General features: G+C 48.1%; 1 protein-coding gene across 1 annotated transcript; it reads right to left on the bottom strand.

Moving 5' to 3' along the window:
- Nucleotides 1-6,943: 6,943 nt before the first annotated feature.
- Nucleotides 6,944-34,914, bottom strand: SLC6A14 (solute carrier family 6 member 14). The gene is made up of 14 exons (XM_037908882.2): nt 34,766-34,914; nt 34,175-34,343; nt 27,478-27,609; nt 24,346-24,507; nt 22,977-23,115; nt 21,480-21,612; nt 19,265-19,405; nt 17,639-17,867; nt 16,623-16,748; nt 15,949-16,067; nt 14,629-14,728; nt 14,017-14,126; nt 12,816-12,983; nt 6,944-8,922 (listed from the first exon to the last, which is right to left on the bottom strand). Exons 1-14 carry the CDS (start codon nt 34,811-34,813, stop codon nt 8,773-8,775), a joined length of 1,926 nt encoding a protein of 641 aa, XP_037764810.1. The 5' UTR covers nt 34,814-34,914; the 3' UTR covers nt 6,944-8,772.
- Between the last annotated feature and the right edge of the window lie 37,175 nt (nt 34,915-72,089).

Consider the following 72,089-nt stretch of genomic DNA (forward strand, 5'->3'; position numbering starts at 1 on the left):
CCCCTCATCCAGATCATTACTGAAGATGTGGAACAAAACTGGCCACAGGACAGACCCCTGGGGCATCCGCTTGATACCAGCTGCCAACTAGACATGGAGCCATTGATCACTACCCCCTGAGCCCGACGATCTAGCCAGCTTTCTATCCACCTTATAGTCCGTTCATGCAATCCATATTTCTTTAACTTGCTGGCAAGAATACTGTGGGAGACTGTATCAAAAGCTTTGCTAAAGTCAAGATATATCACATCCACTGCTTTCCCTGTACCACAGAGCCAGTTATCTCATCATAGAAGGCAATCATGTTGGTCAGGCATGACTTGCCCTTGGTGAATCCATGTTGACTGTTCCTGATCACCTTCCTCTCCTCTAAGTGCTTCAAAATGGATTCCTTAAGGACCCACTCCATGATTTTTCCAGGGACTGAGGTGAGGCTGACTGGTCTGTAGTTCCCCAGATTCTTCTTCTTCCCTCTTTTAAAGATGGGCACTATATTTGCCTTTTTGCAATTATCTGGGACCTCCCCCAATTACCATGAGTTTTCAGAGATAATGGCCAATGGTTCTGCAATTACATCAGCCAACTCCCTCAGCACCCACATATGTGTTAAATCCAGCCCCAAGGACTCGTGCATGTCCAGCTTTTCTAAATAGTCCTTAACCTGTTCTTTCACCACTGAGGGCTGCTCACCTCCAGGGCAGCAGTCTGGGAGCTAATCTTGCCTGTGAAGACCAAGACAAAAAAAGCATTGAGTACTTCAGCTTTTTCCACAACATCTGTCACTAGGTTGCCTCCCCCATTCAGTAGGAGTCCCACACTTTCGCTGACCTTCTACTTGTTGCTAACATACCTGTAGAAACCTTTCTTGTTACCCTTCACATTTCTTGCTAGCTACAACTCCAATTATGCTTTGGCCTTCCTGATTACACCCCTGCATGCTCGAGCAATATTTTTTTACTCCTCCCTCGTCATCTGTCCAACTTTCCGCTTGGATTCCCCTCTTTCAATTTCTTGTTTTCTCTTTACCTTCCCTTCCCGGTGCTGTTATTTCATTTTGGTAGAGAGTCCCACTATATAAATCCATGATACGCCCACACCTTGAGTACTGTGTGCAGTCCCGGTTGCCCCGTCTCAAAAAAAGATGTATTAGAAATGGAAAAAATACAGAGAAGGGCCACAGAAATGATGAGGGGTCTGGAACAGCTTCCACGAGGCAAGATTAGAAAGATTGGGCCTGTTCAGCTTGGAAAGAGACAACGAAGGGGGATTGAGAGAGGTCTATACAATCATGCCGGGTGTGGAGAATGTGAATCAGGAAGTGTTATTTATCCATTCTCATAACACATGAACCAGGGGTCACCCACTGAAAGTAAATGGCAGCAGGTTTAAAACAAACAGAAGGAAGTCCTTCACACAACACAGTCAACCTGTGGAACTCATTGCCAGCGGATGCTGTGAAGGCCAAAAGTATAACTGGGTTCAAAAAAGAATTAGATAAGTTCCTAGAGGACAGGTTCATCAATGGTTATTAGCCAGGGGTCAGGGCTCTGGGTGTCCCTAAATCTCTGACTGCCAGAAGCTGGGAGTGGAAGACAGGGGATGGATCACTTGAAAATTGCCCTGTTCCATTCACTCCCTTTGCAGCGCCTGGCACCGGCCACTGTTGGAAGACAGGATACTGGGCTAGATGGACCATTAGTCTGACCCAGTCTGGCTGTTCTTAATCCACGGGGGGGGGGGGAGTGAAAACCTCACAAGCTGGCACTCCCTGACGCTACGTCTATCCTGCAATCATTGGTTCAAATGGTGCTCAAGTGGCTTTATAGATTCATAGATACTAAGGTCAGAAGGGACCATTATGATCATCTAGTCCGACCTCCTGCACAACGCAGGCCACAGAATCCCACCCACCCACTCCTGTAACAAACCTCTCACCTCTGTCTGAGCCATTGAAGTCCTCAACTCGTGGTTTAAAGACTTCAAGGAGCCGAGAATCCTGCAGCAAGTGACCCGTGCCCCATGCTACAGAGGAAGGCGAAAAACCTCCAGGGCCTCTTCCAATCTGCCCTGGAGGAAAATTCCTTCCCGACCCCAAATATGGCGATCAGCTAAACCCTGAGCATATGGGCATATTTCACCAGCCAGATACTACAGAAAATTCTTTCCTGGGTAACTCGGATCCCACCCCATCTAACATCCCATCACAAGCCATTAGGCCTATTTACCATGAATATTTAAAGATCAATTAATTACCAAAATCATGTTATCCCATCATACCATCTCCCCCATACACTTATCGAGCTTAATCTTAAAGCCAGATAGATCTTTTGCCCCCCACTGCTTCCCTTGGAGGGCTGTTCCAGAACTTCACTTCTCCAATGGTTAGAAACCTTCGTCTAATTTCAAGTCTAAACTGTCTTTACTCTAGCTAGCTTGGGCAGCAGAGCAGCGAAGCTCATGGCAGCGCAGAATTCAGCGTGGGCTCGCACCGCAAGAGCTCCCTGGGGCTCCAGGCAGACCTGTACCGCCGGCACTGACGTGCCAGCTGCCACGGCTTCACTGCTCTGGGACCTGAGCTGGCTGGATTCACTGCAATCACAGCCCCCCTTTCAGGCTAGACGTACCCTGTATTCTCCTGATTCGTCCTTTGGAGAAGGGGTTGGAGACGCCTCTTACCTGCTCTCAGGACATCCACTGGAGGCCAGGGTTATCTATATGGGGCCTCCTTGTTTCCATATGCCGACCCTGGTCCTTGGCCCCCCTGGGCAATATGGTTTCTGCAGGATTTTGTTGGGTGTCCCCAAGCTGAAAGTACTATCGGTGACCCCCTCCTTGCATTCCCCTCCCCAGTTCTCTCGTGCCAGCAGGTCAGGCAACGTATCCTGGGACAACAATGGCAGCTGCCCAAGGAACTCCCTGAGAGGCGGTTGCAAAGCAAGAGGGGAAAGTGACGAAGGTCCCTGCAGACCCTGGGGCTGATGCCCTGCTCCCTGTGTAGGCCCGTCACAGTGGCGAACGTGTGTTCCCTGTTCCCGCCAGCCTGGCTCGGCCGTGGCAGGAGAACGCTGCTCGGGATACAGCACTGATACCGCGTGATCTGGAGCTGGCCCCTCAGAGGCCTCACAGGCAGAGGTGCCTCTCGGGTAGAGCTGGTCAAAACCATGGAAAGACACCAGTTGGCCATCAGACAACGCAGGGATGGCCAAGCTGAAGTGTTCGGCGGGCGCATTGACTCCGACAAAAGTTTATACAGAAAAAAGCTGAAATGAAACATTGCAACTTTCTCGTTTTGTTGTCAAAACCCTCTTGTTTTGCCTTGAGCATTTCAGTTCATTTTGTTTTAACTTTCTTATGCTACTGACCTATTCACTTAAATATCACATCACACTTAGATGGCTGTTATACAATAGATGGCTTCACATTGCGTTACGCTGTCACGACACGAACAAAATGAAGAATACAAAACATTTCAGCGTTCCTGACTCAAAGCTGGGGTGGGGGGGATTGGCACTCCGCAGGACACCGCAGCTTCTCACTCAGGTTCAGATGGAAACCAGAGCTCAAACTGGAGGAATTCCTCACTGAACGGCTAATCCATTTTCTGAGCAGCCCTGCTCCTGGGCACCTGGTGTCCACACTCCCAGGGCTTTAGTACTCCTCATGTGGCTGTGAGCTCTGCTGAGCAGTGCGTGTGGGGCTGGGGGGGAGCCAGTCCCACTGGCAAGAGGAACGAGCTGTGCCCTTACTCCCAGGAGTGCTTAGCTCTGACCCACGCTGCACAAGGAGCAGGGCAAAGGGCTCTGCACACTCGCTCCCCCCTGCTCCCCGCTGCACACTTGTGCAAAGGCCGGGGGGGGGGGATTCCAGCCCTTCTGGTGCAGGCTGGAGAACAGCAGCGACCATTGGGGCTGTACCGTTACAACCAGATACTGGTTTCTTGCCCCAAAAGCCGCAGACAAAACTAATGTGTTCCCGCCCGAGCTGCTGAAGAGCCCATTTGCCTGCACCTAGTTGACAAATGCAGCGCAGGGAGGACAGAGCACCAGTGCAAAGAGGCTCATGGACATCAACGCATTCTGCGTGGCAGTGCATGCAGCTCCCATCACCTTGTCTCCATGTGCCGAACGACACAGCTTCCCTGCAGCGGCCTTTAAGCTGCCAGGAGTGTTGTGGTAGGAGACATCCCCCAACCCCCAGAAATGGATGAGACAACTGGGGAGCTGAACACGTATTTGCTTGAATCGCTCTGCCACAAAAATGCGGCAGTTGGTGCCAGCCCCTTAGGAATGCACAGGGGCCACGCTGCCAGGTGTAGCAGCTAAAGCAAAAGCAAATGTCTGTCCATTGATCACAAGGGAAAATACCTTTGTGCCTCGGTGTATTCGGAGGGGTGGTCGGGGGCCTGCCAGCTGAGAGGAGTGCAGGGGAAGCCATTGTTTTTCAATGGCATGTTTTGCGGTAATTGCTGCCTCGTTTGCACTGAGCATTCTGCAAGGCCAGCGGGAGGGGGGCATTGCTTCGGTTTCCCTTTATTCATTGCTCCTTCCTTCTGCCTAGGACTGTGTCGGGGCGGTGGGTCTCATGGCCCGGGAAGCAACGCCCCCACACACCCGTAGTAAGGTTACATTCTAGTCACGGGCATTTTTAGTAAAAGTCAGGGACAAGTCACTGGCAGCAAACAAAAATTCACAGCCGGTGACCTGTCCATGACTTTTACTAAAAACACCTGTGACTAAAACTTGGGCAGGGAGGATCATGGCGAATTTTCATGCATCACCCAAGTGTGAAGAAGAGCAATAGATACCATGAATCTGATTCCGGTCTCAGTGACACGAATGTAAATCGGGAGTAATGGCAATGAGGTAAAACTGCTGTGAAATGGGTGTGAGGCCAGAATCAGACCAAGAAATTTAGCTACAAGCATTTCTGCTTTCAAATGAAATCCTCAGTGAAGCCTCTCATGAACACAGAGAGGAGCGTAAGCTAGGGGCCACCTCTGAGTCTAACAGTCCGTATTAGGCGTGGCAGCAGCCTCTGGAATACAACAAACAGCTTGTGTACCTTGCCATCTCTTCCCCAGCGCTGTGCCGTGCTGCATCTTAGGAGTGCACCTGAGCGAGAGAGGAAAGAGAAAAAGCAGCAAACCCACACTGTCCCCTACTGGCCAAACACCAACATGCACTGTGACTAGAGAGTAAAACACCCCACCCCAGGGCATTCCGTAGACATTAATTAGGGAAGGAAGGAAGAGGGTTTGGTCAAAAGAGGGGGGAGGGGATTTGACAAAAAATAGCTACTGACATTATGAAAGCGTTCACATCAGTCAAAAGCTTCTCACTCGACTGCCAACAATCAAAACTCTTATTTTCATTTGGATTCAAACCGAATGGAATCGAAGTGATGGTTCTGTTTGGTTTTTCTGCCCTTTCCCTCTCCCCCCGCCCCAAAGGGAGAGAAAGAGGGGAAAGGAATTTAAAAAAAAACCATAAAAGTATTTGGTTCGGTTCAATTCAATTCAGTTTGCATCGAGATGAAATGGTTTGTTTTCAATGATTTCTTCCAAAAGGGGAAAAAAAGATTTTGAACAAAACAAACCATTTCCTTTCTGTTTGGAATATTTTGCAAAGGAGAATTCCCATTGTTTGACCAGCCCTGATGCGAGCGGGGTGCTGAGCCCAGCTTTAATGGACTGTGCCCTCCCCCAGGAGCTGTGCTGGAGATCAGCTCAATTGACTCCCGAAGAACGAGGACTGAATGGGTGAGGAGACAGCACCTGTCTCAACTGTTAGGCCAAGGGCTGTGGTGGGGGAATCTTGGCTCCTAAAGACACGGAAGGAATTGTGCCCCACCAGGAGTGGCAGCAAGGGGCCATGCCAGCCACCAGGGCTCTGTAGTCTCAGGAGTGATTTCCCAAGAGTCCTACCTGTGAGTGGGTTTGGCCCATATGGCTTGGCCTGATTCCCCAGGCTCTAGGGAAGCTGCTTCCTGTCTCGTTTATGGGCCGCACATGGGAGGCCGAGCTGGGATAGGATCATGAAAGTGATTCAAGGAGTTTCAGCCAGGGAAGCGCTGCACGAAGAGGGTGAGGAGAGATGTCCTGGCTGCTGCAGCTGGTGGAGCTCCCAGCAGCATGGCACATTTGGGGTACACGGAGAGGGGTGTATTATCCACTTTCTCCAAAGCCCCTGTTTACCCTCTGCTGAGCCTCTGGGTCACGTTTTGGGTTGGATTCACTTTCCCCCCATTTGGGGTATGAAATTCTATTTATAGCTTAACCTCTGGATTCTTTCTCCGCTTCTTCCCTTGCCCTCCCTTTGCCAGGCACAGATCACTGCCCCTCCTCACACCTTGCCAGCTCTTCTGCTTGGTGCAAGGCAAGCTGGAGCCAGGGAGATTCTCACTCCCAGCCTCTCTCTCTGTAGAGCATCTGGAGAGCATCTCCCGGGTCATGGGGTTGGTGCCATGAAAACCCTGGCCCCAGAGCCTAGAGGCTGCTCTAACATATTCAAGCTAATAGCTTCCAAGGGGGCTGTTTGCCAGCCCAGGAGCAACAGTGCACTCCAGCCAAGCCTCCAGCTTGCCCCATCTCCCCAGGGCAGCTGGGATCAGGTGACACAGGACCTGACTACATGGGCTCAGTGATAGCCGTACACTTCTCCATGCTGGAGGAATTGCCAGCTAGGGAAACCAGGCGGCTATCTGGGCCCTCTGCGCTGGGTCTGGATTGCAGCTCATGACCAGGTCTGTTATGTCTGTTCCTGGCTTCCACAGTAAAACACCTCCAGGATGGGGCTTCCCTCGTCCCCGCTTCAGGACACCCCAGCCTTGCTGCACTACAAAGCTGCTCTGACAATCTCAGGTAAGAACCGCTGGTGCTTTCTTCAGGTGATTTTCTACCCAGTGGGAGACAAGAGAGACCAGTTGGATCATCTGGTTCCAAAAGTTGTAAAAACTCTACATTTTATTTGCTAAAAACAGTAACACGATAGTTAATTTATCATAAAAATGCCAGTTCAAAATGTAGGTCTGTGTATACAGCACAGCCGGCCCTCAGCTCTCCGGCCCCCCTCCAGCCCAGAATTAGTAAGATACCACTGGGCGGAACCGGTACTTGATCACCCTGCCATGTTGTTTCAAAAAAACCCACAATTAACATGCGGGAAAAATAAATCCCACCCAACTTTTTAAATAATGCAGAATAGAAATCCTCTATTCTACAGGCACAAGTTTCAATTGTTCATTTAATATGATTTCTGTGTGGGGCTAGGCTTTCCAGGCAATGTCTGCAGGGTCAGCACCCCTTAGCCAGACCACCCATTCCATATTTGGCAGCAAATGAATGAACAAATTCAATGCTCCGAAATCTCACGAGATTTGGTGTTTGTTCTTAAAGATACAGCTCCTGGAGTCATGTGATTATGTGCAAACCTCAGCTTTCATTTAAAAAGCAAAGTAAGTTTCTAGCCCCATCAATGCCAAGAAGAGCTGAAAATTTTGAACCCTAAAGCCACAAACACCAGAAGGCAAATAAAAGAACCCAACTCTCATGGTTTTTAAGCCAATCCCATGATTTTGGGGGTCCCCACTCACGATTTTGGAGTGGTTGAGGCTGGTGTCATTGCAAATGCTGAATGGCAATTATAACCTACACTCAGGGTGAAATTCTGCTCTCCTGTGCAGATCACCAGCACAAGGTCTGGGCAACACTTAAGTCCCACCTGTGCTCTATGTTGAAGGCTTAAGTAGCATGCAGGCCTGGTGCGGCGCCCCTGCCCAGGCAGAGCTTTGCCTTGAGTGTGGGCTCCAGAGAAGGGAAGGATTGGTAAAGCCGTGCGTGGTGCAGGAAAAACAGAAGGACCAAAAGCTGCAGGGTGAAAGTTTCTATTGCAGTGTCAGTGCTAAGGAAGCTGGGGTTGCGAGGACCAGACAAGTGAATGCTGACTGTATTTACACCATACCAAAAGGTGACCCCGGAGGAATTCCCATGGAAACAATGATAACTCTATGGGAACTTGCCTCGCCACATTCTATCCTCATCAGCAAGGCAGCCTGTCACCCCTCAATGTCGAGAGACACAAATGACACAGATGCACGTTTTTCTCAGCACCAATAGGGGGGAGGGATAGCTCAGTGGTTTGAGCATTGGCCTGCTAAACCCAGGGTTGTGAGTTCAATCCTTGAGGGGGCCATTTAGGGATCTGGGGCAAAAATTGGGGATTAGTCCTGCTTTGAGCAGGGGGTTGGACTAGATGACCTCCTGAGGTCCCTTCCAACCCTGATATTCTATGAAAAGCCCTGAGAAGCCTGAGCAAGGCCCAGACAGCAGCAATTATTCACTTCCCCTGGGCTGCTGAGCCAGAGAGCAGCAACCCATCCGCCCTTCTGCGTGCCGTCAGCCTGAGCTGTGCGCCAGCTCCGGAAAACAGAGCGCACGGGGAGGTGCCTTGGGATCCTGGCTTGCTGGTACGTGCCCAGCACAGAGCCCCGCGGCTCAAGCCCTGTGCAACACATCCTCCCATAGCAGCATCTGCAGGCCAGCTGCACTACAGACTGCTCCCGATCCCTACGCTCTGAGAGGCTGGAGTGTATTTTCCTGCCCTCCCAGCCCGTGGGCTTGGGCTTTCCTCTCTACTTCATGCCCTGCTCCTCCCTGTACGGGCAGAGCTAACAATAAATAGTATGGCTTTCAATATTTTGAATCACTATTTTCCAACATTAAACAAAAAGAAAATACATTTGTGTTAAAAAATAATGCAGCCCAGGGCAGGCGTCTCATTCCAGCTTGTGCACGAAGCCATCCACGGTGGGGATCTCCTGGTCTCTTTCCTTGTGGGGATCTACCATGTGGCTGTACCTTTCCCCTCGGTGACATTCCAGGAAGGGACCCCAGTTAGCAGCTGGCCGGCAGCAGCTCACAATACGCTGGGAAGCAAAAAATACAGTCCCCAAAGGGGATTTAATTTCTTTGTTGTTTCTGCTGATATTTCCTTGCATGCTTTTATTCTCTGCACCATGCTTTATTTGGTACTTTTTTGCTGAACAGTGGGGAGAACTCTAAACACTGACCTCCCCGCTTCCCCAAACCCCCACCTCAGGTACAAAATCAAAGCGATCCAAACATTTGGTTACAAATCACAAGTGCCCAGTAAGTTCAGCTGCATTTAAAGCTCGTTCTGCAAAAGTGCCTGGGCTGATGGACTTGTGCTAGTGTAATGCCGACAGACCCCGGTTGTCGGCGGTGGGAGGGGGGGGTCCTCTGGAGCTTAGTGCATGAGCCTCTACCGCAGGAGCTAAAAGCCAGCCGGCTGCTAGCTAAGGCTACAGAGAGAGAAAATGAGTCTGCTCTACGTGGTCTCGGTGCCACTACCGAACACCACAGCCAGGAGGTGCGTGGGTTACACTAGCAGAGGTCCCTCCCCTACACATCTTGTTTGCTCTCCGCTGCTTCCCTTGCAGCTGCCCCGTGCTCACTCCATGGTGAAAGGTGACAGCCGAAATAGGTGACCGTTTCCCCGTTCCTCCTCTTCCCTGTCTCCATCTTTTGTCCTGCAGCTCAATTCATCTGCATGCTGCAATCCAATTTGCTGAAATTAAATGAGCTGAAGAACAAAGGGATATAAACTGGCCATCGACAAGTTTAGGCCTGAAATTAGACGAAGGTTTCTACCATCAGAGGAGTGAAGTTCTGGAGCAGCCTTCCAAGGGAAGCAGTGGGGGCAAAAAACCTAACCAGCTTCAAGCCCGAGCTCCATAAATTTGTGGAGGGATGGTATGACGAGACTGCTCGCAATGGCATGTAGCCGACCTGCTACACGCAGGAAATCTCTCCAATGGCCGGTGATGGGACACTAGATGGGGAGGGCTCCGAGTTACTCCAGAGAATTCGTTCCCAGGTATCTTGCTGCTGGGTCTCATCCACATGCGCATGGTCTCACTGGTCGCCATATTTGAGATCGGGAAGGAATTTTCCCCCGGGTCAGATTGTCAGAGACCCTGGGGGCAGAGTTCCCTCTAATTTTTCCCCACTCATGTGCGGAATGAATTTTATGTGCACCAATATGGAGGCGATGTGTGACACATCACCTTCATATCCGTGTGCACAGAACAAAATTCACGGGGTGGGGGTGGGGCCACGGGGTTCGGAGTGTGGCGGGGGCTCAGGCCTGGGGCAGAGGGTTGGGGTGCGGCAGTGTGAGGGCTCCAGCTGGGGGTGCGGGCTCTGGGCTGGGGCCAGGGATGAGGGATTTGGGGTGCAGGAGGGTGCTCTGGGCCTACAGTGGGGAGACAGGATTCCCCCCCCCCCCGCAGCTCTCTCTCCCCGCAGCAGCACCTGGGTTGAGGGGGGAGAGGCGCCTCTTCCCGCAGAAGTAGTTCTGGGGTTGGGCTGCAGGATAGGCACCCCTTCCCCGGCACCAGCAGGTCCGGGCCGGGGGAGGGCTGCCCTGGCCGCACCTGGGACTGGGCCACCCCGGCTGCACCTGGGGTCGCTCTGGCCATGCCTGGGTCCGGGCCGGGCGCCCCGACCGCCGGTCTGGGCCGCAGCAGAGTTGGGGCTGGGGGAGGGGTGCCGCAGCAGGTTGGGGGCCGGGCTAGGTGGGGGCCAAGGGAGGGGTGCCCCTCGCCCAGCCGCGGCAGGTCCCCAGGAGGGTTCCCTGAGCACCTGTGTGGCACTAGGTAGGCTGCTCTGTGGCCCCGCAGCTTACAGGGAACTTAGCCGGGGCGGGGGTGAGGGTTCGCCTTCCTCTGCAGCCTGGGGCACAGGGTCTCTTGCAGGCTTAAACTCGTGTAAATGGTGGGTTCTCTGTCCCTTGACGTCTTTAAACCATGCTTTGAGGACGTCAGTTACTCAGCCCGAGGCTAGGGGGTCGATTACAGGAGTGGGTGGGTGAAGCTCTGTGGCCTGCAAGATGATCATGATGGTCCCTTCTGGCCGTAGAGTCTAGGAGCTGGCAAATATGCCCAGGCCTGGGCACACTGCCAGCCGGACCAGGCTATTATCCAGGCACTATCCGATATATGAGAGGTACATCGATGATATTTTCATCCTCTGCACAGATGACTTAAACTCCCTCATCAATTTTCACCACAACTTCAACCACCACCAGCCGTCCATTGAACTCTTTCCGGAGACTTCCACATTGGCATCAATTTCCTGAACACCGTGATCAGCTTCAACAATGGAACCCCTCAGACAAGTGTATACAAGACACCCACAGGTCACCACACCTACTTTCGCAGATCCAGTAACCACTCCAAACACACCAAGAGATCTGTTATCTACAGCCAGGCACTCAGATACCACAGAATATTCTTCCAGGAGAAAGTCTGGAATATACACCTTAAAACATTTAAAACTGCCTTCACCATACAAGGACACTCTACCAGAGAAGTGGATCACATTATGGAACAGGCCACCAAAATCCCCAGAAAGAAACTGTTTCAATACAGAAATAAGACCCCCCTCCAACCGCACACCCCTAGTTGTCCCCTACCATCTCACACTGGAACCCATATGGGGTAACATCAAACAATTACACCCCCACTCAATGGGGACCCTATTTGGAAAGAAATATTTCCTGAACCCCCTCTTTTGGCCATCAAACCACCCCCCAGCCTCTCCAAGCTCATCATCACAAGCACGCTCCTCACAGACCAGAACACACCAACTAGTTGGAGCTTGGTCCTGCTTTGAGCAGGGGGTTGGACTAGGTGACCTCCTGAGGTCCCTTCCAACCCTGATATTCTATGAAAGCAGCACCAGACCCTGCCAGAACAGTTGATGCAAAACCTGCAGACATAGCTCCACTGATCACCCCCACAACACACCTTTCAAGATCCATGGTCCTACACAAGCCTATCGCCACGTGTGGTGTACCTCATCCAGTGCATTAAATGCCCAATTACACCTGTGTGTGTGAAACCCGACAATCACTATGCTCTCGAATGAGCTCACACAGGAAAATGATAAAAGGCAAAAACACTCTGTCACCTGTGGGTGAGCACTTTTCCCAAAGCAATCACTCTACATCTGACCTCTTGGTCCTAGTCCTCCAGGGAAATCTGCACAACACCTTCAAAAGACGAGCCTGGGAGCTTAAATTAATCACTTTGCTAGACACTAAAAACCATGGTCTTAATAAAGACGCTGGATTTATGGCTTATTACAACAATCCATACCCACTACTCCCCTCTCCTTTTTGTCCTGTGACTACAGGGGTGTTAATGGGCCATTTTACCTTGAATGGTCCCTCAGAATATGTGCTAATTACTTATGCTAAACTATCGGTTTGACCCTGTATTTAGCTGTGACACTCTCAGAACCTTTCCCAGGCCTGAAGAGCTCTGTGTATTTTGAAAGCTTGTCTCTCTCACCAAGAGAAGTTGGTCACCCACTTTGTCTCTTCCTCAATCCGAACCCTCATTAACTACAGTGGGATGGGGCCCGAGTGAAGATGCGAGCCTGACTGTAGATTTGAAATTGCATAGTTCAGCACTGGGATAACAATGGAAACAGTAAATGAGACCATGAAGATCAGGACAGACTGCATGTCTTTACCACAGGGAAACACTGACCACTGCCAAATGACTATGAAATTCCAAGGGAATTACTGATTGCCTTCGTATGACAACCAATCGGGCCAAATTCATCTCTGCCAATGCCAGGGATTTGTTTTGCTCCAACAAGTTTATCTGATTAATGTGAGAAGTCAGGGTCTGATCCTGCCCCCAGTGAAGTCACTGTAAGTGTCCCCATTAACTTCCACCAGGGCAGCTGACCCTGTGGCCCTATTGCAGATGTTCTCTTAGGCCCTTACCTGCCACAGGTTTCCTTGAGCTTTCACTATTTTTACAATTGCAACAATGGGAATCCAGATGATGCAGAAGACAATCATACACCAGCCCACAGCAGTTCCCCATGCAGGGTATTCGACTGAGCCATACTTGGGAGGTGAAAATGCGACCAAAGACCAGCATAAAATCACCTGTTAAATAAAAAGAAGAGGGAGAAAACTTGACTAAAGCTCAGACTGATTTGTACTGATTACAGAACACACAATTTACCAGTTTATCTCCAAGTGAACCTCTGCTGCTTTGACAGCGATCTAAGGTGCTTTCTGTAGACAGTCTCTGGCTTGCAGTTCAGGGTTTTGTTTCCAAGTGTGGTCAGGCAATAAGCATCATCATGCATCACCCCCTACTGACCTATAAGTATCCATTGACATGCATGCACACGCTTTCCGTACTTTTTTATATCTAAACACCCGTGTTGCTCGGAAATCCGCATAGCTCGGCAGGCACATTTCTCACACATTCGGTTTGCATGCACAGCCATGCTCTGAGGATGTGCAAGGGATGGCTCACTATACCTCTATACGCTAGTCGAATGTTTACAGGATTGGGGCAAAGAATGCTGAGTTAAGTTCTGGAGAACATTCCTGCACAGGTAAGATATTTATATTAGGCATTTCCTCACGGGTATCCTAGAGAGATTAGAGATAATGTTGTTGCTAGAAAGGCATATGCAACAGTTGCAGGTGTGGGTTTTTGTTGTTGTTGTTTTTTACATAGTGCACATATTAAAGATGAGAAGCACACGAGAGCACAAAGTAGCAATGATCTGAAAGAACCTGAAGAGTAAGGGATGTGCCGAATCTGCATTCCTTAACTCTTGAGTTGCTAGGCACTGGCCCAGTGCAGAGAAGCAACCCCAGGCTGTTTTAAATTTCAGCCCCAATTGCAATGGCCCGGCACTGCCAGAGCACAAGGGCACCAGTCATGTGTCCTGTGCCCAGGGAGGGACGCTTGGCAGGGATGGCGTCTGAGTTGCCACAATGGCTCACCACCACCCACGTTTCTTCCACGTGTGGAGACTCCTCAGCTGGCCTGTTACGCTGGCTTTAAAACAGGCTCAAAGGGGCCAAAGATGCAGCCCCAAATCTCTACATGGAAACTGTTCAACATGGAATGAACATGTTCTTGGCCAAAAACTCAAAGTAGTTCAACCGTGGTACTTACACATAAGAGAACAGGGGTAATGAAGAACCAGCATGCTCTCCACCACAGCCAGAACCACCAGCTCTTCTTTCCAATCATCATTTCAATGTCTTGGATAAATCTGTTTCCTCCTATTGAAAGATGGGCAAAGAGTGCACTGTAAGATTGGGGTCTAGAACATGGGTTTTATGATGTACAGAAAGCAAGTATAAGGAGCTTTACAAAGCATGGATGCATTGCTCCTTATAATTATCAGTTCATGGAGGATAGGTCCAGAAATGGCTATTTGCCAGGATGGGCAGGGATGAAACCCCATGATCTGAGCGTCCCTAGCCTCTGACTGCCAGAAGCCGGGAGTGGACAACAGGGCATGGATCACTCAGCGATTGCCCTGTTCTGTTCATTCCCTTTGAAGCATCTGGCATTAGCCACTTCAGAAGACAGGATACTGGATGCACCTTTGATCTGACCCAGTATGGCCGTTCTTATGCTCTAATGATTTGGAACAGGAGATATTTTTAACCATTGAGATATTATGCAAATTTTTCTGTAGCATGTTTTGTTTTTATGACTGTGATACGACCAGGATTATTTGCATTGCCACAGCTTGATTTTCCAGTGTCAGTGGTTTACCATAAATCCAGCTAATGCCTATTATTTCCAGGACTGCTGCAAAAAGGATCCCCCATCCAGCACAGAAATGATCCACTAGGTTAACCCAGTAAATTCCTGCCTGCAAAACAAACAATAAAGAGCTAGCTTTTCACCCAGTGCTAGTAACCTTTTGCATGGCAATACGAGGAACTCATGCCAGCTGAATTCAACCTCAGTCTGGGTTTTTGTTTAAAACCCCCATTTCCCAGGGGTGCATCTCATTCATTGCACATTACTTCATTTCAATATTTATATTTAACACAGACAAGTGCATTTTATGGCATACTACTGATCACTATTGTAATAACAAAGCACATGTAAAAACACACATGAGGGAACAGCAGGGTTTGAACCTGAGACCCTGAGTGCCATAACATCAGCTTTTGAGGATTGAGCTAAAGGAGTAACACTAGCAATATGCTGAATATGCTGCTGAAGTTGACTTTTATCCTCTGTTATGCACCAGCCACTAGAGGGGGACAAAGACCCAGAAGTTCCTCATGTGGGCTACACACAAATATGAACACACCTATAAAATAGTATGATAGGAAATAAATGGAGGGGGAATTACTGAATATTATCCCATAACTCTTGCCACGGGTTCATTAGGGCTAACTTCTTTTGGGGCAGCAACTTTCTCATTGTAATTACATATGTAAAACTATCTTTTTGGATATGGCCCTTAAAAACCACTCTTGACATCTTAAAAAGCAATCGTCCCAAGGAAGTACATTCAGTGAACTGAAAAAATACAATCACTATATTTTAGGGGCTAACCTGACTAGCTGAAGAAGCTTTTTAGCTACTGATTTTCTGTGAGCTGAGTATACCAGTTCTAGAGAGCTGCCATCTTCGGTAATCAATTCTGAATGATAAAACTATCAATATCCACTTGCAGTTCATACACTGCTGCAGGCATGGTGGATAAATGTTCAGATTACAAAAATTAATCTCCTGAACTGAAGAAAAAAATTAAATCAACGGCTCAGACACTAAAAGAACAGCTCACAAATTATCAGCTGATAAAGGCTCCCATTTAAAAAATTATAGTCATTTCAGAGAACTGGATTCTGCAAATACTGCCATTAGGACTTCTTGTATGCATAAATTAAGCATGTCCATAGGTGTTTGCAGAACTGGGGGCATGGAGGTCACCTCTCTCAGAACAAACACACACAGGACTATGCTGCTAGCAGGGATTTTCTTGTCACACGGGGAAATGGTGTATTGTCTTGTACAAATCCTCCCACCAGCTGAATCATAATTAAACCCATTGCCAACAAAGAGTTAATGTTATACCTGAGTGACACAGAGGAGACCAAGAAAAAACAGAAGCATGCACAATCCCAGGGTTATAGGAACCCTCATCTTTTTCATCACCTTGGGGTACATATCTTGTATGGTGGTTGTCACTGTTTCTGCAGAGGAAGAAAGAATTTTACTTGTTGGACATGGGCAGCAAAATGAAGAAATGCAGCTAACTCTATCCGGGAAGCATTTTGTTATTTTAAGAGGAACAGTGTGAATACCTGATTTTTTCGTTCACTGGCTGTTCTGAAAATAAATAAATAGCTAAATAAATTAAAAATTGTCAACTTGAATCCACTTGAAATGAAAATTTTTCAACATGTTCAGCAAACTGAAAAGTTGGAAAAAATCATTCTGCATTGAACAAAACATTTTGTTCAACCTGAAATGTTCAAGCATTTTTTAAATTTCTTCAAAATAAAATTGAAGGAAATTTCTAAAAAACATGTCATTGAAAACTGAAAAATTAAAATGTTTCATCTGGAAAATGTCAAAGTGAAATATTTGATTTTTGGAAGGGTTTGTGTGGGGGGTGTCACTGAAACAATTCAATTAAATTAACACAAATTCTTTAAATGTTTTGGTTAATCCAAATCTGCGGGGTTTTTTGGGTGGAAAAATCAGCTGACAAATTTGACTCAGCTCTAATGTCACGTCTTACTCACCTATGGAAGCAAACTGAGAGTCAAGCCCCAACAGTAAAAGCATGAAGAAAAATAAAAAGGACCAAAGAGGGGCAACTGGTAACTTGGAGAGAGCCGATGGATAGGCAACAAATGCCAAATCAAACCCTGAAATAGGGGAGGAGAAGATACGTTATCATCGTGACCCGCTCAATGCAAAATTGACTCATTTCTCTTAAACTTAAATAATGGGAAATTATATCAGAATTTGTAATACAAAAAGTGAGGTGTTAAAGTCAATGGAATTTTTGCTATTGGCTATAACCAAAGCAGGATGTAGCCTGAAATTGTTGAACCAAACTTCGCCAAAGCTTTTAGCTGTGGCTGAATAGGATTGCGGAAATACGAACCCCATTTCATTACTTTCATTCAGATTTGAATAGGCTAATATTTCAGGCAGATCCTGAACGAGAAAGAATTCAAATAGCAAAATGGGAAGGTTTAGGTTCTTAAATAGATGAGAGGTGAAATTCCCCCTGGTGAGAAGGTCTGGTCTTCCCAAAGGCCTGTGTGCTACTTTAGAAACACTGAAGCCCTATTTTGAGCGTTAAACTGTGCAAAGGCCTTGTGTATGGGGTGAATTTCACCTATAATTTGGAAGTTTTACTAACGTGTTTGATGCAATAGGACAAATAGAATCAATATCAAGCCTGTATTTTCATTTTTTAAAATGTCCTCTTCTATTACCTTACGTATCAATCTGTGACTGCTCCTGCCCAGCAGCTGAGTTACACTTGATACATAGGGTGGGATTTTCAATAGCACCTTAGTGACTTAGGAGCAGAAGTTCCATCGACTTATGGTGGACAGCATGAAGTCAATTAGTGATGGAAAACCAGGACAAAATGTCCTCCTTCTTTCAAGCCTCTATACGCTGAAAGTGCTTGGCACCAATAAACTACGGTCAGAGCAGCTGAGATTAAACAGGTTTAGAAAACAACTCAAGAGTGTGACAGACAAGAAGTCTTTGTGATGAATACTGAGACTATCAAACAAACCTGAGTCTACAACTTCAGAGACGGGTCTGTCTGCCAGGAAAGCCATATGTCCCAAAACGGAGAATATCGCAAATCCCGCAAACACGCTGGTGATGCAGTTTACTAAACAAACAGCAATGGCATCGGAATAGCAGTTGTTATGGAACTTATTGTAAGAGGAGAGAGCGACCAGGCCCCCCCAGGCCACTGACAGGGAGAAGAATATCTGAGTAGCTGCATCTTTCCAAACCTAAACCAGAAATAATTTGAGGTAGGTTATTATATTATTTACCCCCAAATACTTGTTCTAACCCATTAGGAGTGTCCTGTAAGGGATGCTGCATTTTTTAAAAAAATGTTATGAGAATTTTAGTGAGAAGTGCCATATATCAATGAACCCGGGGAGTGAAGTTTCCTATCCAAAGGGCATGAAGGCTGGTCTTGTGCTTAAGGCACTGGACCAGAACCCAGGAGATCTTGATTCAATTCTCACCTCGGCCATTGACCTCCTGTGTGACCTTGGGCAAAGTCACCTAAATGTTCTGCATCTCAGTTTCTCAATAGGTAAGACCGGTGGGGATAGTACTTTCCTACTGCACAGGAGCGAGGAGAGATGAAATTCACTGAGGTGTCTGGGAGGCGCTGAGATATGAACGCCATAGAAATGCCAATGTAGAAATAAAACAGACAGCAGAGGCTGGCAACGGTGGAAGCTCCCACACACGTTGTCCCACCCATGCTCCTCAGACTGGGACCTGGGAGAATTGCCTCTATGACTGGGGAGGTAGTCCCTGGTTACACCAACGTTTCAGGTGATGTGCAGCAGACACCCATCCACTGAGAACCAAACCGCACCGGACACCAACCCGCAATAACATGGCAACAGCCGTCACTGTGACAGAGGTGAGATCTGAATGGACAGCCAAGTGTGAAAGGCTCTAAATGCTGTTCCCAGCCCCCGGCCAGCCTTTATTATAGCACGCTAGAAAGAACCACACCTGAGCTTTGGTCTTCAAATAGGAGCTGAGTTTGGAGAGACCCTCACAGAAGATCCATGCTAGGAGCAAGTCTCCTCCCTTGCTCCCCACCCCCTATTCTGCCCTGATCTAACTTCCAGTGGAAGGCATAGTTTTAGGTGACCAGTCTAAAATTGAAGCTCAAACACTCATGAAACCCGCAGATAAAATGCCCTGAAATTCATGCCAACCAAAGCAGGCGGCCCTAATACTCACTCTCATGGTGAGACCTTTATCACCAGGCCACAGGGTATGTCCATGTTTAGCGAGTAAAGTTACACACTCCAGAAAAACAGAGGATGGTAACACAGAAACCTCAGCTGTAGCTGTGATAGCAGGCAACCCTACCCAGACCCCTCTCTATTCAAATGATGCAGTGGACTTGCCCTTCTTCTGGATCAATGAGCTCTAGGTGGGGATAGAGGGTTTCACTGTAATTGTGGGTTTCTGGAAGGCATGATCCAATTTTAGATACTCCCTGGAAGGGAGGGATAAGAGGAGTCTGGCTGGTTAAGAAGGAAGCTATTGTATTCTGGAAACCAAGTCACATGCAAGCCTTTATAGGCTTTGAGATTGTGTAATTACCCGCAAGCAAATATTCTATGCATTCAGAACCACCCCTGAGCCTCACCTCTCCCTCCATCAGCTTTGTGATATTGGACTGTGTTCCAATGTAATACTCAATGCCATCCCGAGCCCCTTCCAAGGTGGCACCTCTGACAAGCAGGATAACGAGGACCACATAGGGAAAGACAGCTGTAAAATAAACCACCTGCCAAGAGAAACGGAGGGAGAGGCATTAGGCGTGGGGGGAAATGCTACGTAAAAATGACCTGGGCCTGAGCCAAACAAACCATTTACTGGATTCAGCTTGGGGCTGGGAAGGTTGGGATTCAAGTTTGGACGTGACCCTTCCCTCATTCTTCTCTACAAATTACCAGTCTGGATTTACAAACTGGGCACAACAGTGGCAAACAAACCTCGTCCAACCTGTCCCAGTGAGCACCTCAGGACCTGCCCAAGCCAGCTGGCTGGCAGCGGCGTATTTACTGAAAACGTTGAACAAAACCATGGGAGCAGATTCAGTTACTGAGCAAAGGGAGCTGTACGCTCTTTGGGGCAGGGACTATCTTTTTTCCGGCAGTTGTACAGCGCATGGCACAATGGGGTCACAGGCTGTAAACTGGGGCTCCTATGCGCTCCCACAGTACAAATAAACAACCAACAACAACTCTGGAGGTGGTGCTCATTGCAGGTTTCACTGTCGTTTACGTCTGTAATTGAGCCAGATTAGCTGGTTATGCCTTGCTCTAGCATTGCATCGTGCTGTCGGATTGCACCCCAACACACTGGCTGCACTTTCGCCAAGAGCCTCTTTCTAATGGCCCCAGGGACACTCCTGTTCTCCTGCTGGCAGAGAAGGGCCTATAGGCCAAAAGACCCCTAGGAATAGGGAGGAACTAGAGTCTGGAATGGAAGCTGCTGTGGCCTACAGAGACAGGAGAAGGGGACAGAAATTGTGTTGCGGAGAAGAGTTAGAGGCAGAGAAAAGTGATGGGGGAGCAAGGAGAAACATCATGGGAGGAAAGGAAAGAAAATCGAGTTAGCTAGGTGCAGGAAGACAGAGATCCACGGGGGCAGACGGAGACAGATATGGGGGCAAGGAACCGGAGGAGCCAGGGAGACGAAGAAACATATGGGAGCAAAGAGAAGAATGAGAGCAGAAGCGGGAGTTAAGAAACCGGGCGAGGGGGCCAGGCCTCACGTAGGAAAATGAGTTAACAGTCGCCCCCTGCCTGAAAGCGGGAGAGGAGCCCTCTGTAGCTGCAGCAGATCCGCCGACGATCCTGGCCTGGGGAGAGGGGGATTTTCAGGCTGGTCAGGGAGCCTGGCTGGATGGGAGGACTTGGGGTTATGAAGGAAAGATCTGTGTGCACTGCTCAGAGGCATGCCTGCAGCATGCCCCACGCTAGCTTTCAGCGAGCCTGCTCGAATAATACCGGCAGAGACGCTGTGGCAGGCCGGGCTAGCCGCTTGAGTGCATACCCACGGCCACGGGGGGGCTTGTACAGCCCAGGCTGCTGCGGCTTCTCTGTTATGTTACAGGAGCGAGCTAGCTCAAAGCCAGCATCTGCAGGTACTGCAGTCACACCTCTAACTACAGTGTAGACATCGCCTGAGGACTAACGAGGCCAATCCAGCAGGCTTTTCCCCTCCGGCTGGAGCACTGCTGTGCGGTGACGTGTCTCTGTCCAGAAGAGCTGCAGGGCCTGGACTCAGAGCCCGAGTCACAAGAGACTGGGGGCTTTCCCAGGACTTCAGTGGGCCTCACGCCTAGCCCCTGACTACAGCTTGGGGGGTTCCCACTGACAGAGACAGGACTTTATAGTGCAGCAGCAAGCGGCGTGTGCATAACTATCCACAGGATCGGGCCCATGCTTTCAGGCTAAACATCATGCATGTGCATACTGTGTGTGTGTGTGTGTGTGTGTGTGCGCGCGCGCGCGCAGTGTGTGTGTTCGCGTGCGCATGCTTCACAAGAGACCAGGCTATAACAGGAACTCAACCGATGTCTCTCACATGATCATAAAAAGCCCCAATAGCATCATTCCTGGTGGAATAAGGGACCACTGAGCTTAGGTCAGGGTGGCAGAATCGGGCCCCATGTGCTTTATATGTGTCATGTAAAATATGAGCAAACAGCAGCAGCAAAGTCAGAAATTGCCTGTGTTCTGGGCTAGAGAATCAGGGCCTAACCCCACCAGGTGCTGAGCTGCCATTGAAGTTGGGATCATCTCCTGGCAGGATCAGTCCCAGAAATCTAGCATGGGTTCCTCCTGACTTACCTTTCCTGAAGATTTTATCCCTTTAAATAATGCAGCTCCGACTATCACCCAGGACAGGAGCAGGCAGAGGGCCAAGTACCAGACAATTTCACCCGTCTCATCCAGCCCGCTGGAGCGGCGAAGGGCCACTTTACTGAAAGCACAGAACATCGTGATCAGCATCGCGTCACTTGCAACGGGGCGTGGCAGCTGCTAGCATGAAGAGTCCCACTGATTATCCAGAGCCACTCTGGAGAGGGGATGCTCATGTCTGTCTAGCTGGTGATGTCACCCCCATGCGTCAACTTCCATTGGTGCACAGCCTGTCAGCCCCACTCCGCCCCCGCCTCCTAGCAGGGCTCTTAAATGTATCCTTTTAAACATCTGCTGATTTCAAGCAAGTACTTAAATTCCATTGACTTCCTGGGTAGCAGGCCAGGCTGGGAGTGATGGGAAAGCTGGTTTCTTTGCAGGCTTCAAAGAGAAACCAGTGCTTTCCTTTCAACCCTGCCTCGGATTGACGCTCAGTAGGTGTATAGACACGACTGTGCTGTTTTTAAAACGATAACTTTACTGCACAGAGCCAGCTCGAGCTATGAACTAAAAGGATGAGCCCAGCACTGGCTGACAGGAGTTGGAGGAAAACACCTCTCCAATGAACTGACTAGTCTTTCCACCCATTGCCAGCTCAAATACCATCATAAAAGTGGAAGTAGGTAGATTCCAATTTAGGGCCAGATTTTCTTCATTGGAGTTACTGTCCTTAGCTGGTATAAATAACTGTAAAGAAAGTGAAGGTGTAAGTGGCCAGTGGGGTAGTGCTAGGAGAAAAACACTTTTGTGTTGTGGGCTTTTAGTACAGCTCCAGGTGCCTGGTTGACAGACACCATAGAAAAACCTGAAATAGTGAAGGCAAGAGTGGTTCTGAAAGATCTGTATTGTAACAGCAACAAACCATGCTAAGGTGAGCACTAGTTCACTAGTGATACTCTTCCAGGGTGTCTGGAGCCATACAGCTTCTGCCCCCACCCCCACACCAGGCATGAACTGAAGGCATGCTAGTGCATACTCCGGCAAGGCTTATTACTCTATTAATCATCAGACAGCAGTGAATCATACACCTAAGTGTGTGGTATGCAGGTGAAACACCTGCACATTATGAACACTAACCTGCCTTGGAAAGTGTTCTGTAATGACAGGTATATGAAAGGATGAATATTTTCAACATCGTAAAGAACATGCCTTATGTTTGGGAGTTTAAGGGGAGAAAACTTCCTTAATTTTATTATTTATTTCTTAGTTATAAATTTGTTCTTATGCTTCTCTGTGACTTGTGTTACATTTGTCACCCTGATTCAGCATTTCATGTTTTCCTGGACAGAACGGCTCACTTCAGTTTGCGGTCCCATGAGCTTGGCCCAAAGCAGTTTCTGGAAAGTGGTGTGAGTTCCACAGAGGGCTCCTCCAAACCCCATCCAGTCCATACTGATTTTAGCAATATGAAGGTGGTATACTTACTTCCAGTACTGCTCACTGGGAGGCTGCACGTCTTTATACGTGGCGGTGCCATTGAGACAGGTTAGATTGTTGCTGGAGACAAACGAGTAGTTTGTGTGAATGACTGTCCCGTCTGCTAAGGTCGTATTGCAATCACGCACTAAAAGAGAAAGGGTTGTTAATGTTCAGTGGTGAAATTAGAAACAGACTTTGATTACAGTGAGTGCCTTTTTCGTGCTGTTATCACTACAGTTTGTATTCTTGTGCTAACTACAAACAGGCCCCCGCCACCACTTTCAGATGTGGATTTGGCTCCATACCCAAACACTCCCAGGTCTGATGTGTTCAGCTCTGGGAACCTGGCTGGCCTAATGTAAAGATAGGAAATGTTTGCAAAAATCAGATCTAGGTACAGTTAGGATTTCAAACTCTTTGATAATCTAAGGGCCAGATCCAGTATTTCAGTTCACACTCATCTATAGCAATCCCATATCATACTGATGGGGACAGACTGGCATTATTCCTAATTCTCTTTAAAATGTACTGCAAATCTCTTGGCTACAATTTAAGCCAAACAAGAGTTGATCAAAGCATTAAAGATCACTATCAGCATGAGGATTTATTTGACATGAAACCCTGGTGAAATTTTAGTGCAGTACTTTGGGGCAATTTGTCTGACTTTTATACCAATCCAGCACACTTTTAATATGGGGTGAAACATTTTTATTGGTCTTTTAAATGAGTATCTCCTTGAAATTTATAAATGTAAAATTGTTAAATAACACGTCAGAACTGCAGTCTATGATAAACTATTAAACTTAACTGTGGGGTGGGAAATCACAATGTTAAAATATAATTACAGTTTTTAAATCATGCATGCACACAGCCAATCAATAGCCTGGAAATATTATCTAAAGACATGATGAAACATGAAGCCAATGCCCATCCAACACATGGTGTTAACAAAGCCACACATATAGGATAAAGGATTTTGGAAGAACCTCAGGTGAATGCACTAGGTAGGCATTTCTTTTGCATTAGGAAGGCCATTTCTTTGTCATGAAGCACTAATGAAATTGCAGTGTGGTATTTTTGGTGATTTTATACTAGTCTAGAAATCTGTTATTCTAGGGAAGAAGGGAAGATGGGCAGAAAGGCAGAGAGGAAGATTCATTCTAGTTCCCAACAGATCATATGGTCAAATGCTACAGGCAGATAGAAAGATGATCAGTCCAGGTGTCAACAGGTTGTCAAGGTAAAGTAGACAGCAGCATCATGGCCAACTAACTATCCCACTACTGCCCTTTTTAATGTATTTTGTTTATTACTGGGAAACAGAAGCAATGGAATTATTCCTAGTAATAGTGTGGATTATTTAAAAGTACCGTACCTACAGGTGTTTTGCTGCAATTTTCATCTGCCCACGCAAAGCAGTCTGACCACGGCAATACACTTTGGAAGGAGGCAAACAAATAGTAGAGGGCATATGCAATGATAACATTGTAATAGACCGTCACCAAGGCGGTGATGACCACCATTGTGATTCCCACTCCTAGAAAAGAGAGAGTGAAAGTTTCATCATCCAACCCAAACAGAGGATAAAGAAAATGTGAATCATCAACTTCAGTGAACTCCACATTTCTCTACTCTTCCTCCACATTGCCTAGAAATTATTTTACTATCCACTGGATTGCATAATATTGCTGGGTATATACACCAGGCAAAGACAATTCCCTGTGAATAAACCCTGGGCATATCTCAATTCCCTGCACATGTACAATGAACATGGTTCATTTCAAAGCACTCTTCATTCACTGCCAGGTTTTGAGAGGAGTTCCACACATGCACAGAGAGGAAGCAGTGAAGCCTGGTGTGACATCAGAAAGTGACGTGCAAACACAAGGTAGAGCGAGTGCACTGCAGAGCAAAGTTCACGATGGATCTTATACCATGTGGTGTAGGCAGAGCTCTCTTGAGGAGATCCCATGACGGAGTGTCCTTCTTGACCTTCAAACTCAAAGTGGTAGAACTTTGTAATGTTTAAAAACCCAGATACCTATTTGTATTGTCCCTGTTGCATCCTGCTCTATTGGAATCAGGCTAGAGAAGAGACAGAATTAGAGGACATAAATATATACATGTTCCATTTCAATGTTGAAAAAAGCTGCCTGTCTACCCGGAAGGAGGGTGCACCTTGGGATTTACAAGTTGTTGCAATAAACAAAAAAAACCTCAGCCTTGCTGCAGAGCTGGCGGGGGGACACACTACGTTTTAATAGCTGTAGGGAATGTAGTCACCCAATCCCGATGCTACATACCTCCTTGAAAATGTAGGGGAGGAAGGGTCAGTGCAGTGCAGCAGCAGGAAGAAAGTAACTCAGCCCGCAGTTAGGGGTCTAGTACAGGAGCGGGTGGGTGAGGTTCTGTGGCCTGCGAGGTGCAGGAGGTCAGACCAGAAAATCACAAGGATCCCTTCTGGCCTTAAAGTCTACGAGCCTGTAATGTTAGCGTGTGGAGTGGCCAAATGGAGGACGAAGATGCTATGGTGAAGAGGGCAGAGTAAGAACAGAACAGAATACAACATCCGCGCCAAGGCAGTCCAGGCCAAAGAGAGGAGACCAGATTTCACTGGTTCAGATACCAAGGGGAGTCCAGTGCTGAAGAGAAAAGTCGGACATGGCTGATTTCTATAGGCACAGTATGGCTAAAGTCTGCAAAGACGTGCCACTTCTGTGTGTAAATAAACTAACAACTTAACCTTCCTGATCTTTCTTAGCAGTAAGACTAAGATCATTAAGGCTAATCTATTAGGTTATTTACATCATTTTAAAGATAAATATAAACTTGATAAAGTAAGGGAGAGTCTTCTGCATTCCACACTGAGTTAGGGGGAAAATGCACTGTGCTAGTCCAAGAGTACACATGAGTGTTAAAGAACCAGGACAGCCCAGTTAGGGAGGGGAGGAGATCAGATCCCAGACTACCAGGAAAGAAGGAAACAGTGGCAATAGACTGTGAGCGGGGGGAAAGGGGGATGTACTACATGATTCTCTGTAGCCAGTACAAGGAGCAATGAATCATGTGCTAAAGGGAACCATGTCCAGCTCTTTGCAGCTGAAGAAAGGACTGGTGAAGAAGACAGAAAGGAGGGAAAAGGGAGGGTGCATCGCTAAAAGAAACGTGTTAAATATAGGGGTGGAAAATATCTGTGCTAGTTAAATGAAAAAGCACAACATCAGTGGGAAGAATTACCTTCATTCCTTTTATCCTGGACAGTAACAAACTTAGAGATGGGCTGAAGCCACAAAATTAGGGACTGGATCCAGATTTTGAATATCCCAAATGAGGGTTTGAATCCAGGGTTTGGGCCAGCCATGTAGGAAAATCAGAGCCATTTGTGAATTCTGGGTGAGGTTTTAGATTTTCTGTATCCCTGAAGTTCAATGGATTTTGGTCTGGGTGTCTCGAAAAAAAATGAATGGAAACTTATACAAAACTGGGGCTGATTGCATCATTTGTAGAGATCTCATTGCGATTGCTAGTTGCATCAGTGAATGAAAGACAGCATAAACTAGTGGTCTGCAAGGACATTGCAGCTTTCTCTTTGTCAAAAGGAACTTTGTGAGTTTGAGGTCAACCTACCAAACCTTTTCCAATGATCTTGGGGAGTATCTATGACATACGCGCTTACACACACACAGCCCTGGCTATCTCCATAGACCCAACTGCCTTTGGGTTGGATCCATCCTTCTTTTCATTTAGTGCAGATTTTGGAAGCTTGTGTGCAGTGCCTTGTTGTTTCTGGTGAGTTTTGAGGCAGAAATTGGTAAGGAACAGTAAATGCCTGGATATAATCCCTTTTTGTTGTCTACTAATATACAGGATCAGTAAAGGCAAATAAAGCTCTTAATACGATTAAAAATGTAATTTCCTTTCCTATCTTAATGCAGCTGGGTGGTGAGGAGGGCATGCAAGCCCAATGATGCCCTCGTTCATATCCATCCTGGTTGGAGAAGAATGGATGCAAATACGGGCAGAATTTGCCCCGTGATCCTGATTCCCATAGGTGCGGGATGTCTCTGATTGCAGCAGGCTCAGTGCCCCACAGACCACACTGCTGGAATAGAGGCCCAGGTGCATAGGTGCATAAAATGGTTCTTTACATGTGCAGGAGCCAATATGAGCAGCTAAATGCAGGATTTGCATGTCCCATGCAGACCCCTATTTAGCATATAGAGTGAGAAGACATAGCCAGTAAATGAAAAACAATAAACTTACATTGGCGCTCTGGAAAATTGCTGCTTCTGATGTATCACATATAGTGCCATGAATTCAATTTCCTCTCCTACAGTACATACAAGCCCTCTTAGTTTGGCCATCCATGAAATGGCATGACACACCGTGTACAGTAGAGTCTAATTTATGACACTAGCCAGAAGCATTATGGGGAAATTATTAATCCACTTTTGACTATTAGCAGCAACAAAAGAAGATCTATACATAAGAAACTAATGTCACTGACCTTGTAAAATTGGTAATATTCTCCACACAGAAACCGGCCCCAAACTGGCAAACTGCCCCAAGGAACATTCCAAAAAAAATAAAGGTAAACCAGCTAACGCCAGCATAGCTGTGTAGGGTATTAGAAAGGCACCTGGGGAAAATAGAAAAACCTATTATACCTGCACAATTCTACTCCTTTTTGTATAGCCATATACGCAAATATACCAAAGTGGTTTTTATTTTGTAGAGAATATACAGATTGCTTTTTTTTAAAGGACGGTGTTCCATAAAATCAAATAGTATTTGCAGAGGAAAGGGATAATTACTCATTGGAGGTCTGATCCAGGTTCCATTAAAGATAACTTTAGTAACATAAGCACAGCTGTTTTGTAAAATAAAATTCTCATGTATTTCTTTCTTTCTTTCACAATGATAGATTCTTACCAACAACAGGATGCACTATTGTCTATCCAGAGATGTTTGCTTGTGTCACATAGATCCCAGATATACCTTCAGGCATGACTATGAATTGTGCCTATGGCCACAACTGAAAATATGTTTCACAGGAAAACATCAGTAGGTCAGAAAGATGCTGAAGTGGCTCTATCTCTGAATAACTTATTTAAAAGTCTAAGATTCAAGGCACAGTACGAAAGCCCTACCTCAGGGCTGAAATGGTGGGCCCTTAATATTTTGAATAAAAGGGAATAAATGTACTTGCATAACATATATATGAAAGTTTTAAAATTATCTGTTTCCCCCACCTGCTTTTTACTTTCAGTAATTGCTTACAGGAACACTGGAACATAGTTCAGCCCAAGATTTAGATTTTATAATTTAAAAATAAACATTTTACAAAACCAAATATTAATAAAAATTTATTTTAATCTTAATCATTTAAGCAAAATAAAACGTGCACCACATTGCACTCACAAATCAGGTACTTAGACTTCCACATTACGTCAGTTGTACCTGCAAATCAATGTAGGCACAAAACTTCATCCACAGGTATTTGCACCATGGGTTTGCACACACACATAGAAAGGTTGAATTATCAAAAAACTGACCTCATCTCTTTTTTATTTCTATAGGTGCCAAGCAAATGTATAGTGCTATATAAATACTGGTGATTAGAGTCTGCTGCCTGTACTTACTTGGCTGGGGCTGCTCAGCATGAATCAGATACTACCCATGTGAGTAGAAATAGCTGAGTCTGGCCCATAGTATATAAACAACAGGAATTCAGAACAAATCTTTACCACTCATTTTAGACCCTGCACAATACCACCAGCTGCTTCTCCTCTTCACCGATGCTGCAGAATGTATCGTTCTAGACTGCCACAGGCACAAAGCGCTGAGCCAGCCTGCTAGGCTCTGGAACTTAGAACGGACAAATTTTTATGGCACAACTTTCCTTTTGTGAAAAGAAGGATGAAAAAAACCCTGTCCAACACATACTGCTGCCAGGAAGCCAGAGACGATATTTGGCTGCATATACTCTTGATTTTGTTTGCATTCTACGGTAGCTTATGTTTTTTAATTTACAACAGAAATGAACTGTTTCTTCTTTGTACGTAGTGGTGATTTGCAACTCCCTGTTAGAATGGCTAGAACATAGAAATGTTAGTAATTTGTTTCATATGGTTGGCTGACTCCTTTCTGATACAGAGCCTCAGCTGGTCACTTGCATGAATGCTTTCCTAAATTCCACATTAAACTGGGGTCAGGGACATAGGTGCTGGAAATAGGGGTGTTGGGGGTACTGCCGCATCCCCTGGCTTGAAGTGCGTTCCATCATATACAGGGTTTAAAGTTTGGTTCAATGGCTCTCAGCACCCGCACTGTACAAATTGTTCCAGCACCCCTCATTACTGAGATCTATTGTACTATGAGAAGGACCAGCATTTCATATTTGCTGTACTGCATAAGTGTGAGAGAGAATCAGCACCCAGGAAGTGATCTGATATTCATGCACGTGCAGCTGTTCATCTATTTTTTCTCCTCACCCACAGAGAGGTTTAAGATAAACTAGGGACCCAGTTTGGCAAGATATTTAAGCACATGCTTAACCTTAAGCATGTAACCCCACTGAATTCAAGCAAACTACTCATGTTTAAAGTTAAGCAAATGCATACATGCCTTGCTGAAGGCACCTTGCCTTACAGGCAGAAGGATACAAAAAATAGTCCCAATGAAATATTTTTAAATTCTAAAATATTCCTCAAATAACTGTTTTGTTCCATATACAAAAATACATGATGGTGCAGTGTGATAAACTGATTTTATTAGCATTCATTTTGGATTAGAATTCTCCTTCATCACTCATGAGTAATGCAACCAGGCCAAACACATGCCAATAAAAGATGTATGCCAAGAATGCCACTGTGTATTCCATACATCTCTCTCTCAAATGTATGTATGTAAAATTACATACTCGGGCCGTGTTGCACTTACACAACAACACCCATTGACCTTAAATGGGAGTTGGACTTGGCCCTAAGGCCTTTAGGGCTTTTCCCACCTGAAATAGAATCTCTGACCTCCATAAATCACAGGACAGGCCAAAGTTTGTCTATCCTGCCTCTGCATTCAGCCAAGTGATTCACCAGAGATTTGTCAGGTAAAGCCAGCCACATGGTTCTGTGAAGGAGCTGCCAAGGCACTCATGGAGTGTAACCTTCTGGTGAACAGATTAGAGACCTTTATTTTTAGTCTTTGTTTGGGGTAAACTATTTTTAATCCAAGTAAAAAAGGGGATGTCACTTTAAAATAGGCCCTTTTAAATAAATAGGCATTGAGCATCATTTAGCGTGGGACAGTTTCTAATTGGAGTGCAGCATTGTGAAGTCTAGATAAGTGGAACCTTCAACATTTACACCAGAAACAGCCATTAACAACAAACAGAACAGGCTCTAAGTCAGGGGTTCTCAAACTTCACTGCACCGTGACCCCCTTCTGAGAACAAAAATTATTACATGACCCCAGGAGGGGGGAACGAAACCCCCACTCACTGCCCTGGGTCGGGGGGTGGGGAGAGGAGTCAAAGCCAAAGCCCAGGGGCTTCAGCCTCAGGCAAGGGGCCTGTAACCTGAGCCCTGCCACCTGGGCCTGAAACTCTTGGGCTTTGGTCCTGAGCATTGGGGTTCAGGCTTCAGCCCTGGGCTCCAGCAAGACTAAGCCAGCCCTGGCAATCCCATTAAAACAGGGTCCCGACCCACTTTGGGGTCCTGACCCACAGTCTGAGAGACCCACAGTTTGAGAATCATTGCTCTAAGTAGTTGTTTCTACAAGCACAAAAAGTTGTGTCATTTATTTCAGGTCACATCACAATTACTTTTCTCTGTGTACTTCAGTCTAATGATTTCAGCTTTAAAGCCTGTCCTGCAACTCTTACTCACATGAGTAACCCTTTCTCAAATGACTAGTCCCTTTGCACTGACAATAGTGAAGCAAGGGTGTCTCAAAGCCCCAAAGCGCTTAGGTAGATGTAGAAGCAGTGATGAGCTGCCAAAATCTTAACAACAGGTTCCCTCCTTACCCCACGAGGGGCTCGTTGCCCACCCCCGCACCCCAGGGCCTTCTGCCCCATCCAACCCCCCCCCCCGCGTTCCTTGATGCCCCCCCAGGACCCCTGACCCATCCACCCCCCCTCCCCTGTCCCCTGACTGCCCCCAGAACCGGGCAGGAGGGTCTCGTGGGCCACCGTAGTGGGTGCCCACCCCACCCCTAAGAGCCAGAGGGACCTGCCGGGGGGCGAGGTGGGGAGTCCCGGCAATGCTTACCTGGGGCAGCTCCCAGGAAGCATCCGGCAGGTCCCTCTGGCTCCTAGGGGCGGGGGCCTGTAACTGGGGGGGGAGCGGCCGCTCCCCCACTGATCACATCAAAAGTGGTGCCTTAGGCGCCGACTCCCTGGGTGCTCCGGGGCTGGAGCACCCACGGGGAAAATTGGTGGGTGCAAAGCCCCCACCGTCAGCTCCCCGCCCTGCGCCCAGCCCCAGCTCACCTCCGCTCCGCCTCCTCCCCTGAACCCACCGCCCCGCTCTGCTTCTCTGCACCCCCGCCCCCCGGCTTCCCGGGAATCAGCCGTTCGCGCGGGAAGCCGGGGAGGGCTGAGAAGCAGGCCGCGGCTTCCTGCTCAGGCCGAGGGTGGCGGAGGTGAGCTGGGGCGGGGAGCGGTTCCCCTGCGAGTGCCCCCTCTGCCCCCCCGCCCGGGTTACCTGCTGCGGGGCGGGTGGCCCTCCTCGTGCCCCCCCCGCCCCAGCTCACCTCCGCTCTGCCTCCCTGGGCCTGGGCGCGAAGCCACCGCCTTCTTCTCAGCAGCCCGGCTTCCCGCGTGAACGGCTGATTCGCGGGAAGCAGGGGCGCAGGGCGGAGAAGCAGAGCCGGGCGGCGCGTACAGGGTAGGAGGCGGAGTGGAGGTGAGCTGGGGCCGGGGGTGGGGCGGGGAGCTGCCGGTGGGTGCTCTGCACCCACTAGATTTTCCCCTTGGGGGCTCCAGGGCTGGAGCACCCGTGGAGTCAGCGCCTGAGGCGCCACTTTGGGCTGGTTCAATTTAGGAGCCCTGTTAGAACCGGTTCTCCCCCACGGAACAACCGGCTCTAAAAGGGCTTCTAAATTTAACAACCGGCTCCAGCTCCCCGCTGTGTAGAAGCACATGAGCATTCAAACTAACTTGAATCTTTACACACGTGGCCCCACCGCTCAGGGCCAAAGCCCAAGAGTTTCAGGCCCAGGTGGCAGGGCTCAGGTTACAGGCCCCCTTACACACGTGCTTAAGTACTTTGCTGGATTGAGGCCTCAGGAATTACCAAATGCTGAAAATGTTGCTGTCTGGTTGGTTACCCATCCCTGGCAGTAGATTAGGTCCCCAGAGCACTGGAATGGGAGACCTGGATTCTGGTTTGGGTTCTGCCACCGGCTCATTGAATAAGTCTGAACAAGTTACAGCCTCTCTACCTCGTTTTCCCATCTGTCTGATTCCCATCTTATTCTCCTGGCTTGGAGAGCCTCAGATGGACGTTGCTAATTAAGTGCTAACTAGGTTTAAAATTTTATTAAAGCTAATGTTAAAATTATATAATACACAGGTTGAGAAAAGTGTCTGTCTATCTGGGCATAGTGCAGGGGTGGGCAAACTACAGCCCTCCAGGAGTTTTAATCTGGCTCTCGAGTTCCCACTGGGGAGTGGGGTCCGGGGCTTGCCCCACTCTGTGTGGCTCCCAGAAGCAGCGGGATGTTCTCCCTCTGGCTCCTACGTGTAGAGGCAGCCACGGGGCTCCGCATGCTGCCCCAGCCCCAAGTGCTGGCCCCGCAGCTCCCATTGGCTGAGAACTGCAGCCAGTAGGAGCTGCAGAGGAAGCGCCTCCGGTCAGGGCAGCGCGCAGAGCTGCCTGGCTGCACCTCTGCTTAGGAGCTGTAGCGGAGACATGCCACTGCTTGAGGTAAGGGCCACACGGAGCCTGCACCCCTGACCCCCTCCCGTGCCCCAACCCCCTGCCCCAGCCCTGATTCTCCTTTCTGCCCTCTGAACCCCTTGGCCCCAGCCCAGAGCAGCCTCCTGCACCCCTCATTCCCAGCCCCACCCCAGAGCCCACACCCCCAGCTAGAGCCCTCACCCATCCCTGAACCCCAACCCCCTGCCCCAACCTGGAGCCCCTTCCTGCACCCTGAACTCCTCATTTCTGGCCCCACCCCAGAGTCCTCAGCCCCCCACCCCCCGCACTCCAACCCCCAATTTCATGAGCATTCATGGCCTGCCATACAATTCCCATACCCAGATGTGGCCCTCGGGTGAAAAAGTTTGCCCGCTCCGGTACAGTGCTTAGTTTATCCACAAATACAAAGTTTGTTTAAAAACTTGTAAGAATCACATACTGCATGATCTGCAATAACCCAAATTTAGATAAACTATCGTTAAATTTAGATATTAGAATCCAAATACTCAGGTACATCACTCATGAAAAGTTATACAGAGAGTTGGTTGTAGACAGCAAATATAGAAATGAGTGTAGATGGTCCCTCAGTCATTGAGCATTTAGGATGGGTTGTCCCTTAGTAGATATAATCCATCTGAGAAGTATTTCGAAAGGTTTCAGAGTAGCAGCCGTGTTAGTCTGTATTCGCAAAAAGAACAGGAGGACTTGTGGCACCTTAGAGACTAACCAATTTATTTGAGCATAAGCTTTCCTGAGCTACAGGATGCATCCGATGAAGTGAGCTGTAGCTCAGGAAAGCTCATGCTCAAATAAATTGGTTCGTCTCTAAGGTGCCACAAGTCCTCCTTTTCTTTTTAGAAGTATTTCAGTTACTTTCCTGATAGGGAAGGAGTTTGGAACAGATACTTCACATTTCCAATCCACTCCTAACACCCTGACCCACTGCTAACGCGAGATGGGCCCACCCCACCTTCCCCGGGGCTCGGGTTTTGGTTTAGCCGATTCTAAAGGCTGGTGCCAGCTGTAACATTCATTCAAACGGGAATCCCAACTTCTCCAAAAGCTGGGGGATGTTTGGCTCGGAGACTCGGGGCTGAGACTGCTGTCTAACACACAGCCTCGGACCCGAGCTGAAGCCCGGGGCCTGGGGACAGCCGAGGGCTGCGGGAGAATGAAAAGGTAATTCCATGAATTCCGCGTCCGTGCCCGGGGGGAACCAGAGAGGACGCTGCTGCCTTCACTGGGGTGTGCAGCGCCCTGCCTAGACGGGGCAACACTTACCCCCTCCGTTCTGGTAAGTCAGGTAGGGGAACCGCCACACGTTCCCCAGCCCCACGGCGTAGCCCACCATGGAGAGCAGATAGTCCGTTTTGCTCGACCAGTTCCCGCGCTCCGAGTTCTCGTCGCTCGGCGCCGCGGCGGCATCTTGCCCCTTCGACAGCGTGAAGTCCTGCGGGGGAGAGGGGCGCCGCGCCCGGGGGAGTCTCATCAGCCGCGCCCAGGGCCCCCGCCGGGCGCCGGAGAATCTGACCCGGAACGGGGCGCCCGGGGGGAGATGGAGCCCGGCCCCGGGCAGCAGCCGGCGTTTCGGGGGGACACCCGGCTCTCCGGAGCCGCTGGCCGGCTCGGGGCTCCTGCCTAGAGGTCCCGGCCCCCGGCTGCGCCTGCCCAGGGGCCCCGAGCGCCCCCCCCCCGCGCCCCCTGCACCTGCCCAGGGCCCCGAGCGCCCCCCCCCCGCGCCCCCCCGCACCTGCCCGGGAGCCCCGAGCCCCGCCGCGCTGCGCCTGCCCGGGAGCCCCGAGCGCCCCCCCCCCCGCCGCGCCTGCGCCTGCCCGGGAGCCCCGAGCCCCGCCGCGCCTGCCCGGCCCCCACCTTCTTTGTCCCGCAGCAGAGGCAGGCGGGCGGCGTCAGTCTCCCCATGAGCCCGGCTCCCTGCGCTCCCCTGCCCGAGTGAGCGGCCGCCGCGGGCCCGGGCCCTTTATCCGCCCCCCGCCCCCGTGGGGCTGCCCGGCAGTGACGAGCGCGGCGGGACCCGGGCGGGGCCGCGGCAGGTTGGACACCTCCCGGGCCGGCTCACTAGCCTCCCCCGCACATCCTCCCACCTGCCAGCCCCCCCCGCTGAACCTCCCACCTGCCAGACCCCCCCGCACATCCTCCCACCTGCCAGCCCCCCCCGCTGAACCTCCCACCTGCCAGACCCCCCCGCACATCCTCCCACCTGCAGACCCCCCCCCCCCCCCGCTGAACCTCCCACCTGCAGACCCCCCGGTACATCTGCCCGCCCCCCCCCGCTAATCATCCATCCGCGCCTCCTCCCCATCCTCCCACCTGTAGACCCCCCCCGCACATCCTCCCACCTGCCAGCCCCTCCCGCTGAACCTCCCACCTGCAGACCCCCCCTGCACATCCTCCCACCTGCCAGCCTCCCCGGTACATCTGCCCGCCCCCCCCCCCCCGCTAATCATCCATCCGCACCTCCCCCCATCCAGCCCCCCCATCCTCCCACCTGTAGACCCCCACTGCACATCCTCCCACCTGCCAGCCTCCCCGGTACATCTGCCCACCCCACCCCACCCCCCCCCGCTAATCATCCATCCGCATCTCCCCCCGTCCAGGCCCCCCATCCTCCCACGTGCAGACCCCCCCGCACACCCTCCCACGTGCAGACCCCCGCCCATCCTCCCACCTGCCAGCCTCCCCAGTACATCTGCCCACCCACCCCCCGCTAATCATCCATCCGCGCCTCCCCCCCATTCTCCTACCTGCCAGCCCCCCCCATCCAGCCCCCCCATCCTCCTACCTGCAGACCCCCCCATGCTCCTACCTGCCAGCCCCCCCGCACATCCTCGCACCTGCTAGCCCCCCCCCCCCACATCCTCCCCCATCCAGCCCTCTCATCATCCCACCTGCCAGCCCCCCCCGCACATCCTCCCACCTGCCAGCCTCCCTGGTACATCGGCCTGCCCCCCCCCGCTAATCATCCATCCACGCCTCCCCCCCTTCTTCCCACCTGCCAGACCCCCCATCCAGCTCCCCCATCCTCCCACCTGCAGACCCCTCCATCCAGCCCCCCCCATCCTCCCACCTGCCAGCCTCCCCGGTACATCGGCCTGCCCCCCCCGCTAATCATCCATCCGCTCCTCCCCCCCCCATCCTCCCACCTGCCAGACCCCCCCACACATCCAGCCCCCCCACATCCTCCTACCTGCCAGACCCCCCCCCGCACATCCATCGCTCCCCGCTAATCATCCATCCACTCCCCACACACACATCCTCCTACCTGCCAGCCCCCCCGCACATCTATCCGCCCCCCCCCAATCATCCTCCCCCCGGCCAGACACCTCCCCAATAATCCCCCCACTTACCTACCCCTCACCACACACACATCCTCCTACCCTCCTAGTGGCACCATTTCAGATTCAGGGGGGATGCAACTTTAACCATGATTCCAGAGACTACTTGGGCACCTGATAACTCTTCGGGTTATTTTTGTTTGTTTTGGGGCAGGGGTCTTTGTTTTTTGCAAACAACAACTGGGGTGCTCCTGTCAGATAATTTCTAATTCCTATATAAAAAAAGAAAATGAGATCAATATTAGACCCACGCAGCGCTAAACCTAACGCGTTCGGAGACCTTGTGTCAGTCCACGGAAGGGACGCTGGTCAGGTTTAACAGTGTTATGTATCGTCTCACTTTGCCACTAACGCTGAACACGACTGTTGGAACAATTGTAGAAAAATCTAGATGACTTTCTGGCACGTGTTTGCAATTCATCCAGCTTGGAATAGAGCCTTTAACTTTTTGAAACATCCAACTAGGGCAAGGCCCCATGTGTTTACTTATCCTGCACCTGCCTGGGGGGTGTTACCCCACTACAAACAACAGACTAGAAACTGGCTTTAAACAGGAGTGAAACGGACACTTTCAAGTCACTCTCATAGTGTTGTCAACCCCCAGTGTTCAAAAATCATGACTCAGGCACACCAAAAATCACGAGACTGGCTCTAAACTCATGAGATTATGTAAAAATAACAGATTGGGGGCTCTTTTTATTTGCCTTCTGCTTTTTGAGCCTTTAGGGTGCACTGGGGTCACATTTTGAAGCTTTCTCCACAGCCACAAGGGCTGGAAACTTCATTTTTCTTTAAGAACGAAGGCTGAAATCATCACAGATGATGCGACTCCAGGAGCTAGGGCTTTAAGGAAAACAATAATTATCATGAGACTCATGACAAAATCATCAGAGTTGACAACACTGCATGAGTTTCACTTCTGTTTAAAGGCTCGTTACTTTCCAGAAGGGTCTTAAACACAACCCTACAGAGACTGAGTTTCAGTTTTCACAGGAGAATATTTTAAACCAACCACCAAGAAAATTCAACGACATCCACCCTGCACATCCATCCTCCTAACTACCCCCCATCCGACACATTCATCCTCCTAACTGCGCCCCCACTTGACACATCCATCCTTCTCCCGAAACATCCATCTTCCCACCTGCTTGCTCGCCATCCCCCACACATCCTCCCCACCTGCAAATCCATCCTCCTACCCATGTACCTACCTACCCCTAGACACCACCCCACATCCATCCTCCTACCTGCCATCCATCCTCCCCCCGCACATCCATCCTCCTACCTGCCATCCATCCTCCACCCGCACATCCATCCTCCTACCTGCCATCCATCCTCCACCCGCACATCCATCCTCCTAACTACCCACCACCTGACACATCCATCCTCCCCATTCCTGCAAATCTATCCTCCTAACTACCCCCACCCCAACACATCCCCCCTACCCCCTGCAATCCATCCTCCTAATTACCCCTCACCCGACACATCCATCCTCCTAACTACCCCCTCCCCCAGCACATCCATCCTCCCAACTACCCCCCACCCGGACACATCCATCCTCCTAACTACCCCCGTCGACACACCCATTCACCCTCCGCCCTCCCGCACATCCATCCCCCACAATGCACATCCATCCTCCTAACTACCCCCACCCCCAACACATCTCCCCCTCTCCCCCTGCACATCCATCCTCCTAATTACCCCCCACCCGACACATCCATCCTGCACATCCATCCTCCTAACTACCCCCTCCCCCAGCACATCCACCCTCCCCCCACGACACATCCATCCTCCGAACTACCCCCCCCCCCCCCACACACACACACCACATCCACCTAACCTGCCGGCCTGCTGCCCCTGCTCTTCGTGCTCCCAAACCATTGACCAGATATGGAAATTCCAACGCCTAAACTGAACTTCCTAGGAGCCCTTTGTAATTTCCTCACTGAGGGAGTCACCAGCCAGAGAGGCATGGTGGGGTGTGGCCTTTTCCGAGAGGGCCAGGTGGGCATCACTTATCAATCGTGCTAGAGAACAGACCATAAAAGCAGAGTCAGCTGTAGGCCAGGAATCCGAGGGGCAATGGGTGGGAAAGGGCTCTCGCTTTACATGCGGTGAGTGCGGATTTCACAACGAGCCCTTTCTGGACAAGAAATAGCAAACTGGCCAAAGCACCTCCACACTTCCTGCAGGAGAGACCCCGTCCCTGGCAAGGGGACTCGGGTGGGGACTGACTGATGGCTTCATTGCGTCCATTTCCAACTACTGGCCCAACTCTATGGCCCATTCTCTTTTGCAGTGCCAGTTTGTGCCACCCATATTCACGGTGAGCAGCATCCTTCTTCACAGGTCTGTGTGGCTCCTTATGGGGCGAGGAGCTGCTTGGCCCAAGCAAGCAGGGCACAATCCAGCCATTCGTCAAAGGCGTATTTGGTACATTGCGGGGAGGGGGAGGATAGTGTGTGAAAGGTAACAGGATTGTATTGGGTTCTGTTGGATCATCCCGTAAAGTAGGATCCCTATGAGGCATGTGTGTTAGCTTGCTGGAAAAATGCCAATCTACAGTACCTGCTGAAAGAGATGCAACCAGAGCTGTCTGGCTGCGTGACACGCTGGCTTTGGTGAAGGCGTTTCTTTGGGCTTCCATCTTCCCTCTGAATTCTGAGTTCGAACAAATTCAGCCTGAAAGAAAATGCAAATCTCACCTATGCGCTAGAGAAACCCATACATCAGCCCAGATTCTTTGGCCCCACGTTTGTTGGGATCGAACATGAACTTTAGTGGAGCTTTTGACAAACTGGATTCCGAGCTGTGAGTGTGAAATTACCTATGAAACAAGGGGAGCTGGCCTGGCTTATGCGGGATTTCTTGACCATTTGCATAGTCCGAGTCATCAGTTCTTCACAGCCAGGGTGAAAACTGTTTGTTTGAACAACGTTATAGTAGTGCCGAGTTTTCTTCGGAACTACAGTTTAATGATTTAGAAGACAGATCCTGTTCCTGGGGATGTGCTTAGTTTGAAACGAAACTAGAAAAAAAAACAACCCAACCTGTTAGCCGCAACCTCTCCCTTCTCATTAAGATTAAGTGCATGTTGTAATGCTGTGAAGTCACTTACTGGGGTATTTTCTTTCCATGTAACTAGAGACAACTAAAGTACAGTGACCCTTAATGTACCACACCTGGGACGTAGTCTCTTCCTGACACCTGACTGTTCATTTTTATGCACTTCCAGTATTTAAAAGAATCAGTACTTAGGACAAATATATTGCAGGGCCTATCGAAGGAGAGCTTCCAAGCGCGTGGCTTTGCTCTACCTTGTGATGAGATACATTGCTGAAAGGCACAGCTGTTTGATTTGCATTTCCTATAGTTGGACTCCTCCAACATTAAGGGGGGGGGATTTTCCCCGCACACTTGAGCTAACCATTGACTCATTACAGTGTAATAATTACCCCTGTTGATTGCTAAGCCAGTTACCAGTGGAATTCCTCATCCAGCAACACAACAGTAATGGGCAGCTTGACCCCACCTGCACAAAGTGGGGTTTTCAGAAGCACCTCAGTGAGTCGGGGCACAAGCCCCACTGAGTTTGCTAAGTACATCAAAGAGTTCAAATTCTCCTTTCAGATACATGAGTGATTTCACTGGGAGTCCAGTGTGGCTGTGGGTTGACACCAGCACATCTGCAGGAGTGGGGGAGAGACACATTCAATGTGTGTTAAAGAAACTGGTGAGACAAAGTCAACTGCTTCCTCTCCTGTACGAAGCTGTGGGTCACCAACACATACCCAATGCACTCAACGCACACAACACTGTGACCAAATATGCATTTCCCACAAGGGGACGAGACAAAATGAGGTGCAGCGGAGCAAGGCAGGGCTCTGCGTCTGCTGCTGCCAGTGGGTAGGACCTAATGCAGACCTGAGGGAGTTCTTCTTCACTCAGCGCACAGTCAACCTGTGGAACTCCTTGCCGGAGGAGGTTGTGAAGGCTAGGACTATAACAGGGTTTAAAAGAGAACTGGATACATTCATGGAGGTTAAGTCCATTAATGGCTATTAGCCAGGATGGGTAAGGAATGGTGTCCCTAGCCTCTGTTTGTCAGAGGGTGGAGATGGATGGCAGGAGAGAGATCACTTGGTCATGACTTGTTAGCTTCACTCCCTCTGGGGCACCTGGCATTGGCCACTGTCGGTAGACAGGATACTGGGCTGGATGGACCTTTGGTCTGACCCAGTCTGGCCGTGCTTATGTTAGGAGTGACAGATCTGGCATAGCCTTTACCGAGAGGCAGGTGGAAGGAGCCATTTCAAGGCCATGCACACCACGGGAGGGAATCCAGATGAGGACTATGTAATCCGCAGGAACAATAGGCATTTGGCGACCAACACAGAGTGAATGCAGAAAAACACGAGCTGCCTCCATGCCAACAGACATGGCTGAGAAATGGGAGTAAGCCATACACATCTATGCCCCCGTGCAAGCAGCCAGACAAGAGTGCACGCTCGCACGAGCAGAACACTGCTGCTCTTGGAAAGGGGTGACAACACATGCACATGCCCAGCCTTTGTGTACAGGCAGTTGGCTGGACCAGGCAATGACCAAACAGAAGCCTGCAGGATAACCCAGCCCAGGATGTCATCCCCGCTGCAAAATGCAAGGGTCTTGGAAAAACTTCAGGGCTCCAAAAGAAAATGAACATTGCACTCCCACTCACAAAGTAGCCAGTTACACCTACTGGCAAAGGCCCAGGCATAGGACCCAGACCCATAGCTGGTATCCTGCCGCTGCAGGAGCCCTGAGTGCAGCCTGGCAGAACACAGCCCACACTGCGCACAGGGGAGTAGGGGCCCCCACTCGGGATACCCTGCTCCGCCCCGGGAACGACACGATCCATGCACTCAGCGCGTACGAATGGTCACGAACGGGATGTCGTCGTCGTCACGCGAAAAGCACAAAGAGCCTTGGACAGAGCTTGCTGGGTCAGCCGGTCCAGAACGGTCTGTGGGGAGAGAGGTGTAGCCCGTCCTCCCGCGGACAGAGGGACTGACCACAACAATACTGGCACTGCCATTGTTCCCACTTCAGCACAATACTTCTACAACGGCTGCCCCGTCACTGGATGGGCCCACGGGCAAAACCGGCGGCAGCCGCAATCTCGGTGTGAAAAGCCAGACTGAGCCCAAAGAAGGGAGCATGAGTCATCCAGTCGGTCATCAGCAGCACCAGGCTAGTGCTGCTCCGAGGTCGCAGACTATCGCTCGCGCTATACTTCCAGATTAATAGAGTGGAAGGGACCACCAGGGTCAGCTAGCGTGACCTCCTGCATCACGCAGGCCAGAGAAGGTCACCCAGTATTTCCTGCACTAGAGGGAACGTGAACGTTATCGGTCCCAATTGTGTGTGTTTGAACTAGAGCATGTTGTTTAGAAAGACAGCCAGTCTTGAGTTAAAGATCCCAAACGATGAGACATTAGCCACACCCCTTGGTAGGGCCTCGTGACGGTTGGTTCCCCTTCTGGTTAAAAAGTTGGGTGTCATATGGCGCCCGCAGTGGTACAATCCAAGCACCCCACAAACATTCATGATCTAACCACCCAGCACCCCAGCAAGACAGGGGAATATTTTATCCTCATTTTACGGATGGGGAATGGAGACACAGAGAGACCAAGGGCTAGTTTTCCAAGGTGTTTAGGCACCCAGAGATGCTGAGAGGCACCTAGTGAGAGTTTCAAAAGCTCCTAGGTGCCAAACTGTTATTGGTTTCTGTGGACATTTGGTTCTTAGGGGCATCCTAAAATTTCACTAGGCACCTACCTGCTCCTTTCCCCACCTAGCCTGAAGGGAACTGCCAAGTCTCAGGGTGTCCGTGGCACAGCCTGGAATTGACCTCAGGAACCGATGCCTAGATGATTTGCATGTGGAGTGGGGTCTGATCCACTCTCTGGTGAACGGTGCCAGCCTGACACCCAGTCTGTGACCACGGTAACAGCCGACATGTCTGCCAGCTCTACTACTATGGATGGTATGGGGGTATCCGAACTATGCAATCCCAGCCTGGCCCCTTAATCACACCACCAGCCCGTCCCTTGCCACGTGTGCATGTTCCCTGATTTCCATGAATGGCATTGACCGCCTTGACATCCTGCACAGTGGGCGAAGTGGCCACATCCTGCGGCCCTCCTGGGTGAGGTCATTCCAGCAGACTCAGCCGGAGGCTGAATGACATGATCGCAGAGGCAGGGAACTTGCGGGAGCCATTCACTGGTGAGTGCATTTCAGGGGGAGCTGACTGCAGGGAGGCAGTTGGGGATTCTGTGTTTGCTTTCAGTGCTCCAGGAGCGACCACCGCCCTGCTCAGCCTGCTCACATGGATCCTAGCAAGGCTGTGTGTTGGGAGGTACACAAGGCAATGCCTGGCAAGGCTGTAATGGCCATCACTGAGTCCCAATTAACTGTGGCGCTAAGAGATGCTCTGTATTTTTCATGAGTTCATGGCCATTCTCTGTCCTTAGGTAGTAGGAGGTGTCTGGAATAGAGCCAGAGCCTTCACCACCTACTTAAAACCAACCTGACACTTCCCAGGCAACCCGCGGAGAGTAACACAGGGTGGGTGTCATGTGAACCCGGTTACTCCACCCTGTGAGCAACTATTGCATTCCGGACCAGCTGCAAGCAGCAGGGAAGCACATCTGGAAGAGCTGGCAAGAGGGGATGATACCAAGGGTCTGTCTACACTGCAATTAGATGCACAGGGCTGGCCCATGCCAGCTGACTCAGGCTTGCAGTACTCGGGCGAAGGGGCTGTTTCATTGCAGTGTAGACATCTGGACTTGGGCTGGAGCCTGGGCTCTAGGACCCTGCAAGGTGGGCGGGTCCCAGCACTTAGGCAACAGCCCGAGCCTGACCATCTACATTGCAATTAAAAAGCCCCTTAGCCAGAGCCCCATGAGCCCAAGTCAGCTGGCATGGGCCATCCAGGGGTGTCTAATTGCAGTGTAGAAATGCCCTAACTGGACTTCATGTTCAGAGGACATGTGTTATTGTGGAGAGGTCATCATAGGATAAACAAGGGCACAGCCTATGCAAATTGCACAACTGAGGCATAAAAACAATGAGCTCTCACTGCAGGAGGAAACAGGGAGAAGGAAGCAGCTTCTTAGGGGGTTGTAATAAACTATAGTGAGGGTGAGAAATGATCATGAGAAAATCCTGCTGCCTACATCCTGCAGTTTCTACAGGACTGCTCCCATGAGTAAACAAGTGGGCTTTGGGTCTGATCATGCTCCCAGTGTTGTCATTCACTTCAAGAAGACGAGTTCCTGCTTGCAATCAAAGCCTCTGCCAATGCAAGGCTAGGGAGACTGGAAGGGTTATAACTGACCAACTGCCCCCCTTCCTGCCCCAGGATTTCTGCAGCTTTCCCCCCATGGCCACATTTATTGTTTGTGCACTGGAGCTGGTCAGAAAATGGAATTTCCATCCTTGGGGAAATCCCAGCATTTGGAAAGTTGTTTTTGTCCTAAACTGGGACTTTGAAATTTTTGTGGAATAGAAATTCGCAAAAAGTTTGATTCAGAAAGTTCAGAAGAACTTTATCAAAGCATTTCATTTTTCTAATATGGTACATGAAAACAAGAAGGCTGGAATGAAATGAACTGAGCAAGTCAAAGCGAAATACTCCATTTCTATTTTGAATCTTTATGACACATTCCAGCAAAACCCGTAGCGTAAGATGAAATGGCATTGTCCAATGGAAAACTGCTCCAACAACTTAATTTATTTTTTTACCAGCTCTACTGTACATTGTAGGCAGAGGAGGTCCTAAAACATAAGACCTAGTGTCAGAGGCCCAGTATGAGGCCTAAGGCCTAAGCTAAAGTAACGGTCAAGACTTTGCTGATATAAAACTAAGTTAAACTGTGAGCAAGAGGGAGGCCCCGCTCACAGAATCTGGCATGAAGAGGGCTGATGCTGTAAACACACACATACCTAAAAGGTCCCGGGCACAAGTGATGTAAACACGTGCCAGGATGGTACCACAGCACCCCAGCACAAGCACATTCCCCGTCAGATAACAGGAACATGCTGACTCATCCCAAAGATAGGGTTAAAAGGATAATATGATGGATAGGGTTGTTTTAATTGAACCCAACATGTACAAGGTAATAGGCAGCACCTTGACATGTAGAGGGGCTGTACCTCAATACGTCAGGAGTGATGTGTAACTTGTTTGTACCTGCGTATAAGAATGCATCCCTGTGGAGTTGTCTTGGTCTGGCCTAGGGGGCAGTGGTAAATCCCTCCACTGACCGAGCCGGTCCATTGTCAGGCAGCACATATGTACTAGCAGAACTGTAGACATCTGATCCGGGGAGCTGGAGACTGTTTCTTGTTTGGCAATAAACCTGGCCGGGTGCCTTCGTACCTTATCGGAGTCTGTGGTCATTGTTGGTTCTCTCGGGGTCTGCTGTGTCAGCTATCCGCGGAGAGCCGGGCAGCTCACAAGGGGAACACGTGCATGCAGCCGACTGTTATCAACATGGAACAGAGCAGAGCACCACACCAGTGATGCCTGACAACGTGCATTATCTGCAATATAGTTTTCTAGGCAGCTGTCTTGACTTAACCCCCAGTACTAGTTCTCCAGCGAGATCTTTCTTCATTGTAACGCTCTCTGGGGCTATGTTTACACTAGGAGCTAGGGGGTGTGATTCCCCTGCTCCTGTGCAGATACTTGCACTAGTTCTCATCAAGCTAGCGTGCGTCTAAACAGGAGTGTAGCCACGGTCGTCCGATATCTTCCTTAGGCATTAGACACAGACCCTGGGCCCTGGTCTTCTCTCAGGTATTTCAGAGTTGGCCCTGTGTAACTGAGATAGAACTGTCTCCATCGCTCTCAGAAGCTGGATGAAATAGCTCTGGTCTAACTGTCAAACATACAAACCTCTCTACCAAAAGAGTCTCTCTCAGGGTTTTCGAGGAATAAACACACTTTTTCCCCTTTCTGAAACAAACTTTCACTATCAACTTTTAAAGAATTGAAATAAACTTTAAAAAAAAGCCTCAAGCCCGCTCTTCCTGACCTTTTATTTATATAAGCCACCAAGTATGTTCCACCTGTTTTTCCTTGAGCAAGTGAAACGTTCTGTGCAAATGTGCAGCTCAGGAGCGTCTCATTAACCCAACATAACAAGTTCGACTAATACAAGGGAGGAGTTAAAATTGCATGAAAAATACAAACTGGGAATTACAAACCTAAACTCTGTGGCAATGCACACAATTCGTGACTAGCCTAATGGGAGTGGAAATGTTTCAGAGCTGCGAATAATGGGAACAAGGGAGTCATTCTTCACAGAAATATAACAGAGTATGAATATTCAGCCATATAATGACTGGAGTGTCAATTATTGAGAGTGCCCAGATGAGTCCCCCAGCCCTTGCTAACAGTGACATATTTCAATTATTAGCAAATTCTTCCCCATTGAATCAGTCTCATGTCATTTTCCTCAGTAAAATTTGAGTGCTACTGCATATGGAAACCACCCATATCCCCATTAGTTACATGAAAACTGCTTTGAAAAGAAGGCAGATGTGAACAACAAGCCTTGTGGACAAGAGGGAGGAGCAATAGATGTGAGATATCTCAGTTTTAGTAAGGCTTTCAATACTGTCTCACATGACCTCATGAGCAAACTAGGGAAATACAGTCTAGACAAACTATAAGATGGATGCACAACTGATTGAAAAATCATATTCAGAGAGTAGTTATCAATGGTTCACAGACTAGCTGGAAGGGCCTCGAATAGGGTTCTGCAGGGATCTGTCCTGGGTCTGGTTTTATCCAATATCTTCATCAATGGTTTGGATAATGGCATACAGAGTACACTTATAAAATTTGCAGATAATACCAAGCTGGGAGGGGTTGCAAGTGCTTTGGAGGACAGGATTAGAATTCAAAATGATCTTAAGAAATTGGAGAAATGATCTGAAGTAAATAGGATGAAATTCAATAAGGACATGCAAAGTACTCCACTGAAGAAAGAACAATCAGTTGCACACATACACAATGGGAAATGACTGTCTAGGAAGGAGTACTGCGGAAAAGGATCTGGGGGCTGTGAGTGGATCACAAGCTAAATATGAGTCAACAGTGTAACACAGTTGCAAAAAAAAAGCAAACATCATTCTGGAATGTATTAACATGAGTGTTGTAAGCAAGGCACGAGTAGTAATTCTTCCGCTCTATTCGTCACTGATAAGGCCTCAACAGGAGTATTGTGTCCAGTTCCAGGCAACACACTTTGGGAAAAGTGTGGACAAATTGTAAAAAGTCCAGAAGAGAGCAACAAAAATGACTAAAGGTCTAGAAAACCTGGCCTACAAGGAAAGATTAAAAAAATTAGGTTTGCTTAGTCTGGAGAAGAGAAGACTGACGGGACGATTACAGTCTTCAAGTACTTAAAAGGTTGTTAGAAAGAGTACGGTGATAAATAGTTCTCCTTATCTATGAGGACAGGACAAGAACTAATGGGCTTAAATTGTAGCAAGGGAGGCTTAGGTTAGACATTAGGAAAATCTTCCTATCAGGGTAGTTAAGCACTGGAACAAATTACCTGGAGAGGTTATGGAATCTCTGTCTTTTGAGGGTTTTAAGAGCAGCTTGGACAAACACCTGCCAAGGATGGTCTTGAAAATCCTTGGTCCTGCCTCAGTGCAGGGGACTGGACTAGATGACCTGTTGAGGTGTCTTCCAGTCCTACATTACTATGGAAAGAGAAGGGCTGTCTATCACATAGCAAGTGTTTCAGCTGATCTGACATACTAAAACACCCTCATTACATGATCTTACAGGGCACTATATTCATGCTTGTTCTCCACCAACAGCATAAAAACCAGGCTGTAACCAATAGCCTGTATTGCCTTGGCTAGTCTTTATGCTTTTATCTTATGTAACTGACAGCAACTTCTGTCCACGCTTCTCTTTGGGTGATACCTACTCACGTTTGGGAGCAATTACTTACAAAATATTCCCATCCAAGTCAACGGCACTGCTCATCTGAGCAAGTGTTGACCAAGGTGAGTAAGGATTGCACAATCTAGTTCTTCAATAAAATAAAATTCAGAAATAAAATGCCAGAGGCAGGAATCAGCCATTAATACCCACTGCATGGAACAATATTTATCCCTTTCTCACCCCTCAGTCACCAGGATTATGGACAAGTCTGTGAAAAAAAAATCATTCAGATAGACCTCCAGAGGTGCCTAGGCCTCACGGTACCCCTCTCTACGTAGGTGAATATCCAATCCTAGGTGCAAAAATTCCCATTGCCCCCAGCAGTGTTGGAGGTGCAAGGGGCCTGCCGGAGGAGAGAAGTTTGTTGTTCTCCCTCCCACCCCTGCATTCCATCACAAACAATCAGAACGGTGTTTAAAAAACAGGGGGAACCATCTTTCCCCAAACTCGGAAACCATCAGCATGTCTAACACAAGCACCTGCGTTCTGTACCATGGTCCGGATTCACCCAGAGAAACGGCAGGGCACACCCCAGTGACTCCTAGGGACAGAATTTGGCTGACTGTGGCAGTGATCACGGGGGAAGAATTAAAAGTAGCACAATAGCATTTTGTAATTGCAAAGATGAGGTAGATGTGCCATGCGAAATAAGGGTTTGTACTTCCCTTCCTGTAGGCTCCTGTTATCTAATCTATCTAGCAAGGGGACTTAATCCTCCAACACAGTAGAATCCGAGTGCCTTCCACACAAAGTCCCTAGCAGACTGCATGGAGTCGCGGTATAGAAAAGGTGAGAGGATAAATACATCCTTGATATATCATCCCTTTCTCTCCAGTGGAGTTAAATCAGAGATGAATTTGCCAGAAGCTGTTTGTAATTCATCACCACAATTAATAGTGTCTATGCCGCCTCTTAAATATAATTTTATTTTCTGCACTTTCTGTGGGACAAACAAGTGGGCAGACCTTTATTGCATGCTCTGTCTGTGAGGAATTACACACATCCGTGTACACAGATAAATGACAACTTTGTTTTTATTTGACTGCTGATAAGAAAAGAGATTAATACACATAATTCCGCTACAATTGGCAGAAAAAAATGTGAAAATATTGGAATAAATTCTCTGGTATGCTGGGCTTCTTTGCACTGTTCTAGCGACACAGGCCAGCAATAACTCTGGTGTGAATGGCTAATTAACTGGGTTACAGCTGCTTTGCGTTGCCAGCCTTCAGTAAAACAGCTGGATATGTAATCTAGCCCATTATTGTTACTCCACAGGATCGGACTACAGATTCCCCCATGCCCCAGTTGAAGAGATTTTATTTGCTTGTTGAAGTTGTGTTTGCTTTGCATTGCGACATTTCCTCAAATCAGTCATTGTTACATTTGGGTTGTCCAAGCGGTTTCCACTGTCAAGGGACACATCTTCAGAAATTCAGGTCCTTTCACATTCCTGGGGGTGATTATCCAAATCTTCTGACACCAATCCAAACCCAGAACATTTTGGATCCATCAGCCTTTGTGCAATAATTAATTTGTCCATATTATCTCAACCCAATAATCCTGTCATTTGCTACCTCTCCACATTGGGGATGACATCTGGCCCTTCCTTGGCTGACATGCCCAGAAGAAACATTTGCAAGATAGTATTGTAATGCAGCTTGATGGAGTGTGGACATCGTCCTGGAATGACGTAGCCAGGGAACACATGAAGCTACTGCCACATACCTCATGGAGGGGCCACCCAGACCACAGCAACATGGTTCAGTAAAAAGGGGGCTTTGACAGTGCCCAGGCCAATCAGCACATCAACTGAAGCATTGGCCAACAGAAGACCAGCCACACAAGATTCTCCAACTCATCATAGACATCCATTAGTCGTGAATGGGGGAGCGGGAGCGGAAATTCCCTACTCTTGGTGATGTGGGCATTCTTCATGCCTGGATTCTTCTTTAAAGAACTGCTTTAAACCTGGGTTAAAGTACGAGGTTTGGCCCCTGTAGTTCAAGGTCTTGGGTACAAGTCTGCTGACCTAGGGCACCTGAAACTGGTCTTTGTTGCCATGTGGCCAGGGCTTTACAAAAGGTGTCTGAGTTCTGGTAGACCCTGCTAGGCCATCTCAGTACACAGTACGCAGTCCCAACATGGCAAGCGTCTGCAGAGTGGTTACTTCCAAAACAGAAACTTGACAGCAAGATTGGGCTTGCTAACATTCATCTGACCCCTGTCAATGTGCAGTCTGCCTTCCAAATCAGCGCTGGTAGGCATGTCTGTGGTATTGTAACCTTCCAGAATATGCACCTTTTAAAAATGTATTCAACCAAGGGAAACCCAGCCACTTGCACTGATTTAAGTGTCTGATCATTTACAATGCTCAGCTTCCACTAGAAAGATGTAGATTCAGAAGTCATCAGACATCTACTTGATATAGCCCATCCCTTGCAAAGCACATATGAACTGGTTTCTGGAAGCATAGTGCAAAAACACTGCACCACTGCTATTTAATCAGTTCCGTGTACCACGATTACGAAGGTTTAATGGTGTACAGACAGCACCGTGTTTAACTGAACCTTGTACACACAGAGCATTCCAGTCTGAAGGACACTGCAAAGATGTGCGGGATTTCTTGCAAACAGAGACAGGAGGCTTTGAAACATGTCATCTCAAGGTGGAAGAATAATGTTAGATATCTTCACTTAGAATTACAGATAATCATACATGGCAAATGATATTGCTGGAAATCCTCCAGGAAGAGCTACTGTGTGTTACAAGACATCTGACAAGAGGCTGTAGATCAATTTGACACAAACATTTGATGGTTAATTTTCATTTTAACCCTGTAAATGATTCAGGTCCAAAGTTCTGAGTTCATTAATTGTACCTTGGCAGAATTAGATCAATTAACCTCAGAGCATTTGGCTCTGTTACGGTATTTTGCATTAGCATCTCATTTGAACTTGCCATTATTTATTTGTTTGTATTACTGTAGTACCTAGCAGCTCTAGTCATGACCCAGGACCCCATTGTGTTAGGTGCCATACATGGGTACACACTGTCTCAAGTTATTTTTTCTTATGGCGTATAGTAGGAAGAGAGCTTGAGACATAAGCCCTTGTATCAGAGGCCTGGTATGAGGCAGGACCTGAACACAGAAACTGGCAAGAACAGGGCTGGTATTGCAGAAATACACATTCCTAAGAAGTGCTAGGCACAGAGCACTCACGCAAACACATCCCGATATCAAGTGGTACCAGAACATCCCACTATCAAGGATGGTACAAAAAACATTCCCCAAGAATACCAGGAACACACTGACCGCTCCTAAAAGATAAGGTCAGGATGACAGTACGTAACTTGTTCGTATCAGGGTATAAAGACGGATCTCAGAGGGAGTATCTTCGTCCAGCCGAGGGGGAAATGGAAAGTCCCGCCATTCACTGAGCTGTGTCCAGTGTCATGGGCATACATGTCTTAGTACTCTCATAGAGTCTGCCAGGTGCTATTGCCATGCTTTGTCAACAGTTAACCTGGCCGGGTGCCTTCGTACCTTAAAGGATCTTGTGGTCATTGGGCAGTTGCTCGAGGTCTGCTGTGTCGGCTGTCTGTGCAGAGTTGGGGCAGCACGCAGAACGAACATACGCATGCAGCTGAACATCGAACCACACTGGTGACCCCGACGACTGATCTGGTAAGTAAATGAGCTGCCCTCTGTAGGAATCTCGATCTAACATGACAGAAAACCACGAGCTAGAAACCCCCTTAACCCCGCCCTGCAAATCCTCACAGAGTGTAATAAAGTATGGACATGCTGGGTTGCTAGCAAAAAAGGTCCACATGAATTTTAAAGATATAGTGGGGAAGGAATGTGGAAAGAAATCTTTAAGGCTAAGGCAAAAAAATTTAGCCTTAAAAGTAATATATTGCAAACTATAACCACGGCTGTTAAATGGTTAACACAACATGCCACAAAATTCACAAATGCTGTTGGGAAGACATGATGTTGCTGTTAGCTTTTGTTATGCAATGTTCTGTGCAGAGGAAGCTGTTTGAGAAGCAGGAGAGATTCTGCTCAGTGTCTTGGTCTCTGATTTGAGTCAGTGCTCAGGCTGGAGTTACTCACTGGGAACTGGTGCTGGGCTGAAATTCTGGAGAGAAGAGATTACTCTACAGGCTGTTTGTTCCGCACTGTGTGTAAAGAAAACAAGTGACACTTGAAAATACCCAGACTTCACATCACTGATACCTCCTCCCCTGGAAAGCCAACCTGCAAGGGTACCAATATCTGCTCAGCAGAGGGTCACACTAGTTCCAGAAATGGACGCTTGTGTCAGAAGAAAAGACAACACTACAGCGTGACTATTTCTAGCAAGGGGTTAATTTTGATTGGCTGACATTTCTCTTTTATATGCCTAAGTGCTTCCAATTAGCTGGCTGTATCCCACACACAAAATTGTTTTGCTGGCTAAGTTGCAATTTTTGTGTCCGAGCAAACTTGCTAACTAGTATTATGATGTGCTGAGCAAATAGAGCGGGGAAAAAGATCTGATCTTGGTATAAAGACAATGGGACTGATTAACAGACAGCGTCAGGTTTGCCTTTGCATTAGAATGGCTTGTTCATGCTGCACACCATGAACTGATGGAAACAAAGACATTTTCACATTTGCAATCTTACTGGGAATCGCAAAGAGGGCGACTTCATTCCTGGGCAGATATTTGCCCATTGAAGACTAGAGGAATAGTGATGGCAACAATCTCATCAGCAACTCGGCTACGTTTGTCTTGTTGGTTTTTTAGTAAGTTAGGCATTTCCGGGTACAGGGTACATGGGCGCTACTGGCAATGAATGTGCTGCTACACACATGTGTAGGTGTGTAAAGAAGATGCAGATTTCTGCAAGGAAATTTGCAGCGACATCCAGTCTGTAACTCCTGAGATGTTTGCATTCAGGTTTCAGTTCTAGCCCACCTCTATTCAACACCTAGGTAACATGTTACCCAAACCAGGACTAGGTAACATCGCAGGGAGCTTGAATATTTGAAGAGCATTATTCAAATGAGTAGCATTGCCTGATCTATTCATTGTGCATTAATTATACTGATCACTTAAGAGTTCCCAACAACACTCTGAGGTTTGAGAGGTTGCTGTCCAAAGGTCAGGTATTATTAGAATTACTGTTCCGTTGGGAACCCCGACACGTGCGGCTGCAACACTCGCACTTAGAAAACGCTTCTGAATCTGCAATAGTTTTATTAACACAGTTAAGCAAGATCACAAACAAGCCAACCCAACAAAGTCGGTAGAAGCAATACACACAACGGAATACCCATATACTCACACCATCCCGTGCAAAAGGACCCAAAGTGTCAGTCACCCTCAGCATCCCAGTGGTCATCATCCTGGCATCTGCCAAGGCACGCGGGCCGGAAGACAGCTTTTATGATATGTAATACTGGCGCTCACGATATCTCTGCCTATTCAGTAGGCCTTTTTCTGATCTGTATTTCCTCAAGCTAATGTCCGGGCAAATCTCTCCCATAGGTTTCGAATCCTTCTATCTCAAATTCATTAGCATATACATCCATTAGTTACCATAGCAATCTTGTGGTCAGACATCTACTGATGTTCCTAATTTAAAAATACCTCAAAGTGATATAAACTGACATTTTGTGGTTACAGGTCAGCAGTTTAGTTATCACAGCATTCTAATCGGGATATCTTATGAGTTAGGGTTATTTCTGGTTAGCTGCTTATGCTAGGACTTCTTCGGCCTGGTTTAGCTAACCTATTGTTGCCCAGGCCTGAGGCCTGTAAGCTCTTTGCTTTACTGGCTTAATTTACACCTGTGCCTTATCTAGCAAATACCTATGCACATAGGCTAGAGTACGGACCTCTATTTTAGTCTTTTTTGCTTAACAAGACAACAGACTGATAGCACAAGAATACAAATGCCATATCACATACCAAACAAGATAGGCTAACACTCAGACATAAAATAAACATGCAAAGGACAATGGCAGGAGACGGCAAAAATTACTAATTCCCCACAATTGCTCCATAACCAGCATGAGATTTGGACTCCACCCATGACTGCCAACAACCTGCTCTGCTGGATGGAATATCAGGAGTTCTGAGCTGCAAATTCATCAAGATTTTAAACAGATTCAGGAAACTTTGGTTGACTGGATGCCTGCAGAAGGGTTTATTCCGGTCGGCGGGATCTCAGTAAGGTGGTGAGAAGAACTAAAGCCGTACAGACACAAGAGAGAAGAGGAGGACATGCCTCAGAGATAATCTGAGGATTAAGTTTACATGGAGGTCCCAAATGGAGTAAGGACAATGTGTGTAGTGTATAAACCACTTCATACACATCAAGTTGTATTCAATGGTTTGAAAAACCTCTGTTCCTCTCAGGGTGATGAAGCGGGGCTGGTAAGTCTAAAGTTTTGACATTGCCGATGTATTAAGGTAAATTCTTTTGAGTAATCGCTAAGGGTGATTTTCCCATTAGAAAGAAAATGAGGTAAAATGTATTTCAGAAAAACTGAATTACGTGCAGACTCTCTTCCTTGTTCTAGTCTATGGCTCGTTCATGGTGAGAAGGGAATGTGGTACAGTACGTGAAGCTGTGATTATTTTGCTTTTAAGAGCTCAAATTTACGTAAATCCACATTTCTCAGGTTTCCCTGGGCTGAGATATTAATAGGGATTCTGGCGGTTTTTGTGCTCCTATCGATTTCCTGGAATCCGGTCTCTCTTGATATAACCCTGAGCCGTGAGCTAGGCTTTCAGTCCATTCTGTGTATGCTGCAGATGCTGTGAGCATGGCTGGTTTGTTTCTCGCTAAGAAACAGAATTTTAAAAAATGAAAGTAATTTTGCGTGGATGTTATTTGTCCTCTTGGGTTTTTTATTTTGATTCTTTCGAGACTATGTGCGAAGGCAAACACTAACCCAAGTTTCAGTGTTAATGAGAGACACCAGAGCGAATAGGATAATGACATTCTAGAAGGACCAGAACGGTTCTAGAGGGAGCAGAATATTCTAGAAGCTCGTGGAATGGCATTTCAGCCAAAGGACTTTACCTCCACATTGGGTTAGAAAAGTGAAAAGACGACGCTCGTTCCTTCGTTAATGGGTGAGTCGTCTTAGCTTACACAGCAGTGAGATCGCCCATGATCTGGGCTCTGCCTTCTGTCCTGTTTGTGGGTCATGAGCAGTTAGGCACGAAGCCCAGACGTGCTGCTTAGGGACAGAGCAGTGGCCTCTACATTCTGGCCTTGCTCCCGCATAGAGCAGGTATGGAGTATGGCTTGTAGCGCACACGCAGTTCCTGAATGCCCAGGAGGAATAAAGCTCCTTCACTGGCCTCAGAGCAGCCCTCGAGCCAGGTCCTGCTGAACTTTCCCAGAGTGTAAACCAGCCTGTCAGTGCAGAACACCAGCTCCCAGGGTCATATTCCAGCCCAGCCTGCTGTGAACATCTGTTAGCGGGGTCTGTGAGCAAGACCTGCCATACCCAGGGTTCAATCCCTCTATTGCTCCCAGGCATTGGAAGCTCCAGACACAGGGTCCCTTCCTCAGATACTGCCCCATTCACACAGCTACAAGACCTTAAAGCACTGAAGGAAACCTCAACACATCACATGTGCTTTGGATCCACAGGGAAAGACACTGGACTCTTTGCTAGCCTGTATAGCAACGCCTCCTTTGAGGAGGCAGTCTCAAAAGTACAGTTTCTTCAGCACTACGGAAGACATCACTCAGTCTACCTGACCTCGTCAGCTCCAGCTCAGTGGCTGAGCTCCATTCCCTGAACACAGCGACTGAGAACCTGGTGAAGAACCATCTCTCAACAGCTCATCACCTCCTCCTGTGTCGTGGACCTTTCCCATTTCAGTTGCAGACCAGGATGCAAGGCTGGTGGCACCTAATGCTGATCTTCATGCTCCTGGATCATTCCAACACATTTAACATTGCCAACCATGAGATGGTGCTGGTGCACCCCAGGGACCTGGCAGGGATGAAGGTAAGCGCATGGAGCTTGTTCACACCTTTCCTCTCAGAACAGTCCCTGAGCAGGATAAAGGGCACAAGGGCACCTCCACCCATAGATTCCTCAAGACTTGGGGTTCTGTGGGGCTCTGTCCTCTCTCCCATAAACTCTAACACAGGCCGCGTTCCTATAACTCAAACATTCACCTGCAATTTCTTTTGCATTTTGCCAAAAAGTTTATTATTTTTGGACTTCCATTCAATAGGCAATTTGTGGGACCATCCATGTACTGGGCAGGGCATCTCCCAGGTGGTGGAGGGGCAGGAAAACCCACAGAGGCTACTTCTCTGAATGGCTGCAGCAGCCCTCCACAGTCCCAACAGAGCCCTGTCATGAGGGAGAACCAGATGGTCCATGCCACAGCCAGGCTTCCAGCCTTGCTCCAACCCCAGCTGCAAAAGTTGCAACTTCTCATGTCCTGAGAGCCAGTGCAGAACTGGGCTTGGGCCCCATAGGGGGCTGCACTCCATGTGCAGTCCCTAAATCCATCCCCTAGTTTGTGCAGTCGTGTTGCATTGGTTCCACTGTGGGAGCAGGCTATGGGAACAGGGAGATGGGGCCCTCTGGGCCCATAGAGAGAGGGGCAAGACTTGTCCGTAAATTACTAGCCTGATGTGGTTTGAATGGGAAGCTGTTTGGAGCTGAGCAACTCACTCTGAGGAGAGACGACTGCAAGAGCGTCTTGTCTCTTCTAGGTTAGGCCTTTAACATCCACTTAGAATAGTGCAGCTGGATTTGTGGAGCATTACTGTGGAAATCTCAGTGCTCCATAGGGCCCGGCCGAGTGAATGAGCCCTACGCCAAAAATATGTGAACTGAAGTCCAGCATAAAACCCTACAATCAGTAACAAACCCTCAGTTGTTTCAATCACTTTCAGTTAGAGATGCCACATCCTTGGGAGGGAACACGGCCTAGTGGATGGAACTCAGGAGACCTGGATTCTATGCCTGCCTCTACCACTGGCTTGCCGGATGACATTCTACCTCCCTGTCTCAGTTTCCCCAGCTATATAATAACAATACTGACCTCCCTTGTAAAGTGCTTTGAGAGCTACTAATGAAACGTGCCATGTAAGAGCTAGGTGTTATTACATGCAGAGAGCTGACTGTCCGATACTGCACTCCAGTGCTGTATGTCAGCAATAGGCCAACCCGAACACACCCCCACACTCACCTGGGTTTGTGATGACAATATGATAGCCCCACAAGGGTGAAACTGGAGTGATTTGTGATGTCATCCAAACCCTGAGGTGCTCTCTCTCTCGGAGAGTAGTTCTACCGTTTTCCTTTCTTGTGTTAAATACACTTGAAGGTTATTACAAAAGAATCTTATATTAAACTCCCCACTGCTCCTTATGTGATATTTATGGACAAACATTTTTGCATCTTGTGAAAATATATATGTCCTTAAAAGGGGGATAGCTTTTCATTCTATTCTCTGTCTAATTTTTAAGAGGCAGAATTTGCACAAACAGGCTTTTAAACTACCCCCTGTTTAACCAATACATGCTCTAGACCACCACTGCCACAACTGATGGTTCATATTAGGATGGCGAGAGAGAGAAAGCCACACTGCAACACTTGCTTGAGGGAGGAGGATAACGCGTGGAACTCGTTTGTCCGGCTAAGATGTAGAATGCCTTACCTGCTCCCCACCCTCTTAATGAGATGCCAAACTTAGCTTGTGCACATACAATGTAAGATCAGGATCTGCATGGGTATTGGCTACAGTGGTGTCAAGAATGCAGATTAAAGACACCCAGATATTAATTTCCAAGCCCAGCATTAAACAATTCGAAAGGTATCAAATTAATATGGCACATATTACATGGGTTAAAAGCTGGCTGACTGATCAATCTCAAAATGTAATTGTAAACAGGGATTCGTCGAGTGGGTGTTTTCCAGGGAGGCCCCTTAGGGATAGTTCTTGGCTCTACACTATTTAGCATTTTTATTAATGACCCAGCAAAAAACATAAAATCATCACAGATAAAGTTTGCAGATGACACACAAATTGGGAGAGCGGTAAATAAAGAAGAGGACAGGTCACTGATGACTGATCTGGATGACTCAGTAAACTTGGGGAAAGAAAACAATATACATTGTAATATGGCTCAATGTAAATCTATACATCTAGGAACAAAGACTGCAGGCCACACTTACACCGTGGGGGACTCTATCCTGGGAAGCAGGGACCCTGAAAGAGGTGGGGGTACTGGTGGATAATCAACTAAACATGAGCACCTGGTAGAGTGCTGTGGCCCGAAGGGTTAACGTGGTCCTTAGATGTATAAACAGGGAAACTCGAGTAGGAGTAGAGAGGTTATTTTACATCTGTATTTGGCACTGGTGAACCGCTGCTGGAATCCTGGGTCCATCTCTGGTGTCCACAGTTCAAGAAAGAGGTTGATAAATTGGAGGGGGTTCAGAGAGGAGCCATGCGAATGATGAAAGGATTAAAAAAACCTGCTTTATATGATAGACTCAAGGAGCTCAACTTACTTTGCTTAACAAAGACTTGGAGCAATTTGATTACAGTCCATAAGTATCTACCTGGGGAACAAATATTTAATAATGGGTCCTTCGGGGTAGCAGAGAAAGATCTAATATGACCCAACAGGTGGAAGTTGAAGCTAGACAGATTCAGAATGGAAATAAGATGTAAATGTTTAACAGTGAGGGCAATTAACCACTGGAACAGCTTACCAAGGGTCCTGGCGGATTCTCCATCACTGACCATGTTTAAATCAAGACTGGCTGTTGCTCTAAAAGCTTTGCGTGAGGAATGATTTTGGGGCAATTCTCTGGCCCGTGCTCTACGGGGCTGGAGGGGTGGGGGGGTCAGACTAGCTGAGCACAATGGGCCCTTCTGGCCTTGGAATCTGAGACTCTCTATAAACAAAAGGAGGACTTGTGGCACCTTAGAGACTAACCAGTTTATTTGAGCATGAGCTTTCGTGAGCTACAGCTCACTTCATCGGATGCATAGCATATCGTGGAAACTGCAGAAGACATTATATACACACAGAGACCATGAAACAAAACTTCCTCCCACCTCACTCCCCCGCTGGCAACAGCTTATCTAAAGTGATCCTCAAGTAGAGCCATTTCCAGCACAAATCTAGGTTTTCTCACCCTTCCCCCCCCCCACACACACACATATACAAACTCACTCTCCTGCTGGCAACAGACTATAAACAGACACCTACTTTCTTCCATTCCTGAGTCTCTGCTCCTTGCTTCCTCATGCTGAACCAGCCTCTGATTCTGCCTTCTCCCCATCCTTTATGGTTCGGGCCCCACTGCAAACTGCCTCTACCCATCTCCCTTGAGGCGCCCTCTGTGCTGATGAGCACCACACTGACATAAGTTAAGCGGGGGGAGACACCTCATGCAAATTACTCATTGTAATCCACATGAATGCCACCATGATGTAGGCCCCTCAGAAGCAGTCTCCTCATCATTGACTTCAGTAAACCTCCCCTCGTCCTCGGATGCCTAAATGCTAAGCTGACTGGCGGTTTTCATGCACACCCTATATTTGCAGATTATAGTTTTTCAACAAGATATGTTATATCCTAGCTTGAAAATATACAATCTACTCCCTTGGTTTTGGGCAAAAATCTAAGAATAGTTCTTCAGAAAGAGCAGATTTAATTTGTTTTCCTCATCAGCAAGGTGTAACGGCCCCGTGGAGTCCAACCCCTGCCATCACACACGCTGGAGTGGCTCAGTTCTCTCTGTACCTAACAGCTGTTTCCTCCTCTGGCAGGCTTCCCTGTTGCGAGCATTACTCCTAGCTTTATGACACTGTTTACCTCATTAGTTACCTCAAAACAACCAAACAATGAAAGCAGCCAGCTACCTATTTGTGAAGATGAAAAATTACTCACCAGCTCCTCAGTAATTGCAAAGAGGCAGGTTGTGGGACCCACACATGTTCACATGCTGACATATAACAATTATTTACTCTCTGATGATCATGTCTGCATTTGCAGTTACTAAGCAAACAAATCTGGTTGTGAGCCATTCATGGCAGAGGTGTTAGTTAACCTGCCTGCTTACCTGCGGCCCAATCCTGAAGGCAAACCTCATCTTGACTAAATTTCTTAAACACGACTAGGGATTTGGGGTACCTGCATTTCTGGGTACCAAATGTGAGAGACTGAGAAGGAGAATGTGCTGAGCGCCCACGCTCCGAAAACAAAGCTTCTTCTGCTAGGCATGCAGAACCACTGGTCACTATTTGAAAATGACGGCTCTTGACTTTAATGTATGGCTTCTCAGCAGAGGAAGTGTGAATGGGGCTTCATGTCAATAAATCTGGTTATTTCATTCCGCAAACATTCTGATGAGATGAATGTCATGTTCCTTTGTGCATAAATATAGCAACTTGATTAATTATACGGTGTTGAAACGACAAACAACCTCTACACACAGAATAGGTCAATACCAAGTGTGACAGGGTCAGGCCAGATGGATAGAGGAGAGTGGTGTGGGGAGGGGGGGGGGAAGAGGGGTTTTGTTTTTGTTTTGTTTTTAAGAATTTCTGGTACATATTTATTCAAAAAGAAATCTTCTCAACATTGTGGGGGAGGGTCAAGGGGCTCAACTGGCAAAATAGACTTGATCCAAAAAGATTAAACCCACACCCCCAGAATCAAGAGCCCCCCTGGCTCCCTCTCCCCAGAGCAGGATTTTTGGTATCAAACTCCAGGAGTTTAAAAATAATAAATCAGTTCTGCCCCAGGCAGGCAGGGCAGGCACTGGACAGCAGGCAGATATATTAGTCCCAGGTTAAGTAGGTCCCTTTTCCCTGGGTAAGGTAACAGGGGCAGTTCCAGAACAAGCAGAAACTTGCTGGAACCAATTAAGACAGACAGGCTAAGTAAGACACCTGGAGCCAATTAAGAAGAAACTGCTAGTATCAATTAAGACAGGCAGGCTACTCAGGGCACCTGAGTTTAACAAGGACCTCACTTCAGTTTGTGGGGTGCGTGTGAGGAGCTGGGAGCAAGAGGCACTAGGAGCTGAGAGTGAGAAGGCGTACTGCTGGAGGACTGAGGAGCACAAGCATTATCAGACACCAGGAAGAAGGTCCTATGGTGAGGATAAAGAAGGTGTTGGGAGGAGGCCATGGGGAAGTAGCCCAGGGAGTTGTAGCTGTTGCACAGCTGTTCCAGGAGGCACTCTAGACAGCTGCAGTCCACAGACCCTGGGCTGGAACCCAGGGTAGAGGGCAGGCCCGGATTCCCCCCAAACCTCCCAACTCCTGATCAGACACAGGAGGAGTTGACCTGGACTGTGGGTTCCACCAGAGCCACTTGGAACAAGACCCAGAAGGAGGCCGAGCTCCGACAAGCACCGTATGCCCGGAGAGCTGGGCTCACAAAGGTGCCGAGGCACCACGATGATTCACGTCGCCCTAAGTCCTGCAAGGGCCTAAATGCACTGGGGAAAGGTTCCTAGGTGCCTACACCTCTGCCCGTGTCCACGTGCACTGCCACCCCCTCCAGACACCTGCACCCTGATCTCCTGCGATGTGCCACCAATAGGGAAGACAGGCCTTTGCCCACCTATCTCGCATGGGGGGGGTCGGTGTTCAAAGGCCACCTGGTGGGACGGGTCCCATTCAAAATCCAGCTGGCGGAAGAGGCGTCAGTGGCCACCCGAGAACGGTTTGCCCAGCGGTTAGAGCATTCACTGGGAGGAGGGACAATGCCGCGCTCTGCCGGAAGGAGAGAGCCGCTTGAAGCAGGCTTTCCCGCCTCGGAGGAGGGTGCTCCGGCTGCTGAGCCATGGGACGCTCCGAGGGGGGGCTCCTGTGGAAGAGTTGCTGGAACGGGGGGGGTCTGGGCCCTGGTCTCCTGCCCCCAGGTGGTTCCCTACCCACCGAGCCATAGAGTATGTGTGTTGCTCTCTCTGGCCCTGCATCCGTATTGATCCACAGGGGAACAGTTTCAACAGGAGAGTGAGAGAGGCCAAACCCCATCATACTATCCCATAGCTGAGTGGTTAGAGCACACTTCGGAGAGGGGGGAGACCCCTCTGTTCAAATCCTGTCTCCCCCACTGGCCGAGGGGGGGATCAAGCTGGGTCTCCCTCATCCCGGGTGAGTGCTCTAACCACTGACTAAAAGTGATCAGGTGGCCCCACCTGCTCCCTGCCTGCTGTGTTGGCTTTTGTGGATCACAGTCTAAGGCACTTATCTCTCCCCGTGTGTTGTATGGAGAGTCCAGATGCCTAATGCAGACTTTGTGGATCACAAAGTGTTGTTCCTGTGATTTTCTAGGTGCCTAAAAGGGAGACGTTGCAACACTCAGAGTCACATACCTTTGTGTGTCTAGCCCTGTGTGATCACTGAACACCGCAGAGCGCCGGGTGTAAAGAGGAACTGAGAAAATACCCCGAAGAATGGAGCAGCTGAAAGCCCCACCAGAACAAACTCCTTGGAAATGTGGAACACAAGTAGGGAAGGTTTAAACAGCCCCTCACTCTGTATGTGCAAGCAATGAGAGCCAGCGACAAGGAAGGCTGAGACGGTCGCCTTATTCCTGACAGCAGCAGGTTCTGAAGTACGTAACTGAAAACTGTTAAACAAGTCAACTCAGGCAGACGAGGTTAACTATGAACTTGTGTTACAAATTCTGAGGAGTAGTGTACTCCATACACAATCCAAACATATGAGAGAGATGAGCTTAAACAGAAAATACAAAAAGAAGGTGAAATCATAGAAGAGTTTGTGACCAAGCCAATCTTGCAATTTTGAGGAAGTCAGTCTCTGATAAGAGACCAAATCATGATTGGGATGTGGAACAAAAACTCAGACTGCTGGAAGACCCAGAATTAACCTTTGAGAAAGCAGTTGAATTTGCCAAGCAATGGATGTCACCCAGTGAGGACTGAAGCTTATGGAGAATGGGTAGTGCTCCGTCACACTCTGGACATGATAAATGATCCAAAATACTACAGCAGAAGAGGCAGAAAGACAAAATCAGAGTCCTGCAGAAACAACCCATGGAGCAGCACAAGCCAAGACAATGCCCGTCCTATGGGAAAAGATGCAAGAACTGTAGTGGAGTACATCACTTTCCAAGAGTCACCAAGCTCTAGCGAAGTGCACACAGCATGGCCAATGAGAATGACAAGAGTACCGCTCTCTCAGATGAATTTTCCACAGGGGCAATGGACACTGTTGCAGCTCAAGGAGAGTGAGCTGTCAACCTGAAAGCAAATGGATTGCTTATTAATTTTAAGTTGGATACAGGTGCACAAGACAGTGAGATGCTGGGAACTGTGTTATTAGCACTAAAGGAAAAACCACAGGTATTAGAAGGTTTCAGAGAAGCAGCTGTGTTAGTCTGTATTCGCAAAAAGAAAAGGAGTACTTGTGGCACCTTAGAGACTAACCAATTTAATTTAATTGGTTAGTCTCTAAGGTGCCACAAGTACTCCTTTTCTTTTAGGTATTAGAAGGTAAACAGGTAAAACTCAGGGCTTACCATAGTAAGTTTATCCCCAGCAAGGAAGTATGGGAACTAAATGTAAGAGTAAATAACAAATTGGAAAAAGATGTGTAATAGTACCAGGGAAAAACACACCCCTTATAGGGTTAAACGCTTGTCAAGCCTTGGTCTCATCAAGAGGGTGCACTCTTTGGACGGGCAGAGGACCAAAACATCGGAGGAAGAGCTGTAGGCTGTCTTCCAGGGGATAGGGAAACTCTCAACAGACTGCAGAATAAAGCTGAAAGAACCCAACCCCCTTCCCTTCATTCGTGCTTGAAGGCAGGGGCTGAACGAGGAGCTGGATTGGCTCATTGCTTTGAGAACCACAGCAAGAATAGAAGAGCCAGCCAATGGGTGCGCTCATTGGTCACTGCAGGGAAAAAGACAGAACACTTCAATTATGTACAGACCACAAGAATTAAAGACCTATTGGAAAAGGGAAAATTCCCCACTACCTAGACGAGAAGTTACTTTTGGAAAGATAGTTGGTGCCAAATATTTTTCAACATTTGATGCACCACAGGGTTCTGGCAGGTGCCCCTGAAAAACAAAGCCCATGGCACACATTCAACACCCCTTGTTGGAGACACTCTTTCCACAGACTGCCACTTGGGTTGTGCAGAGAAATGTGTGCCTAATCTAGCCACCCAAACCAGCACCCTGAGAGCACTACTGTGCAAAGATGTCCAATGGACATGGGATGCAAATCTTAATAAAGAGTTTGAGAAACTGAGAAGTTAAGTAGAGAGGCCCCAGTCCTGAGGGACTGGGACAATAAGCACAAAACTAAATTGTCCCCAGATGCTTCCAAGGTGCAATCTTCTTACAACAGTCTGGTCAAAACTGGAGACTGGTGGCTTATGGGTGGCAGATGTTAATAAAAACTTAGGATCAATATCTTCAACTAGAGAAGGGTGCTTTGGCCTGAGTCCCTGCGTGTGAAAACAATTCCAGTTATTATGGGACACCTGTGTTAGCTGAAACTGACCACGGACCACTAACTGTCATTGTTTAAAGAGACCTGGCAAACCCCTCTTCCCCCAGAGACTACAGGGACCATTTTTGCAGCTTCAAACCTGTTATTTGCCGATTGAACACAAACCTGGGAGAAGTCTGATGGTTGCAGACACACACTCTCTAAAACATTTGGCAGAAGAGCTGTAGAGCAAAGTCCAGGGCTAGATTTTGTACACACCAGTATGAATAAAACATTGTCTGGTCTCAGGCAAAATGTGGACTGTGCTTTCCAGAGCGACTGCTCCAGCTGACACCCCGCAGTAAAGAATTGAGCAGTGTGGCCAGCACAGCATACTTCCAGCCCCTATTACCAATGGAGCTCTTTATAATAGATGACGTTCTGTTTAAAGGCACCAGGCTGGCGTTACAAAACAATAGGTTAAAAGGATGTATGAAGGTCATTTGGGGAGTGAAAGAACCAAAGAGAAGGTCAGGGACATTTTATACTTTCCTCAAATGAACAGCAGCTTTGAAAAAAATTAAGATTATTCGCATATGCCAGAAATATAGAGCAAGCCAAGTGGTGGTAGTGGCACAGGAAAAAATTGCAGCCTGGAGCGACACGGGCGTCGATCTGTTTACATTGGCTAGGGAAAAAGCCCTATGCATTTGTGCGAGACGGTTAGTATCGCGTCCCTGAGACAGCCTTACTAGACGACATGACAGTAAAACCAGAGACTCTGCTTTTCAGACCTATTGTCACTAAACACAGCATGTCTGAACTAGTCATGTCTGACAATGGGTCTCAATTTGGTGGCCACGAGTTTGAGCAGTTTGCAGTGAAGTATGATTGGAGACCTAGAATAGCCAGTGTCCATATCACCAGTCCCATGGGCTGGGGGAAGCCAGTGTCAAAACAATACAGCACTTACTGCAAAGGCTGCAGAGTCAGATCCTGATCCGTATTTAGCACTTTTATATCACAGAACAGCACCAGTGAAGACCGGATTGTCACCTGCTAACAGTTTGTTCACCAGAACAGTAAGAATAAGAATCCCTGCACTGTTAGACGTCACGGAGGGCTTGCAGATGTATAAAGAAACAAATAAGGCAAAACAAAGCACTCCCTGTCGCTGCCACAACCTCATGAAAATGACACTCTGCATCTCTATGGTGGGGAAGAACGGCCACAAAGAGCAGAGGGGTCGCAAGAGGTTGTCTGTGCTCACATGCGGTTGTCACCTGTCCTGCAGAGGGGAGGCGACATCTTGCCCAAATCCCAGAGGGGCGGGACCTAGCGGCCCTGAGTCTGCTGTTCTGTGCGAGAGCGCCCGGCAGGGAGCAAGCACAGCGTACTGATGCAGCAGGGCCCCAGGGTAGGACAGCCGTGGGACAAGCGGACTGGCTGCCTCCCGCCAGCACCAGTGCTGATGTCCCAGGGGAGCGCGACAGCTCCAAGCGACGGCACAGGGCACCTCCGAGACAGCGTGAACCTTGGCAACAAGTTTGGTGAGTGGGTTGTTATAGGTTTCTGTGATTGGGTCTTACAGCAATGGGGGTGGGGGGCTGTGAAGCGTTAGCGTTATTACGTTTTGCCGTAGAAGGGAAGACGTGGTATTGCAGACGGGGCCGTTAAGGGCTGAGCGCCCCGGGCAGAGCACCTGAGCGGGATGCAGTGAAGCCCTTGCTGCTGTTGTGCAGCACCAGCTGCAACCAGAGCTCCTGCAAGCACCGAGCGGACACTGAACTGCACCAGCCTCCTTCACCGGGGCTCGGGTACTAGCCCTGGCTCCCTCTGCAGACTCTCTACTCCCTAAAGGCTTCCTGGCCCATCCCAGATCCCTCTCTGCCCCCACTGAGTTTCCCCACTCTTTCCCCACATGCCCTTCCCATCCCTCACATGATTTGCATGGGGAAAACCCCAGGGTCTAATTCCCTGCACAATTCTCAGCTAAAAAATGCTTGCACAACCCAAGCAACTCCCCGGCACTGCTGCCCTTGGCACAGGGGTGCCACTTTCCCGTTTGGGGTGCACGATGCAAGTTTCCTCCTGCTTGGCATGAGATTGAGGTGGATGATCTGTTCACACGAGTGGCACAGGGTGAGTCATGAAGGCACATGACCAGATTTACCTCCCCAACCTACTTCATCAAATCATGTTTACAGAAAACCCTGGTCAACAAACAGGATTTCACCCCACGTCAGAGCCTAGAATTCAGACCCTAGTAAGTGCGTAATTCAACCTGTAGATGCCAAGTCACTGAAAAATGAAACGGGCAAAGCGGCAGCTAATACTATCCTTCTGCAAAAGCACTTGACACACCTGTGAATAGCTGGAAAATGACACTTGAGAAAATCCTGACGTGGTGCCCAGCATGGTGCGTAAATCAGAGCGACTGAGAAGACGGCAGAGGCAAACCCGGGAAGAGGCAAACCCCAGCACAGAGACGGGACACCATGCAAGTCACTGTGGGATGGCTCGATGCTTTAAGTGGCAGCATGGGCTAATAATTAGAGCACAGCCTGGTGCCTGGCCGCATTTCTAGCCCTGCTTGCTGCGTGCCCCCTCTCCTTTCCTGACCGTACTTAGCCACCTTTGTAAAGTGCTTGCAATTCTGACACAGGGACCCCTTCATGCCAACTGGCGGAGGGCACACGGGAGCACAGGGTTTCGCAGTAAGATATCTGCATAGTAGTTCACCAAACAGTGGCATCTGAGGTCTCTGCTGAGAGCCAGTAGCCCAGTGGTCCTCAGAATCATTGCGATATGTACGTGCTGATGATATTTAAGGAGTATGTATCTATACTATACTACATTCTTAAGGTTTAGGGGTGAAGGCAGGTCACCGGAAGGTGACATGCCTCAGAATTGTTCCTGGCAGGCAGGAGGTAACTGACACTTATTTCCCTGTCTGGCCATTTGTGCATTGTGCATTGTATGCCTCACAATGTGTGCTTATTTACACACTGAGCCAATGTGGACTGAGAGATTGCGAAATCTACCTGAGAGAAAATTTACAGGAATAAGCAAACAGCAGAGGGTGTCCTGCTGATGAATAGAGACAAAGGATTTGGTATCGGGGAATGCAAAGGGACATACTGAGCCCTTCACTGAGGAGGAAAACTAACAGCAGACTGGTCTTCCGGGGCGGAGGGCACAGCCAGCCTGTGAAGTGCTGCACGGATTTTGGGTGACTTCTACAAGACCTGAGAGTATCTTGCTAATTAAGTCCAGGCTCCAGCATGCATGTTAACCATTTCTTTCCAATACTTCTACTTGCTACTACTTGAATCTCTGTGTTTTATTAAATAAACTTATCCTGGTTTTCACTCTGAAGGTATGTAAGTGCTGTGTGTCCAGTGGAGTGCTGATCCGGGGTGGGACTGGACTGGTACGCCGGGGTGTCCTGCTTCTTTGGAAGCAGCGGGTCAGTGAATACTGAGAGCATGCCGTCGAACGGGGGCAGGGCACTCCAGGGAGATGCTTGGAGGGCCTGGGAGTTGAGGTGGCCTCGTCCCTAAGCTGTGGAGTGGCAGAGGGGCCTGCATAGACCTGGAAGGCAGCGCTTGTATTGCCCAGGGCGGCGGTGTCTGGGAGCTGACCCCTCCTGGCTTCCTCGGGCTAAGGGCACGTGGAGCGAGGGGCCTCACAGCCCTGGGCACCCGCAGGAGGCGTCACAGAGATCCATGGGTATGAGACACTGTATAAGAGAAAAATAATATGGTCACTGATCTGTGGTGGGCAGGGGATTTCCAGATGGCCTTTACCCATGGCCCATCCTGCAAGATGGGGGAAGGCCTTGACGACGTGGCTCCAAATAAGGCACCAGGTTTCTTTCCCTGCTAACTCCTGATAGAATTTGGGTTAATATTGCTTTGAATTTGCCGAGTCAGGGTTTGGGGTTTTTTATCCATAACTTTGTATTATCATCTTGTAATCTGCGTGTCATTGCAGGACTTTTCTTTGTGCTTTTACAGAAGCACACAAATCAATATTGCTGTAGCCAGCTAAGCAGTGCAGCTCAATCAGATCTGATGCCATCCGAGTCAGAATCATAAACGCAAAGAGACATGCTTCCCCCATGCAGTGAGCAAAGAGAGCAGGCCCTGCCATGCAGCAGAGAACATGGCACTGCTAGCTTGGCCATTCAAACGGCCATGAGGCCTCACAGAATCACAGACTCTCAGGGTGGGAAGGGACCTCAGGAGGCCATCCAGTCGAACCCCCTGCTCAAAGCAGGACCGATCCCGGACTAAATCATCCCAGCCAGGGCTTGTCAAGCCTGACCTTCAAAACTTCTAAGGAAGGAGATTCCACCACCTCCCTAGAGAACGCATTCCAGTGCTTCACCCATCTACCCCGTCAGGACAAAATTCTCACTGACCTCACCAGAAGCCAGATTTGGCTGAATGGACATAGCTTAACATCCCTGCAGTTGCAGCACAGATAGACCACCCCTTTCAGACCTGCTCAAGCATATCCTTTTACACAAATTAGAATAGATTTGCTTATAAACTACAACATTCCTTAAGTCAGATCCCATTTGATTCAAAGATATTGGAAATCAGGAATGAGCCACGGATGGATTTTAAACTTGTTGCTTTATTCCTGGTTCTAATTAACGTTTTCATGTTAGAAAAGTATTTGAAACATCCGTGGAGGTTAAGATTGTTTGGAAGTATCTTATTTTCTTTTTTCTTTAATTGGACACTTCAATTATAGCTTCAAAACAAATGAGTCACCCTGAATTGCTAAACCAGAAATCTTTTCTTACCTGCCTTTAAAGATTCAAACTAGAAAACAAGTAAGCCAGGGAACATAAGTGCTGGAAATTTCTTGCAGTTCTGGCTTGCCTTCTACCCTGGTGTGGAGGGCAGCAGTTTGGGCATAGAGTTGTTTGCTGGACCCACTGCCACAATGCAGCAGAAATGTTCAGGCTTCCATAACAGCAAGTCTCGTAGGAAAATGTGCTTGTGGTTTGACTCCCACTAGTGGCCATAAACTAAGAGCTAAATTGTGCAGCTTTTGAAAAACCTCAGACAACAGAACCAGTGCAGATTACAGGATACGCTCTCAGCACTAAAGGAAAGACCAGTTCCCTTGGGGGCCACAGGGCATGGTAGTAAGGCACACACAGCTCTAAACAGACATTTAACCCTGCTGCTGCTGGTGTGCTTTGCTTTCTGTTCTCCACCAGTCACTGCCAGATCTGGGCTTGTGTGCAAACGGCAGGGGATCAGAAAGGTCTCCGCTCTGGGCTTGCAGGTACTGTGCACAGAGCTGGTCAAGAGGTGGAATTTTCTTCCCATGGGAAACGTCAATATTTGGCCACTAATTTCTGTTCTGAATCACAATGGAAAATTCAACGTATTGGAAAATGTTGCAGAATGAAAAATTCCCAAAAATGTTGAAGCAGAAAGGTTGACACTAAAATGTTGACATTTTTTGGTCAAAACTAAATGATTTGACATGTTGAAACAAAAAAATGTCATTGTGTGTCAAGATGTCAACTTAAAGTGAAAATTGTTTCAGTTGTCACAAGCAGGAAATCAGAAAATGTCATCGAAATCAATATTTTTCCATCCAATTTTTCAATTTTGACAAACACATTTTTCAATGGGAAAACTATTCAAGTAAAAAGTTTTGACTAGATCTACTATAGAGTATGAGAGTGGGCAGCTATTGATAATTGCTGTTTATTGGTCATTTCTGATATTACAGCACTGCACAGTTGACTGTGATGATGATGAATTTAAAAACAATGACTGTGAATTTCATTTCATTAGATTCAGAGACTATTTTTATTTAGTACCGTACTCACTTGGGTCTCGCCAGTGCCGAAATTGCTATGAGCATGAGTTTTAAATTATCAGTGTGTCTTAAATTGCAGCATGAGACTTATCCTTGTGATTCATCAATACTTCTACAAATCTAAAACTTTCAACATATTTTACTTAATCTGTGTCCTGCCTGATTTGATTCTTCTCTGCATTTGGTTTTTGTCTGATCCTTTTTTGTTCAAAGCTCACTCTCTCTTTGTTCATGTTTCTTAAATAAAAACTTTAAAACACAGCCAGAAATTACAGCCACAATCAGTACAGCATACAAAGACAAAAAGAAAACAGCCAAACCTTCCACGCCCTCAGACACATGCTCACGCTCACACTCACGCTTATCTTCTTTAGTGCTTGGTCCAGTTCAGTTTTCAATGACACAAGCTATGATACCCCTTCTATTTGGAGTGAGTTCCACTCTCTAACAAACTCCTGCTCCCAATGAAGAGAGCAGCACAGGTCACATGGCTATCACTGGCAAAGGGACCAGGCCTTAGCTGGCTTTCCTTTGCAGTTATTTTTCCTGATACCCAGGATTAGCTTTCCTGTGCTCAGTTCCAAACAGTTACTCCTGGTACTGCCCCTTGTAACACCTGAAGCAAAAAAGAACAGGATGGCACCGTAGAGACGAACCAATTTATTGGAGCATAAGCTTTCCTGAGCTACAGCTCACTTCATCGGATGCACCTGAAGGAATGTTTACTCCGTTGGTCAGTAGCCGTCTCCAGCTTTAATGGGGGAATGGGATATTTTTCTACATTTAAAGTTACCTCTGTAAATATAGGGTAGTGGCTTTATAACAACAACAATTACTGCAGAAGGTCATTATTTTGTCCTATTAAGAATCATGACCTCATCAGTGCTAGGCTGTAGTTTAGTTTCATGGAGACGAAAGGGAAATCATCTCTTCTAGCTCACACTATGTATAGTGCATTGATTTAATCACTCCAATAAGGATATGCTGGCCGTCCTAAGTAGCCTAGTGTCAGCCTTTGGTAGGTGCATTTTTCTTGAGAAGGAAGTACAGGAGAACCTCAGTGTTATGAACAGCTCGGGAATGGAGGTTGTTCATAACTCTGAAATGTTTGTAACTCTGAACAAGACATTATGGGTGTTCTTTCCAAAGTTTACAATGGAACATCGACGGAATACAGCTTTGAAACTTTACCAGGCCGAAGAAAAATGCTGCCTTTAGCCACCTTAATTTAAATGAAAGACGCACAGAAACGGTTTCCTTAGTTGGTCACATTTTTTTTAAACTCCCCCCCACCCCCCTTTTTTTTTTTTTTTTTTTAGCAGTTTACATTTAGTACAGTACTGTTCTGTACAGTATTTTTCTCTTGGGGGGGGGGTGTGTCTGCTGCCTGATTGCGTACTTCCGGTTCCAAATGAGGTGTGTGGTTGACGGGTCAGTTTGTAACTCTGGTGTTTGTAACTCTGAGGTTCTATTGTAAAACAAACTTTATCGAGTGAGGTCCATGACGGAGTACAAGGCTGAGGATTAGATATAGTTGATCTTGTTTTTCTTAACTCCAACTCTGGGAGTCTGAAAAGTTGACTCAGATTCAAATATTATTGAGTTTGCATTCCACTTGGTAGAGACTAAGCAAACACTTCCACAAGCCAGAATGTAAAGCAAATATTTGACAATGGTGTGAATGTTTTTAAGAATGGGTGTATTTTTTGTCAGGCACTTTCTTTCAAAACACAACCCACAATATTTTTTTTAATAGTTCCTTATTTCATGTTTCAGTACTGAAGAAAGCCTCCACCTCTGAAATCCAGAGGAACAAGCTGAGAGGAGGGGGAAATTGTGATTTATTTTGTAACACAATTTCTGATTGAGCTTTAATTATGGTTTGAGGCATAAAAGTATACAAGTAACCTAACTTCCTTACCGGGCTGGAAAGTTCAGTCCTATTGGGCAAATCATGATGAAGGTAAGAGTATTGGGAAAATCCCCTCATTGTCTTCTATTGGGCCAGGATTTCACTGATTCTTGTGTGTCCCTCTCCCTTGCACCTTCTCTCTCTCACACAAGACAGAAACCCTGCTGAAAATCCTGTGTGTTGACTAATGCAATGAGTATCCAGCCTGTAGGAGATTTCCTTAATTAGATTCTGATTCCATTAACAGATAACTAATCCACAGTGACTAATTTGACTCATTCTGCCTGGGAGTTTGAGGATTTCAGTCCATGTCCAAAACAATACCAAATGCAGGAAAGCCTGAAACTCAAATGGTTTGGAATAAAAAAATTAGCAAAGTTGTCATGCTCTTGTAGGTTTTTTGCCATTCAGACACTTTGGGCTATAGTCGGCATGAACTGGATCCTCAAAGACAAACAGCTGTGCAGCGAATTTCAGAGCTGGGAACTCCTGAGGCTAACAAAACCCTCTTTTCTCCTTGCCTCTGGATCCTATTCCTAGCACTGGAGAACCGATACAGCTGGGCCACTGTAAGAGCGCTG

Source organism: Chelonia mydas, chromosome 9, assembly GCF_015237465.2.
Source record: "Chelonia mydas isolate rCheMyd1 chromosome 9, rCheMyd1.pri.v2, whole genome shotgun sequence".
In the NCBI taxonomy this organism is placed as follows: Eukaryota; Metazoa; Chordata; order Testudines; family Cheloniidae; genus Chelonia; species Chelonia mydas.

What these genes read in the sequence shown, in the direction of transcription:
- SLC6A14 (XM_037908882.2), bottom strand. Translation starts at nt 34,813, where the DNA reads ATGGGGAGACTGACGCCGCCCGCCTGCCTCTGCTGCGGGACAAAGAAG. An exon ending in GGATAAAATCTTCAGGAAAG is followed by an intron (nt 19,406 to 21,479) that starts GTAAGTCAGGAG and finishes TTCTCTTGGCAG; the next exon opens with GTGGTTTATTTTACAGCTGT. An exon ending in CTCTGAAGTTGTAGACTCAG is followed by an intron (nt 16,749 to 17,638) that starts GTTTGTTTGATA and finishes CCCCTATTTCAG; the next exon opens with GGTTTGATTTGGCATTTGTT.